We start from the raw sequence: 61,211 nt of genomic DNA, 5'->3' as shown, positions 1-61,211 counted from the left end.
CGGCAGAAGAAAGCTCCTCAGTCGTCTTTCTCACAGATGCACTGTCTGTCATGGAAGCTCTGATCAACAATAAAGCTCCGCAGCTAGCCAGGAGAATGCAGAGCCTGAGTATAACCTGCAAAGTAGCACTTCAGTGGATTCCATCCCATTGTGGACTTGCAGGCAATGAAGAGGCAGACAAACTGGCTAAGCTAGGAGCTCAGTCAGAACAACCAACAGAACCTGTGAGTTACAAGGAGAAAGTCACCATCATCAAGGCACTAACGAGACCAAGGATGGAGGAAGATGCTTTTCATCTCCTTGATCGGTCTGAACAAGTGATGATGGTCAGGCTCCGCTCAGGGCACAACAAGCTCAGTGCTCACATGTACAAGAAATACAGACTGACATCATCGCCAACTTGTCCATGTGGTGAAGAAGATCAGACTGCGGAGCATATACTTTAGAGATGTAAAAGGCATGACCAGGAGCGAGCTGCGACTTGGCCGATAGATACCTCAATCCACCAGAAATTGTATGGAGGCATTGAGGATCTGCGGTACACCATAAGTTTCATCGAGGCTACTGGTCTGACAGTGTAGTCGCGAACGATAAGAAGAAGAAGAATAGGATGATTGGTCATGCAGAGTAGATGACCCCTATTGATTTTGGGGTCACTCTGTTGAAGGTTAAGGTCACAGGGGCCTGAACATGGAAAACCGTTTCCGATCAAGAACTTGAGAACCTCTTGACCCAGAATGTTAAAACTTCATAGGATAATTGTACATGCAGAGTATATGACCCCAATTAATTTTGGGGTCACTATTAAAGGTCAAGGTCACAGGGGCCTAAACATGGAAAACCATCTCCGGTCAGTAACTTGAGAACCACTCGACCCAGAATGTTGAAACTTCGTTTGATGATTGGTCATGCAGAGTAAATGACCCCAATTGTTTTTGGGGTCACTCCATTAAAGGTCAAGGTCACAGGGGCCTGAACATTGATAACCATTTCCGATCAATAATTTGAGAACCTCTTGATCCAGAATGTTGAAACTTCATAGGATGATTGAACATGAAGATTAGATGACCCCTTTCGATTTTGGGGTCACCCTGTTAAAGGTCAAGGTCACAGGAGCCTGAACATGGAAAACAATTTCCAATCAATAACTTGAGAACCACTTGACCCAGAATGTTGAAACTTCATAGGGTGATTGAACATGCAGAGTAGATGACCCCTATCGATTTTGGGGTCACTCCGTCGAAGGTCAAGGTCACAGGGGCCTGGTCATGTAAAATCATTTCCGGAAAATAACTTGAGAACCACTTGACCTAGAATGTTGAAACTTAATAGGATGATTGGACATGCAGAGTAGATGACCCCTATTTATTTTGGGGTCACTTGATCAAAGGTCAAGGTCACAGGAGCCTGAACAGTGATTTGAGAACCACTAGGCCAAGAGTGTTGAAACTTAGCGGGATGACTGGACATGCCAAGTAGATGATCCCTATTGCAGCCAACCATCAGTGTCTCTTTGACTTTCGCTCCTGAGCCCTATTGACTTCTTGCCTACGACTTTGCATTGGGGGAGACATGAACTTTTTTACAAAAGCATCTTCTAGTTCATTTTAGTTACACTTCAAGCTCACATTTCAAATAACTCCCATTTACTTCTAAAAGCTTAGCTTATTACAGTAAACATATCCCATTCAAAATAATTTCATTACTCAGGATCAACATAACATACATTTATTATTAAAAAGGGAATTAGTTCATTATTATTATTGTTATTATTATACCTAACTTATATAGCACTCTTTTCATACAAAATATGTACGTTCAAAAGTGCTTTACAAAAACATAAAGAACACATACATACACATACATACATGAAAATATATTGGTAAAATAATAAAATGAATAGTAATTAAAACAAGATCATCCATAAATTATGTTCAACGTTAAATTATATTACACCAATCCCTTTCTAAACACGAAACAAACCTTTCATGGCTTTTAGTTTAACGCCATTTTCAACAGTATTTCAGATTTTGTTATTTATTTATAACATATGTGAAAGAGATGCATTTTCAAAGATCTTTAAATGCGGACAGTGAGCTTGAATCTATGATGCTTGCTGGAAGGGCATTCCAAAGCTTTGGAGCTGCATGCTTGAAACTTCTGTCACCATACTTTACTGTTCGACTCCTCGATACAACCAAAGACACCAGGCCATATCGACAGTGTACTTAGGAGATTCATTGTGCATGGCTTTGTATGTGAGTGTCAAGATTTTGAACACAATGCAGGGCGGAACCAGAATCCAATGCAACTCCTTCAAGACCGGCGTGATATGTTCGTATCTTGGAGTCCTGGTTATGATGCGGGCCACTGTGTTTTATACACATTGAAGTTTTTGCAGTGAGTCTTTGGAAAATCCATACGGCAGCGAGTTAAAATAGTCTGCTTTCGATGTAACCAGAGACTTCACAAGAGACTTGGTAGCATCAACTTTGATGAACAGCCTGATGTGGCCAATTTGCTGAAATTGTGCGTAACTAGCTCTACACAGAGTGTTAACATGCTGTGTCATGACCGTGTTTGAATCCATTCTAGCACGAGATTCTTCACACAAATTGATGGTTTAATCTGAGAGGGTCCTACTTTCACGTAGATATCTTCGGGTATTTTGTGTGATTTGTGTGAAACAAAATGACCTCAGTTTTGTCAGTATTGAGCTTCAGCATGTTCTGATGCATCCAAGAGACAATGTCGTTGAGACAGATTTCAATCCGAGATAGGGATTCATGTTGGTGGGAAAATATTTTTTGGCTTAAACGATAAGTATCGTTGTAAGTTATTGGCATAAAAGTGATGATTCAGTCCATGGCTTCTGCAGATTGAACCAATGACGTAGTTTCTCGGTCCTAGGACAGGTCCTTGTGGTACACTGTATTTCATATGAACTGGAGTTCATCTTTCTGCACAGCGGACACTATCTATGGAAAATTGAAGTGAAGTAAACATTTCTTGAAACATGTGACAGACAATCTTAAAGATGAGGAATCTTGAATAAAATAACATTTTTAATACGTTTTATCAGTAATCTAATGTTGATACTGGTTTATGTTGTATTGACATGTATCATGCCTGACATGTATCTTGCCATTTTTGTGGCTGTATTTTGACAGCGCATTTATGCACAGAGACAGTGTTGTTCATTTGTAAGACAATTGACTTTGTATTGATAAGACAATATCTCCTTTCAGATTATTTAGTATTCAATTATAGAAAGAATTAAGAATTTTTAAAACTTTTTTTAAACTTCTAGCAGATATACATGTAATCAATTTGGTCAGGTTCACGCCATTTTTCGTCCGAACAGGTGTTGTATTCAAGCGGTCTTAACATAAAATTTAGCTAGGTGACCCATACATTTTTAGCCATTTTTATGTTCAAAATACCCTTTTTATAAACAAGAAAAAACAGAAAAAAAATCTATGAAACATTTTTTCAGAATTAAAAAAAATATTCTTCACTATGGGTATTTTTCATTGAAGGAAGTTCACAAAAGTGAATATGAAACAAGATTTTTTTTTTCATTTGTACCCATTATTGTAAGGATATAGTATTACAAATATGACTATGATATCAAATAAGTATATTATAAAATCTGTAAAAAGAATAAACCTTATTGTGCTGTCTTGATGCATATTTTGGTTGGTATTTTTAAAAAAGCAGAAAATTATGAAAATGTTGAAAAGTCTCTGGCAGTTTCAGCAACAGTGGGTGTGTTCAAAACAATTTTTCACAAAAACAATCCTGGTGACCCATTGTTTTTATACGCCCGAAGGGACGTATTATGTTATGACGCTGGTGTCCGTCTGTCCGTCCGTCTGTCCGTTAGCAATTTCGTGTCCGCTCTGTAACTCTTGACCCCTTGAAGGATTTCAAGGAAACTTTACATAAATGTTCACCACACCGAGACGATGTGCAGAGCGCATGTTTTGGATGTCTCGCTTCAAGGTCAAGGTCACACTTAGGAGTCAAAGGTCATATCAGTTTGTTTCGTGTCCGCTCTGTAACTCTTGAACCCCTTGAAGGATTTCAAAGAAACTTTTCACAAATGTTCACCACACCAAGACGACGTGCAGAGAGCATGTTCCGAATGACTTGCTTCAAGGTCAAGGTCACACTTAGGGGTCAAAAGTCATATCAGTTTGTTTCGTGTCCGCTCTGTAACTCTTGAACTGCTGGAAGGATTTCAAAGAAACTTGGCAGAAATGTTCACCACATTGTAACGATGTGCAGAGCGCATGTTCCGGATGACTCGCTTCAAGTTCAAGGTCACACTTAAGGGTCAAAGGTCATATATGACTTTCCTTTGTGTGTATTGCTCTGCATTGCAGTGCTCTTGTTTTTATTTGGCAGATCTCTTTTTTTTGTACATGTACTTACAATAAATTTTTTTGGAATTACTTCCCTTTTATGTTACTATAAATAGCTTATTTTGAAACTTTTTTATTATTGGCCGTAGGGAAAAACCGAGACCACTTTTCTGTGGTACAACATGGATGTTACCTCCAATTTTAAGGTGTATTTTTACATACCTGTTATTGATAAGGATTTTTTTGTAGACTTTGAATATTTTTTTTTGTGGACTTAGATTTGTTTTTTGAAGTTTTCCTTTTGTTGTTCTAGTCCTTTGGGGCTACAACAGTCAAGTTCTTAAAATTTTGCTCCCATCCTATGATGTAAGCCTTCGGTCGTATATTGCCCCGCTTGGCGGCGCTCTTGTTGTTGTTTTCTGCACAAATTTTCCTATCATATTATGTGAATTTGAAAAAAATCTATGAAAGAAAAACAACTATAGGAATTCTCTTTAAAACATTCATTTTCTGTTAAACTGATTTTGACTTATGAAATTATTTGCTTCTTAGTAACATCCTTAACTTTTTGCCGGATATATTTTTTTGCCATTCCTCACCACAAACCCTTTCGGCAGGGGATAACGATTCATCGAATTTGCTTGTTTTATAAGATACAGCCTTGAAATTTGGATGACATGCACAGTTTAGCACACCGATCTTAAAACTGACTTTCAGTGACCATGAATGTGACCTACAGACCTACCTTCTTGTGTCTCAGATACAGCCTTGAAGTTTTTGACCTGGATGTGCAGACTGATCTTGGTCTGCACTGGTCGCGAAGACAGAATTACTTGCCACCAGCAGGTCAATGGTTAAATCTGCTTGGTATTCGCCGTGTTCGATTAGGTTGTTCCCTTCTTTGCAGTTTATCTATTTGATGTGTATGTCCAGTTTGTGTAATTATGTCTCCCACCACACAGTGGTGTGGGAGACATATTGATTTACTCCAGTCTGTGTGTGTGTGTGTGTGTGTGTGTCACAAAGCTTGTCCCTAAGTCAAACATTACTCACCCAATCTTCACCAAACTTGTGATTGACCATAACACCTTGGCCAAGTTCGATAACTAGCCAAATCTGCCTAGGCATTTTTGAATTATGATCCTTGAATTACTGATTGGATCCACTCTTCAAGGCCATCCAGACAAACAAGGCAGTTGTGGGAGACATGCGTTTTTCTGAGTAGCATCTCTAGTTTGTGGTTGATTTTCGTTTTCATCTTGGTTCACTTCCACTTCTATTTGGTTTTCATAATTCTGTTCCTGTTGTTCTCTGTGTACTCTCTCCTCTGTTCTGTTTGAAGCTGTCTGTTGATTCTGGTAGGTTGAGTGTAATAGCCTTTTTCTCCAATTTTCACCCCTGGATTTAAGTAACTGTTTAAATTTTGATGCATCTCTATAAATAGTATGTTCATCTGATTTCTATCTGGCGCTAGTAGAGGCCAGGTTTGAAACTTAATTCTCTAAATAAGATCACAAGGTCAAATCATGGGAAGTTTTGTTGACAGGTTCTACCTTATGTACAATAATCATAGTCACAATGTTTCTTTTCTATGTCATATTAAATGATAGGTTTTCTAGGGCAAGAACTAGTTCAGGGGAGTGATGCAGGACCTTCATGACTCTCTTGTTCTTTCCTTGTCTTTAATTTTTGCTTACATGGATGGATATTCAATTAGATTGGCACAAACATTTACCATTATTGAATATGCTCAGATGTCATACTTGGAAGTTACATATTTCATGTTATTTTTCTTGTGCAGTTTTTAGCTCACCTGTGCTTGGGTCGAGTTCTTATGATCAATCACCATCCATCCCTCTTTTGTCCTTCAGTCTTATAATCTACTTTTTACCTCACCCGAGTCAAAGGCTCAGAGTGAGCTATTGTGACCTATCACCGTCCTGTGTCCGTCCGTACTTTCCTTTAAACAACATCTCCTCCTAAACCACCAAGCCAATTTTGATGAAACTTTGCATGGATGATCCTTGGGTGGTCTTCTTTAAAAATTGATAAAAGAATTAAATTCCGTACAGAACTCTGGTTGCCATGGCAACCGAAAGGAAAAACCTTAAAAATCTTCTTGTCCAAAACCACAAGGCCTAGGGCTTTAATATTTGGTATGTAGCATCATCTAGTGGGCCTCTACCAAGATTGTTCAAATTATCCCCCTAGGGTCAACTATGGCCCCGCCCCGGGGGTCAAATGGTTTAAATAGATTTGTATAGGGAAAATTCTTTAAAAATCTTCTTGTCCAAAACCATAAGGCCTAGGGCTTTGATATCAAGTATGTCGCATCATCTAGTGGGCCTATGCTTTTGATATTTTGTATTTATCATTGCCTAGTTGATCTCTTACAAGATTGTTTGAATTATGCCCCTGTTGTGAAAAGAGGCCCCACCCCAGGGCTCACTTGGTATATGAGTTATAACAAACTCCAACGCAGTGATTTCCCTTACCGCTTCGCTCATTGATCACTGCCACCACAACATTCACGTGACCATGGTTCATCACGTGATGATCGGTTTAAAAATTAACTAACTTATTAGTATGATATACTAAACTTTTGACAATAACATTTCTTGGCCAGCAGGAAAATATTCAAAAGCCTCCATCTGTTTCGGCTTGGGCCAAATGGCAGCATTATAATAGTGGACGGCGTCAAAGATTAACGTCGACATACTTGTTTGTTTACTTTCAGTTTCGTTTCAGGATACTTAGCTATCATGTAAATAATTACCTATTTTCATTCAGAATCATTATTTTTTTCATTATTGGACATTCGCCTGTGCTAAAAGAAGTGTAAACTTCGAAAACATTGGGGAAAAATAACAAAATAATTATATAACTAAAAGAAGTCCACATAGCTGAATTTTAGATAAAAACATTGTGTTGGCAGTGATCAATGAGCAAAGCGGCAAGGGAGGTCACTGCGTTGGAGTTTGGAGTTATAAAGGAAAAAATACTTACAAAATTATCAGATCATATTTCCTAGACTGTTTAATTATATTTACCTGATGATCCCAAGTGATAAGGGTCACCCGACTGTGACATTGACCTACTGACCTACTTTCTTGTTATCCCCCGACGAAAGTCGGAGGGATATAGTTTTGGCGTTGTCCGTCCGTCCGTCCTTCCGTCCGTCTTTCCGTCCGTCCGTCCGTCCGGAGCCATATCTAGGAAATGGTTGGGAATATTTATTTAAAACTTCATATACATGTTCACCACAATAAGTTCTTGCGGCCCGTCAAGTTTCAGTCAGATTGCCCAAGTAACACTAGAGTTATGGCCCTTAGAAGTTTCTAGTGTTAACTATATAGGGTACCGTATTTACCCTAAGTCTTGGGACAGCATAAAATAATTATTTTTTTCACTGTCCCAAGACTTATTTATTTTGAAAAGTGTCCCAAAAATATGGACACAATTCTCGGTCATCGGGTAACATCCCCCACCCACCCGTGTTGAAAGCGAAAAAATAAACGTTTAACGATTATCGGTAATTATTCTGTTGATAAACAAAGTAATTGGCCTTGTTTTCATCATCAATTAACACCCCTCAAAGAGCTAAAAGTGTGTCGGTATCATGACATTAGAAGTGGAGATCAAAGCGGTATAGTTTCCCCGAGATTTTCATGGCATTACGTCATGTTTTCGCGCCAAGTTGTACATCACTGTTTGATCGTACCGCCTCATTTCTTTAAAGAGCTGAGAAGTAGATCTAGTGTTGTGAAAATCAATGAAAAAAACTTCTTTTTAATTTGTTAAAGCGAATGTGCAATATCCCGTATAAACTGACAGGTAAACGTGTCAAACTATAATAGCGGATATCTTACCTCTGTGACCTATTTGCCCTCAAGGAAATTTCAAAACGGTTTGAGAAGAATATCTTATTATAAAGTGTTGTGTCAAAAAATACATGTACATGCACAAAGATGCATTCAAAACTTATTTAAAAAACGCAACAACATCATTGTTTTTGTTTCTTTAAACCGCGTCCCGATTTTCTATGTCACGTAACAGAAATCTGTTTGCCAAAAATCGTTTTACTTCATATTTTTAAATTGCTGCCGCTTTTTCATTATTTAAGATTTTTCTATTCTGTTTTTTGCACTTTGTGGTCAAAAGTCTGATTTTTATGCCTATAGTTTACATCATTTGTTTACTTTTAGAAAGAAATAAGTATTTAGGATCGCGCTCTTTGAAATTTTGCATGTAATTTTATGAAAATTCGACCGTTTTTATAGAATTTTGCCTACATTTCTGTCGATACCTTTTTAAAATCGTTATAGAATTCAAATTATATTACTTCTCAATATACGTTGAAAATCTGAAGCGATAAAATCAAAAAATGAATGTGTGACGCGTGTTTTTTGTATACGTGTCAATAAACAAAAGTAACGGCGTTGTAAGTTAGACATTAGGATAGGTCGCACGTGCTCGTGGAATGGAAAATTACCGGCATGGCGTTTTGATAGCTGTACGATTCGCGGGTAAATTCCAGTCAGTGGTAAATAAAAATAACTAACTAACGGAAAACGGACTTCCTGGCTGCAGTAAAAAAAAATATACAACACTTAACTGGTATGGTAAAAAAACACTTTACTGTCAAAAGAATATCCAGTAAAAACACGACATGAAAATGTTAAAAAAATAATCTTTGGTTCTTATAATTATTTGACATTTTGATCGATACAAAAACCATACAATGTATAATAACGGTATTTGACTTACATCATGAATCAGTAACAACCATAGTCCCAACACTTAGGGACAAAAAATATGCTGAGAAAATACATGTCCGAAAAATTAGGGACAAGAAAAATAATTATTTTTCCAGATTTTAAGGGTGTCCCAAGATTTAGGGTGTCCCAAGACTTAGGGTAAATACGGTACTATAAATACGGCAATTTCTGCATCATAACTTTTGATATATTTGACCTAGAACTATGAAACTTAAACAGAATTTAGATCACCATAATGTGGTTGTGTACACACAATTTCATTTGGATTTATTTGTAAATTAAGAGTTATTGCCCTTTAATTGTATAAAAATCCACATATTTGTACATAACAAACTTACCATTTTGTAGAATTTCATTAAATTTCTTTCATTCTTTTCCATGAACATTTATTGTAAACATGTGAAGTTGTGTACCCACACCTGGTCGCCCCCTTACCTTGATCACACACCTCCCCCCCTACCCCCCGCCACCCCCCCCCCCCCCCCCCCCCAAAAAAAAAAAAAAAATTCATTCCTTATTTTAGATTTTTGTCAAACAAACTTCATATACATGTTCACCACTATGAGGTTATGGGGCCCATCAAGTTTCAGACAGATTGCCCAAGTAACACCAGGGTTATGGCCCTTAGAAGTTTCTAGTGTTAACTATATAGGGTACTATAGATCTATAGATATGCCAATTTCTGCATCATAACTTTTGATATATTTGACCTAGAACTATGAAACTTTAACAGAATTTAGAGCACTATAATGTGGTTGTGCACAGACAATTTTGTACGGATTTCTTTTTGTAACTTCAGAGTTATTGCCCTTTAATTGTCTAAAAATCCACATATTTGTACATAACAAACTTACCATTTGGTAGAATTTCATTAAATTTCTTTCATTCTTTTCTGTGAACATTTATTATAAACATGTGAAGTTGCGCACCCACACCTGGTCACCCACTTGCCTTGGTCACACCCCCTCCCCCTCCCAACCCCACTCCCCCCCTCTCCCAAATTTTTTTTTTTCATTTATTTTAGATTTTTTTCAAACCTTCCAAGTTGTACTATTCCCCCACCTCACTTCTCCACCCAGTCATGCCCACCACTGATCATGCATCCTCTGCCCCCCCCCCCCCCTCCAACTTCACCCTTTTACCTTTTTTTTTTTTCATTTTTAATTTTCAATCAATATTTATAATCAGCATGTGAAATTTTGTTTCCTCTCCCGTTCCCCTGCACCCCCACCCCCTAGAAAAATAAATATATACATATATCTATATATAGATATATATATTTCCATCCTTTTTTTTTTTTAAATGTTCAAACCTTCAACATGTTAAGTTGTGACTGCACAAACCTTGCCCTCAGCCATGTTCAAGATATCTTATCTGTGTTCTCTTAAGGACATCTGATCTTTTAAGTAAATGTACATGTAAAACAGCAACACCTGGTGCCAAACCACTCAAAGACAATATTTCATTCCAGTTAAACTTCAAGCTCACATTTCAATTAACTGCATTTAATTTTAAAAGCTAAGCTTATTACAGTAAGCATATCCCATTCAAAATAAATTCTTTACTCGGATCAAAGTATCATACATTTTCTTTAATTAAACATTTGTTTTCTGTTAAATTGATTTTGACTAATGAAATTATTTGCTTCTTATTAACATCCTTAACTTTTTGCCGGATATATCTTTTTGCCATTCCTCACCACAAACCCTTTCGGCGGGGGATACCAATTCATCGAATTTGCTTGTTCTTTAAGATACAGCCTTGAAATTTGGACGACATGTACAGTTTTGCACACCGATCTTAAAACTGACTTTTATTGACCATGAATGTGACTTACTGGCCTACTTTCTTGTTTTTAGCTCAAAGTTGAGCTTTTGTGATTGCCCGGTATCCGTCGTCCGTTGTCGTCCGTCCGACAGTCGTCCGTCGTCAGTCCGTCCGTCGTCAACAATTTGACTGTTAACACTCTAGAGATCACAATTTTGGCCCAATCTTGATGAAACTTGGTCAGAATGTTACCCTCAATAAAATCTTGGACGAGTTCGATATTGGGTCATCTGGGGTTAAAAACTAGGTCACCAGGCCAAATCAAAGGAAAAGCTTGTTAACACTCTAGAGGTCACAATTTTGGTCCAATCTTAATGAAACTTTGTCAGAATGTTACTCTCAATAAAATCTTGCACAAGTTCGATATTGGGTCATCTGGGGTCAAAAACTAGGTCACAAGGTCAAATCATAGGAAAATCTTGTTAACTCTCTAGAGGTCACAATTTTGGCCCAATCTTAATGAAGCTTGGTCATAATATTACTCTCAATAAAATCTTGGACGAGTTTATATTGGATCTTCTGGGGTCAAAAACTAGGTCACCAAGTCAGATCAAAGGAAAAGCTTGTTAACAATCTAGAGGTCACAATTTTGGCCCAATCTTAATGAATATTACTCTCAATAAAATCTTGGACAGGTTCGATATGGTGTCATCTGGGGTCAAAAACTAGGTCACCAGGTCAAACAAAGGAAAATCTTGTTAACACTCTAGATGTCACAATTTTGGCCCAATCTCAATGAAACTTGGTCAGAATGTTACTCTCAATAAAATCTTGGACGATTTTGATGTAGGGTCAACTGGGGTCAAAAACTAGGTCACCTGGTCAAATCAAAGGAAATCTGAAAGTGTGGTGGAAAGTGATAATACTTGGCCTGGATGTTCCTTGAGTGGAAACTGCAGACCCAGTTTTAAAATAATTTCATTCATATGTTCTTATGGTGACCCAGCATGGAGATTTGTTCAGATGATTCTGATTCTTAAAAAACATGACTGCCAAGGGGTTGTAGACACTTTTCACAGTATTTACATGGAGGAACTTTAAAAATTCTCATTGTTAACAACTGCTGGACTGATTTTTAAAGTAAGTTTATGCAGGTGTTTCTTGGGTGACCATCCATGAAGACTATAAAGAAATATTTTTTTTCCAAAAACATTGCCACATTGTCTTGCGGGTGGGGTCACTTATCCTGTATATATGTAATGGAAACTTACATTATAACCTATTTTAGCTCACCTGTCACAAAGTGACAAGGTGAGCTATTGTGACCGCTTGATGTCCACCGTCCGTCAACAATTTCTAAAAAAATCTTCTTCTTGAAAACCACTAGGCAGAATTACACCAAACTTCACAGGAATGATCCTTGGGTGGCCCCCTTTCAAAATTGTTCAAAGAATTGAATTCCTTGCAGAACTCTGGTTGCCATGAAAGGAAAAACTTTAAAACCACAGGGCCTAGGGCTTTCATATCTGGTGTGTAGCATCATCTAGTGGTCCTCTACCAAAAATTGTTCAAATTATCCCCCTAGGGACAAATATGGCCCTGCCCCGGGGGTCAGATGGTTTATACAGACTTATATATATAGAGAAAACTTTGAAAATCTTCTTGTACAAAACCACACGGCCTAGGGCTGTGGTATTTGGTATGTAGCATTATTCCCCTAGGGTCAAATATGGCCCCGCCCGGGGGGTCCAAAGTTTTACATAGACTTAAAAGGAAATAAGTTTAAAAATCTTCTTGTCTGAAACCACAACACTTAGACCTTTGATATTTGGTTTGTAGCATTGTCTTATGGTTTTCAACCAAAGTTGTTCAAATTGTACCCCTGGGGTGAAAAGAGGCCCTGCCCTGGGAGTCTCAAGTTTTACATAGACTTGTATAGGAAAAAACTTTAAAAATCTTCTTGTCTGAAACCATACGACCTAGGCTTTTGATATTTGGTACGATACATTGTTTAGTAGTCCTCTACCAGAATTATTCAAATTATGCCCCTGGGGTTAAAAGAGGCCCCACCCTGGGGTCACTTACTTATTATGTGAGTTATATAGGAAAATACTTAAAAAATCATTTTATCCTATTTCCAAGACTGTTTGATTATAATTACCTGATGACCCCAAGTAATATGATGTCACTTGACTGTGACCTTGACCTGCTGATCTACTGTCTTGCTTTTTAAGATACAGCCTCAAAATTTTGATGACATACACACCAATCGTAAAACTGAATTTCATTGACCATGAATGTGACCTACTAACTTTCTTAATATTTTATCATCAGTTTGACATTTGAAACATGTAGCTCATATTACTCAGGTGAGCGATCCAGGGTCATCATGACCCTCTTGTTCTTGTTTCATTTTCATCTTCATATTTAAATCTTTCAGATTGATAATGAAGACACAGGAAGAACTGGAGGTCAAGAATATAAAGATAACAGAATTTGAGAGAAGGTTGGCTTGATTTGTAATATTGCATTTCTTTTGTTGTTATCGTCTTTAAAATAAGACAGCTGGGAGTGCCTCTTTGGGTGGTCAACTATGACAGCTTAATAAATGTTTGATTGAGCAGAAGAATATAAATCAAGTGATTGAAAGTTCTATCCCTAGGTGCAGCATATATGACAGATTGATAACTAAAACTTTGTAAATCAACTGTGGATTCATGAAAAGTCTGCAGTAACTACGATAGAATGACATCAGAAAAACAGTGTACAGTAAAATCCACTCAATCATTAGTGACTCAACACCCACGCTAACTTGAACAATTCATATGGTCCCTGTATTTTAAGCTCACCTGAGCTGAAATAATGCAGAGGGGCACCTAGATTTTTCCTCCATCATCAAAGCTGGAAAGTCGCCATATGACCTATAATTGTGTCTATGAGATGTTAAACCCAACTTTACAAACTTTGTCTGTAGCATCTTAGTAATGTCCTCTCTCAACATTTTAGTTCACCTGAGCATGAAGTGCTCAGGTGAGCTTTTGTGATTGCCCTGTGTCTGTCATCCATCGTCGTCCGTCTTAAACAATTTGACTGTTAACACACTAGAGGTCAAAATTTTAGCTCAATCATATTGAATTGAGTTTGATATTGGGTCATCTGGGGTCAAAACTATGTCACCAGGTCAAATCAAAGGACACGCTAGTTAACCCTCTAATGACCATATTTTAATGAAACTTAGTCAGAATGTTAATCTTGATGGACTTTAGGTCAGGTTAAAAACTTGGTCACCAGGTTAAATCAAAGGAAAAGCTCTAGAGGCTACATTTATGACAAAATCTCTATGAAACTTGGTCAAAATGTTTTTTTAGGTCAAGTTCCAATGTAAAAAACTTAAGGGGAGCGTTGGTCTAGTGGATAAGGTGTCGGCCGCTCAATCCCGGGGTCGTGGGTTTGAGCCCCACTGGGGTCACGACCATGACTTCTCATATGACCCCAGTACTGGTTTTCCAGGAAGCGGACTCGAGAGTGGTTCCAATAAGCTTGAAGCTTTCATCACAATCGAGCTAAAACAAATTAGTATAAACTAAACTAATGTAAAAAAACTAAGTCAGAAGGTCAGAGCGAATGTAAAGCTTGTTTACACTCTGGAGGCCGCATTTATGACCATATCTTTATGAAACTTGGTCAGAATGTTATTCTTAATGATCTGTCGGTCAAGTTTGAATCTGGGTCATGTGGGGTTAAAAATTAGGTCTCCAGGTCAAATCAAAGGAAAACCTTGTTAACTGTCTAGAGTGCACATTTATGAGGATGTCTTCTTAAAACTTGGTCAGGATTTTTGTCTTGATGATCTTTAGGGTAAATTTGAATTTAAGTTTTGTGGTGTCAAAAACTAGATCTTATGCTGAAATCACAGGATAAGGTTGTTAACAGTCTATAGGCCACATTTATGATCCTATTTTCATGAAACTTGGTCAGAATGTTAATCTTGATTATCTCTGCGCTATGTTTTAATCTTGGTCATATGTGGTCAAAACTAGATCACCCGGCTTGAAATTTGGATGACGTGTTCAGTTTTGCACACCAATCTAATAACTGACTTTGTGATCGCCCTGTTTCCGTCATCTGTCGTCTGTCCATTGTTGTCAATAATTTGATTTTTAACACTCGAGAGGTCACAATTTTGGCCTAATCTTAATGAGACTTGGCCAGAATGTTACCCTCAGTAAAATCTTGGACAAGTTAGATATTGGGTCATCAGGGGTCAAAAACTAGGTCACCTTCGCATCTAAACTCCAAACAATGATTTTATTTAACAACAAGTCACTGTTTGCTAAATTTTATTTCTTGAATATTCTTAGAGATCCTAGTTTTGAATTCCATTTGATGCCTCTGTGGCATCAGGGGTCAAAGTAGTCAAAATCAAATATGGCAATGGTAGAGTGTGAGTGCGTATTAATCATGGTATCAGATGTAATAAAATTAATGAATAAAAAACAAAGTAAATTTCTTAAAAAGGATCAAATGTATCTGCTGCAAGTGATTGAAATACTTGAACTTTTTCACTTCAAAACTACCCTTACATTTGTAAACCACCTGGGGAGTGATCAGTGCCAAGCCTCATTGTGCATATTGGCGGCATGTTCTTGTTCAACAGCATGTTTTGGTTCAGTGATTTTAAGTAGAGTTATGGCCCTTGATTTGTCAGATTTTACATTGTTCACACTTCTGCTGTATACAGTTAGGCTGAATTTCACCAGACCTCACAAGGGATTAATGTGAAGTAAGTTATGCATATTGCTGTCATGTATTGAATAAATTATTTTCACATGAGTCATAATCCTTGATTTGTAAAATCCTTTGATCTGTGCTACTTCTCTGATTCCACTGGTTGGAATTCCACAAAACTTATAAGGAGTTACCACTTCCAAGCCTATTTGTTCTGTTTGCTTCAAACTGTGGGTGTAGGGACACTTTTTATTTCCATGAGGGTAGCCTCCAGGGCCAGAAATGTGGAGGAGGTTGTGGAAAGCCCCTTCATTAATTAGTCAAAAATATACTTTGTGTTGAATATATCTCAAATATTTGACACAGGGTCATGAAATAATAGGATATTATTCAGCATGTGAGTTGTGCACCTGGGATTTTGTTCCAGATTGCTGTCAATAAGATTGTCAAAAATATGCATGAAGGACATACAGGTTGGTGTTACATGTATTTCAAAAAGTGTTTGACTTAAGAGTCATAAAACATTAATTCGGGGATTGTTATATAGCATGTGAAGATTTCACTCAACAAGACCGGAGTTGCGGACCTTGACCTTGCGAAAAATTACACCTAAAGCTTAAATGTTAGTGTTGCATATATCTTAAAAATATTTCACCTAGAGCCATGAAACCAAGCGGGAATATCATCCAGCATTTGAATTAGTACACCTGAGTTTTTCGCTCACCTGAGCCAAAGGATCAGGGTGAGCTATTGTGATCGCTCACCGTCCGGCCACATTTTCCTTTCAACAACATCTCCTCCTAATCCACCAAGCCAATTTTGATGAAACTTCATAGGGATGATACTTAGATGGTCTTCTTTAAAAATTCTTTAAGAATTGAATTCCATGGCAACCGAAAGGAAAAACTTCAAAAACCTTCCTCCAAAACCACAAGGCCTAGGGTTTTGATATTTGGTATGTAGCATCATCTAGTGGGCCTCTACCAAGATTGTTCAAATTATCCCCCAGGGTCAAATATGGCCCCACCACAGGGGTCACATGGTTTATATAGACTTATATAGGGAAAAACTTGGAAAATCTTCTTGTCCAAAACCATAAGGCCTAGGGCTTTGATATTAAGTATGTCGCATCATCTAGTGGGCCTCTACCAAAATTGTTCAAATAATCCCCCTAGGATATAATGTGGGGCCTCAGTGGCTGAGTGGTTAAGGTCGCTGACTTCAAATCACTTGCCCCTTATCGATGTGGATTCGAGCCTCACTCAGGGCATTGAATTCTTCATGTGAGGAAGCGATCCAGCTGGCTTACGGAAGGTCGTGGTTCTACCCAGGTGCCCGCTCGTGATGAAATAATGCACGGAGGGGCACCTGGGGTCTTCCTCCACCATTAAAAGCTGGAAAGTCGCCATATGACCTATCATGTGTCGGTGCGACGTTAAATCCAAAAAAAAAGGATATAATGTGGCCCTGCCCTGGGGGTCACATTGTTTCTATAGACTTACATAGGGAAAAACTTTGAAAATCTTCTTATCAAAAACAAAAGGGCCTACGGCATTGATATTTGGTATGTAGAATCATATAGTGGGCCTCTATTAAGATTGTTCAAATGATCCCCCAGGGTGAAATATGGCCCCGCCCAAGGGGTGTGTGTGTGTGTGGGGGGGGGGGGGGGGGGGGCGAGGGGTTTTCTCATTTTTTATATAGACTTGTATGGGAAAAAACTTTAAAAATCTTCTTGTCTGAAACCAGAAGACATAGTCTTTTAATATTTTAATATTTGGTATGTAGCATTGCCTTGTAGTCATCTACCAAGGGTGTTCAAATAATTACCCTGGGGTGAAAAGAGGCCCTGCCAAGGGTGTTATTCAAATTATGCCCCTGAGTTGAAAGGAGGCCCCACCCAGGGGGTTCCAAGTTTCACATAGACTAACATACTAGGAAAATTTTTAAAAATCTTCTTGCCTGAAACTGCAAGGCCTATGCTTTTGATATTTAGTATGTAGCATTGCCTAGTGTCTACTACCAAAATTGTTCAAATTATGCCCCTCTGGTGCAAGAGGCCTTGCCCTGGAGGTCCCAAGTTTTCCTTGGTGTATATAGGAAAAACTTTAAAAATCTTCTTGTCTGAAAGTTCAAGGCCTATGCCTTTGATATTTTGTATGTATCATTGCCTAGTTGGTCTCTAACAAGATTGTTCGAATTATGCCCCTGGGGTGAAAAAGAGGGGGCCCAAGTGGTCACTTGATATATGAGTTATATAGGAAAAATACTTAAAAAATTATCAGATCATATTTCCTAGACTGTTTAATGATATTTACCGGATGACCCCAAGTGATAAGGGGTCACCTTACATTTGCCTTGACCTACTGACCTACTTTCTTGTTTTTTAGCTCGCCTGAGCCAAAGGCTCATGGTGAGCTTTTGTGACCGCTCAATGTCAGTCGTCCGTCGTGTGGCGTGTGTCCGTCAACATTTTCTAAAAAAATATTCTTCTTGAAAACCATTTGACAGAATTACACCAAACTTCACAGAAATGATCCTTGGGTGGCCCCCTTTCAAAATTGTTAAAAGAATTGAATTCCATGCAGAACTCTTGTTGCCATGTCAACCGAAAAGGAAAAACTTTAAAAATCTTCTTGTCCAAAACCACAGGGTCTAGGGCTTTCATATCTGGTGTGTAGCATCATCTAGTGGTCCTCTACCAAAATTGTTCAAATTATCCCACTAGGGTCAAATATGGCCCCGCCCCGGGGGTCACATAGTTTATATAGACTTATATAGGGAAAACTTTGCAAATCTTCTTGTACAAAACAACAGGGCCTAGGGCTTTGATATTTGGTATGTAGCATCATCTAGTCGTCCTCTACCAAGATTATTCAAATTATCCCCTAGGGTCAAATATGGCCCCGTCCGGGAGGTCCCAAGTTTTACATAGAGTTATATAGGAAAAAAAGTTTAAAAATCTTCTTGTCTGAAACCACAACACTTAGACCTTTGATATTTGGTTTGTAGCATTGTCTTATGGTCCTCAATTAAAATTGTTCAAATTGTACCCCTGGGGTGAAAAGAGGCCCTGCCCCTGTGGTCCCAAGTTTTATATAGACTTATATAGGAAAAAACTTTAAAAATCTTGTCTGAAACTGTACGACCTAGGCTTTTGATATTTGGTATGATGCATTGTCTAGTAGTCCTCTACCAAAATTGTTCAAATTATATCTCTGGGGTTAACAGAGGCCCCGCCCTGGGGTCACTTAGTTATTATTTGAGTAATATAAGAAAAAATACTTAAAAAATCACTTGATCCTATTTCCAAGACTGTTTAATTATAATTACCTGATGACCCAAAGTAATATGATGTCACTTGACTGTGATCTTGACCTACTGACCTACTTTCTTGTTTTTAAAGATACATCCTTGAAATTTTGATGATATACACAGTTTTGCACACCAATCGTAAAACTGAATTTCATTGACAATGACTATGACCTACTGACTTTCTTAATATTTTATCATCAGTTTGACATTTGAAACATGTAGCTCATATTACTCAGGTGAGCGATCCAGGGTCATCATGACCCTCTTGTTTAAGATACAGCCTTGAAATTTGGATGACATGTACAGTGTTGCTCACCAATCTTAAAACTGACTTTCAGTGACCAAAGATATGACTTACTGACCTACTTTCTTGTTTTTAGCTCACTTGAGCCATAGGCTCAATGACCGCTCAATGTCCGTCGTGCGGCGTGTGTCCGTCAACATTTTCTAAAAAAATCTTCTTCGTGAAAACCGCTGGGCAGAATTACACCAAACATCACAGAAATGATCCTTGGGTGGCCCCCTTTCAAAATTGTTAAAAGAATTGAATTCCATGCAGAACTCTGGTTGCCATGGCAACCGAAAGGAAAAACTTTAAGAATCTTCTTGTCCAAAACCACAGGGCCTAGGTCTTTGATATCTGGTGTGTAGCATCATCTAGTGGTCCTCTACCAAAGATTGTTAAAATTATCCCCCTAGGGTCAAATATGGCCCTGCCCCGGGGGTCACATGGTTTATATAGGCTTCTATAGGGAAAACTTTGAAAATCTTCTTGTACAAAACCACATGGCCTAGGGCTTTGATATTTGGTATGTAGCATCATCTAGTGGTCCTCTACCAAAATTGTTCAAATTAGTCCCTTAGGGTCAAATATGGCCCTGCCCAGGGTGTCACATGGTTTATATAGACTTATATAGGAAAAACTTTGAAAATCTTCTTGTACAAAACCACATGGCCTAGGGCTTTGATATTTGGTATGTAGCATTATCTAGTGGGTAATATTAAGATTATTCAAATTATCCACCTACGGTCAAATATGGCCCCGCCCCGGGGGTCCGAAGTTTTACATAGACTTATATATGAAAAAAAGTTTTAAAATCTTCTTTTCTGAAACCACAATACTTAGACCTTTGCTACTTGGTTTGTTGCATTGTCTTATGGTTCTCAACCAAAATTGTTCAAATTGTACCCCTGGGGTGAAAAGAGGCCCTGCCCTGGGGGTCTCAAGTTTTATATAGACTTGTAAAGGAATAAACTTTAAAAATCTTCTTGTCTGAAACAATACGACCTAGGATTTTGATATTTAATATGATGCGTTGTCTTGTAGTCCTCTACCAAAATTGTTCAAATTATGCCCCTGGGGTTAATAGAGGCCCCACCCTGGGGTCACTTAGTTATTATGTGAGTTATATAGGAAAATATAATTAACAAGAGGGCCATGATGGCCCTATATCGCTCACCTGAGTTAAGTTGCTCACTTGAACAAATTTCTTTGCGAAAGCTTCAAAAACAAGAAAGTAGGTAAGTAGGTCATATTCATGGTCACTGAAAGTCAGTTCTAAGATAAGTGTATAAAACTGTACATATCATCCAAATTTCAAGGCTGTATCTTAAAAAACAAGAAAGTAGGTCAGTAGGTCAAGGTCATAGTCAGGTGACCCTTATCATTTGGCGTCATCGGGTAATTATAATTAAACAGTCCAGGAAACATGATCTGATAATTTTTGAAGTATTTTTTCCTATATAACTCATATATCAAGTGACCCCTGGGGCGGGGCCTCTTTTCACCCCAGGGGCATAATTCAAACAAGAGGGAAGTCAGTGGGTCACATTCATGGTCAATGAAATTCAGTTTTAAGATTTGTGTGCAAAACTGTGTAAGTCATCAATATTTCAAGGCTGTATCTTAAAAAACAAGAAAGTAGGTCAGTAGGTCAAGGTCACAATCAAGTGACACCAAATTACTTGGGGTCATCAGGTAATTATAATCAAATAGTCTTGGAAACAGGATCAGATGATTTTTTAAGTATTTTTCCTATATAACTCACATAATAACTAAGTGACCCCAGGGCGGGGCCTCTTTTAACCCCAGGGGCATAATTTGAACAATTTTGATAGAGGACTACTAGACAATGCATCATACCAAATATCAAAAGCCTAGGCTATATGGTTTCTGACAAGAAGATTTTTAAAGCTTTTTCCTATATAAGTCTATACGAAACTTGGGACCCCCAAGGCAGGGCCTCTTTTCACCCCAGCGGTACAATTTGAACAATTTTGGTTGGGGACCGTAAGACAATGCTACAAACCAAATATCAAAGGTCTAAGAGTTGTGGTTTCAGACAAGAAGATTTTTAAACTTTTTTTCCTATATAAGTCTATGTCAAACTTGGGACCCCCGGGGCGGGGCCATATTTGACCCTAGGGGGATAATTTGAACAATCTTGGTAGAGGACCACTAGATGATGTTACATACCAAATATCAAAGCCCTAGGCCATGTGGTTTTGTACAAGAAGATTTTCAAAGTTTTCCCTATATAACTCTATATAAACCATGTGACCCCCGGGCGGGGCCATATTTGACCCTAGGGGGATAATTTGAACAATCTTGGTAGAGGACCATTAGATGATGCTACATACCAAATATCAAAGCCCTAGGCCATGTGGTTTTGTACAAGAAGATTTTCAAAGTTTTCCCTATATAAGTCTATATAAACCATGTGACCCCTGGGGCGGGGCTATATTTGACCCTAGGGGGATAATTTGAACAATTTTGATAGAGGACCACTAGATGATGCTACATACCAGATATCAAAGCCCTAGGCCCTGTGGTTTTGAACAAGAAGATTTTTAAAGTTTTTCCTTTCGGTTGCCATGGCAACCAGAGTTCTGCATGGAATTCAATTCTTTGAACAATTTGAAAGGGGGCCACCCAAGGATCATTCCTGTGAAGTTTGGTGTAATTCTGCCCAGTGGTTTTCAAGAAGAAGATTTTTTTAGGAAATGTTGACGGGCGGACGACGCACGACGGACGCCGGACATTGAGCGGTCACAATAGCTCACCATGAGCCTTTGGCTCAGGTGAGCTAAAAAGTCATTTTATCCTATTTCCAAGACTGTTTAATTATAATTACCTGATGACCCCTAGTAATATGATGTCACTTGACTGTGACCTTGACCTACTGATCTACTTTCTTGTTGTTTTTTTTAGCTCACCTGAGCACGAAGTGCTCAAAGGTGAGCTTTAGTGATCACCCTGTGTCCGGCGTCCGTCGTCGTCCGTCGTCCGTCCGTCCGTCCGTCCGTCCGTCGTCAACAATTTGACTGTTAACACTCTAGAGGTCACATTTTTGACCCAATCTTAATGAAACTTGGTCAGAATGTTACCCTCAATAAAATCTTGGACGAGTTCGATATTGGGTCATCTGGGATCAAAAACTAGGTCATCAGGTCAAATCAAAGGAAAAGCTTGTTAACACTCTAGAGGTCACATTTTTGGCCCAATCTTAATGAAACTTGGTCAGAATGTTACCCTCAATAAAATCTTGGACGAGTTCGATATTGGGTCATCTGGGGTCAAAAACTAGGTCATCAGGTCAAATCAAAGGAAAAGCTTGTTAACACTCTAGAGGTTACAATTTTGGCCCAATCTTAATGAAACTTGGTCAGAATGTTACCCTCAATAAAATCTTGGACGAGTTCGATATTGGGTCATCTGGGGTCAAAAACTAGGTCACCAGGTCAAATCAAAGAAAAAGCTTGTTAACACTCTAGAGGTCACATTTTTGGCCCAATCTTAATGAAACTTGGTCAGAATGTTACCCTCAATAAAATCTTGGACGAGTTCGATATTTGGTTATCTGGTTCATAAACTAGGTCACCAGGTCAAATCAAAGGAAAAGCTTGTTAACACTGTAGAAGCCGCATTTATGACTGTAACTTCATGAAACTTGGTCAGATTGTTAATATTGATGATCTTAAGGTCCAGTTTGAATCTGGGTCATGTAGGATAAAAAACTAGGTCACCAAGCCAAATCAAATGAAAAGCTAGTTTACACTAGAGGCCACATTTATGACCATACCTTAATGAAACTTGGTCAAATCTTGATGATCTATAGCTCAAGTTCAAATCTGGGTTAGGTGGGGTCAAAAACTAGGTCACTAGGTCATATCAAAGAAAAGCTTGTTAACACTCTAGAGGCCACATTTATGACTATATCTTCATGAAACTTAGTCAAATGTTAACTTGATGATCTTTAGGGCAATTTTGAATCTGGGTCATGTCGGGTCCAAAAACTAGGTCACCGGGTCAAATCAAAGGAAAAGCTAATTAACACTGTAGAGGCCACGTTTATGACCATATCTTCATGAAACTTAGTCAGAATGTTAATCTTGATGATCTTTAGGTCAAGTTTAAATCTGGTCAGATGGAGTCAAAAACTAGGTCACTAGGTCATATCAAAGAAAAAGCTTGTTAACACTCTAGAGGCCACATTTATGACTATATCTTCATGAAACTTAGTCAGAATGTTAAACTTGATGGTCTTTAGGTCAAGTTCGAATCTGGGTCATGTCGGTCAAAAACTAGGTCACGGGGGTCAAATAAAAGGAATAGTTAGTTAACACTTAGAGGCCACATTTATGACCATATCTTAATGAAACTTGGTCAGAATGTTAATCTTGATGATCTATAGGTCAAGTTTAAATCTGGGTCAGGTGTTTAAAAAAACTAGGTCACTAGGTCAAATCAAAGGAAAAGCTTGTTAAGACTCTAGAGGCCAGATTTATGACTGTATCTTCATGAAACTTAATCAGAATGTTAATCTTGATGATCTTTAAGTCAAGTTCGAATCTGGGTCATGTGGGGGCAAAAACTAGGTCACCGGGTCAAATCAAAGGAAAAGCTAGTTAACACTTTAGAGGCTACATTTATGATCATATCTTAATGAAACTTGGTCAGAATGTTGATCTTGATGATCTTTAGGTCAATAGGTCAGGTGAGCGATACAGGGCCTTCATGGCCCTCTTGTTTAAGATAAAGCCTTGAAATTTTGGAGACATACACAGTTTTGCACACAAATCCTAAAACTGAATTTCATTGACCATGCATGTGACCTACTGACTTTCTTAATATTTTATCTTCAGTTTGACATTTGAAACATGTAGCTCATATTACTCAGGTGAGCAATCCAGGGTCATCATGACCCTCTTGTTGAAAATATTTGTATGAACCTTAGTCAGAATGTATACCTTAATGATCTTTAGGTCAGGTTAAAATTTGGGTCAAGTGGAGTCAAAACCTAGGTCACCAGGTCAAATCAAAGGAAAAGCTTGTTAACACTCTAGAGGCCACATTTATGACTATATCTTAATGAAGTGACAGTGTGAGCTATTGTGACCACTTGATGTCCGTCGTCAGTCGTCCGTAGTGCGTCGTGCGTCGTGCGTTGTCCGTCGTCCGTCAACAGTTTCTAAAAAAATCTTCTTCTTGAAAAACACTGGGCAGAATTACACCAAACTTTGCAGGAATGATCCTTGGGTGGCCCCCTTTCAAAATTATTCAAAGAATTGAATTCCATGCAGAACTCTGGTTGCTATGGCAACCGAAAGGAAAAACTTTAAAGATCTTCTTCTCATAAACCAGAAGCCCTAGAGCTTAGATATTTGGTGTGAAGCATTGCCTAGTGGACCTCTACCAAATTTATTCAAATCATGACCCCGGGGTCAAATTTGACCCCGCCCGAGGGGTCATATGATTTTACATAGGAAAATCTTTAAAAAATCTTCTTCTCAAAAACCAGGAGCCCTAGCGCTTAGATATTTGACATGTAGCATTGCCTATTGGACCTCTACTAAAGTTGTTCAAATCATGACCCGGGGATCAAAATTAACCCCACCCCAGGGGTCACTTGATTTTACATAGATTTCTATAGGAAAATCTTAAAAATGTTTTAAAAAAATAAACCAGAAGGCCTAGAGCTTAGATATTTGACATGTAGCATTGCCTAGTGGACCTCTACAAAATTTGTTCAAATCATGACACCCGAGGTCAAAATTGACCCCACCCCAGGGGTCACTTGATTTAACATAGGAAAATCTTCAAAAAATTTCTAAAAATTAACCAGAAGGCCTAGAGCTTAGATATTTAACTTATAGCATTGCCTAGTGGACCTCTACAAAATTTGTTCAAATCATGACCCCCGGGGTCAAAATTGACCCCACCCCAGGGGTCACTGGATTTTACATATGAAAATCTTCAGACATTTTCTAAAAATAAACCGGAAGGCCTAGATCTTAGATATTTGATATATTGCATTGCCTAGTAGACTTCTTCAAAATTTGTTCAAATCATGACCCCCAGGGTCAAATTGACCCCGCCCCATTGGGTTACTTGATTGTACATAGAAAAATTTTATAGCATTGCCTAATAGACTTCTTCAAAAAAATTTTCAAATCATGACCCCGCCCCATGGGGTTACTTGATTGTACATAGAAAAATCTTCAAAATTTTCTAAAAATAAATCAGAAGGCCTAGAGCTTAGATATTTGACATGTAGCATTGCCTAGTGGACCTCTTCAAAATTTGTTCAAATCTTGACCCACCAGGGTCAAATTGACCCAGCCCCAGGGGTTACTTGATTGCTAAAAATAAACCAGAAGGCCTAGATCATAGATATTTGATATGTAACATTGCCTAATAGACTTCTACAAACTTTGTTCAAATCATGACCCTGGGGTAAAATTGGCCCTGCCCCAGGGGTTACTTGATTGTACATTGGAAAATCTTCTAAAAAAGTTCTAAAAATCATCAGTTTGACATTTGAAACATATAGCTCATATTACTTAGGTGAGCGATCCAGGGTCATCATGACCCTCTTGTTAGCTCACCTGAGCATTGCTCAGGTTGAGCTATTGTGATCACGCTGTGTCCATGGTCCCTCCGTGCGTCCGTCCGTCCGTTGTCAACAATTGTGTTGAAAAGACATCTCCTCTATAACCACTGAATGGATTTTGATGAAACTTGGCATGGATGTTCCTTGGATGGTCCTCTACCAAAGTTGTTCAAACAGTTCTGCTTGGTTGCACATAGGGGCTGCAAGAGCTAAAAACAGAAAAATCTTCAAACGACATCTCCTCCTAAACCGATGGTCCAACTTTGAAATAATTTCACACAAATGGTCCTTATGTCACCCTCTATCAAGATTGTTCAAATTATATTGATTCGTCAAAAACATGGCTGCCAGAGGGCTTGGCTACTTTTCCCTATATGTATATAGTGGAAACTTTAAAAATTTACTTGTGTGAAACTGCTGGCCTGATTTCAAAATAATTTTACACCATTTTTAATGGTCCTTGTGTGACCCTCTACAAAGATGGTTCAAATTATTTTGATTCATCATAAAAAAAAATGGCAGCCAGAGGGCGTGGTCTCTTTTCCCTATATGTATATAGTGAAAACTTTAAAAGCCTTTTTATGTGAAACTGCTGGCCCGATTCAAAAATAATTTTACACAAATGGTTCTTGTGTGACCCTCTTCCAAAAAATTGTTCATATTATTCCATTTTGTCAAAAAACATGGCTGCTAGGGGGTGTGGTCACTTTTCTCTTTATGTATACCATACTTGTTTAAATCATTGCCCTAAGGTAAATAATTGGCTTACATAGAAGAAACCTAACTCTGTACTTATACAAACACACTTGAAACCTAGTTCACAGGTGAGCGCTTTAGGGTCAATGACCCTCTTGTTAGGTCAATAGGTCAGGTGAGCGATACAGGGCATTTAGCGCCCTCTTGTTTAAGATACAGCCTTGAAATTGGGATGACTTACAGTTTTGCACACTGATCTTAAAACGGACTTCCAGTGACAGTCAATGTGACCTACTGGCCTACTTTGTTTTTTAAGAGACAGCCTTGAAATTTGGATGGCTTGTACAGTTTTGCAGACTGATCTTAAAACTGACTTTCAGTGACCATAAATGTGACCTACTGACCTATTTCTTGTTTTTTTTGGAAGTATAGCCTTCCCAAAGTCGCCAAACTATGTATACCGACATTAGTGAAATTGTAGTTACAAATGCCATTACTACCTTTCTCCATACATATGCTGAAATGTAGTTTAATACTTCTATGAAATTCAAGGGTTTGGGAATAAACAGATCGTTACCATTTATTCGGCATATGCAATAAATGTGAACACTTATGACTTGTAAATGAAAAATATGGCAAGGATTATAAAGTCTTGTAAAGAACTTTGTCTAAGAGTTGTACTACTCTACCACTTAAATATTTATCACGTGACCGAGACCAAGAACACATGGATCTGGTTCAGCACTACCTTTCTCCATACATGCGCCATGGAAGTAGTTCAATACTTACATGGGATTAAAAGATATGAGGGTAAACAGATCCATACAATTTATTTTAGATATGCAATAAAATTTAATGTGAACACTAATTATTTTTAGCTTACCTGAGTTTTTGTGATCGCTCGATGTCCGGCGTCTGACGTCTGTCTGTCAACATTTAGCTTGTGTATGCAATAGAGGTGGTATTTTTCAACTGACCTTCATGAAATTTTGTCAGAATAATAACCTTGATAAAATCTAGGCCAAGTTCGAAAATGGGTCATTTAGGGTCAAAAACTAGGTCACTAGATCAAATCAAAGAAAAACCTTTTGTATGCGATAGAGGCTGTATATTTCAATTGATCTTCATGAATTTTGGTCAGAATGATAGCCTTGATGAAATCAAGGCTAGGTTCGAAAATGGGTCATCTAGGGTCAAAAACTAGGTCTCTAGGTCTAATCAAAGAAAAACCTTGTGTATGCGATAAAGGCTGTATTTTTCAACTGATCTTCATTAAATTTTGTCAGAATGATTTCCTTAATGAAATCTATGTCAGGTTTGAATATGGGTCATCTGGGATCAAAAACTAGGTCACTAGGTCATATCTAAGAAAATACTTGTTTAAACTCAAGAGATCACATTTTTGGTCCAATCTTAATGAAAATTGGCCAGAATATTTGTTTCTATGAAATCACTAGGTCAAACATGTTTACACTGTTATGGTTTGTTTCTCAGGTGAGCAATCTAGGGCCATCTTAGCGCTCTTGTTTTAATAAAAAATGTGGTTTTGATCGGATACACTTTATAAATTTATTGATTTTTATGTTGAAATCGTGAAGCGGTTGAAACCTATTATAACCATATTCTGGATAGTCTGGGGTCATCTGGGGTCAAAAACTAGGTCACTATGTCAAATGAAAAAAAATCTTGTGTATGCAATAGAAACTGTAAACTAATGATCTTGATGAATTTTGGTCAGAATGATCGCCTTGATAAAATCTAGGCTCAGTTTAGAATATGGGTCATCTGTGGTCAAAAACTAGGTCATTAGGTCAAATCAAAGAAAAACCTTTTGTAGATAGAGACTGTATTTTTCAATTGATTTTCATGAAATTTTGTCAGAAAGGTAGCCTTGATGAAATTAAGGTCAGGTTCGAATATTGGTCATCTGGGGTCAAAAACCAGGTTGCTAGGACAAATCAAAGAAACATATTTTGTATGTGATAGAGGCTGCATTTTTCAATTGAGGTTCATGAAATTTGGTCAGAATGATTGCATTGATCAAATCTAGGTTAAGTTGGAATATAGGTCATCTTGGCTCAAAAACTAGGTCACTAGGTCAAATGGAAGAAAATACTTAGTTACACTTAAGAGACCACATTTTTGGTCCAATCTTAATGAAAATTGGTCAGAATATTTGTTTCTGTGAAATCACTAAATCAAACATGTTTACATTGTTATGGTATGTTTCTCAGGTGAGCGACCTAGGGCCATCTTGGCCCTCTTGTTTAAGATACAGCCCTGAAATTTATATGTCATGTACAGTTAAGCACACTGATCTTAAAACTGACTTTCGGTGACTATGAATGGGACATACTGACATACTTTTTTGCTTTTTAAGATACAGACTTGAAATTTGGATGACATGTACTGGCCTACTTTGTTTTTTAAGAGACAGCCTTGAAATTTGGATGGCTTGTACAGTTTTGCAGACTGATCTTAAATCTGACTTTCAGTGACCATAAATTTGAACTACTGGTCTACTTTCTTAATATTTTAGCATCAGTTTGACATTTTAAAAAAACATGTAGTTCATATTACTCAGGTGAGCAATCCAGGGAAATCATGACCCTCTTGTTACCTTTTTAGCTCACCAGAGCACAAAGTGCTCAAGGTGAACTATTGTGACCGGTCATTGTCTGGCTTCCGTCAGCATCTGTTGTCCGTCATCCGTCGTCCATTAACATTTGCCTTGTGAACACTAGAGGCCACATTTGTGACCCAATCTTTGTGATCGGTCATTGTCCGGCGTACGTCGGCGTCCGTTGTCTGTCGTCTGTTGTCCATCAATAATTGTCTTGTGAACACTGTATAGAGGCCACATTTGTGATCCAATCTTTATGAAACTTGGTCAGAATGGTAGTCTTGATGATCTCTAGGTCAAATTCGAAATTGGGTCATGTGGGGTCAAAAACTAGATCAGTAGGCTAGATCAAAGGAAAAGCTTGTGAACACTCTAGAGGCCACATTTATGACCCAATCTTTATGAATCTTGGTCAGAATGTTAGTCTTAATGATCTTTAGGGCAGGTTTGAAACTGGGTCATGTTGGGTCAAAAACTAGGTCAGTAGGCCAGATCAAAGGAAAAGCTTGTGAACACCTATAGGCCTCAGTTGTAGCCCAATATCTATGAAACTTGGTCAGAATGTTTGTCTTGATGATTTCTTTGTCAAGTTCGAATCTGGGTCATGTGGGGTCAAAAACTAGGTCACCTGGTCAAGTCAAATGAAAAGCTTGTGAACACATTAGAGGCCACAGTTGTGACTCAATCTTTATGAAACTGGGTCAGAATGTTTGTCTTAATGATTTCTAAGTCAGTTTTGAAACTGGGTCATGTGTGGTCAAATACACGGTCATTAGGCCAGATCAAATGATTAGCTTGTGAACACTCTATAGGCCACAGTTGTGATTTAATCTTTATGAAATTTGATCAGAATGTTTGTCTTGATGATCTCTAGGTCAAGTTCGAATCTGGGTCATGTGGGGTCAAAGCTAGGTCACCCGGTCAAATCAAAGGAAAAGCTTTTGAACACTCTAGAGGCCACAGTTATGGTCCAATCTTTATGAAATTTGGTCAGAAAGTTTGTCTTGATAATTTCTAGGTTAAGGTTGAATTTGGGTCATGTGGGGTCAAAAACTAGGTCAGTAGGCCATATCAAGGGAAAAGCTTGTGAACACTCTAGTTGTGACCCAGTGTTTATGAAACTTTGTTGGAATGTTTTACTTGATGATCTCTAGGACACTTTCGAAACTGGGTCATGTGGGGTCAAAAACTAGGTCAGAATGCAAGATCAAAGGAAAAGCTTGTGAACACTCTAGAGACCACAGTTGTGACTCAATCTTTATGGAACTTGGTCAGAATGTTTTTATTAATGATCTCTAGGTCAAGTTTTAATCTGGGTCATTTGGGATCAAAAACTAGGTCAAATGAAAGGAAAAACTTGTGAACACTTTGGAGGCCACAGTTGTGACTCAATCTTTATGAAACTGGGTCAGAATGTTCGTCTTAATGAATTCTAGGTCAGCTTTGAAACTGGGTCATGTGAGGTCAAAAACTAGGTCACAGGCCAGATTAAAGAATTAGCTTGTGAACAATCTAGAGGCCACAGTTGTGATTCAATCTTTATGAAATTTGATCAGAATGTTCGTATTGATGATCTCTAGGACAAGGTTGAATCTGGGTCATGTGGGTTAAAAAACTAGGTCACCCGGTCAAATCAAAGGAAAAGCTTGTGAACACACTAAGAGGCCACAGTTGTGAACCAATCTTATGTAATTTGGTCAGAATGTTTGTCTTGATGATTTCTAGGTCAAGTTCAGATTTGGGTCACGTAGGGTCAAAAACTAGGTCAGTAGGCCAGATCAAAGGAAAAGCTTGTGAATACTCTAGAGGCCACAATTGTTACTCAATCTTTATGAAATTTGGTCAGAGTGTTTGTCTTGATGATCTCTAGGTTAAGTTCAATCTGGTCATGTGGGATCAAATCTAGGTCAGTAGGCCGGATGGAGGGAAAAGCTTGTGAACACTCTAGAGGTCACAGTTGTGACCCAATGTTTATGAAACTTTGTCAGAATGTTTGCCTTGATGATTTCTAGGTCACTTTTGAAACTGGGTCATGTGGGGTTAAAAACTAGGTCAGAACGCCAGATCAAAGGAAAATCTTGTGAACACTTTAGAGACCACAGTTGAGACGCAATCTTTATGGAACTTGGTCACTGTTTGTCTTGATGATCTCTAGGTCAAGTGTTAATCTGGGTCATGGTGGGTCAAAAACTAGGTCACATGGTCAAATCAAAGGAAAAGTGTGTGAATACCCTAAAGGCAACAGTTTGGACTCAATCTTTATGAAACTTGGTCAGAATGTTTGTCTTGATGATCTCTAGGTCATATGGGGTGAAAAACTAGGTCAGTAGGCCATATCAATTCTGGTGAGCGATATAGGGCCATCATGGCCCTCTTGTTTTTTTTTCTGACCAAATCAGATTCGTAAATATTGGCCTCGTATAAAATTGCCGCGTAAAGTCAGGTAAACCGGTAGACCTGGTGATTTTGTAAATTTTAAAACCGTCTATAATAAAATCATGTGTTTTTACCCCAAGTCTGTAAAGTTTTACAGCAGTAAAAATAATCTGTTATACAGTACTTACATCAATTCTTCCATAGTTGAGCGCACTGTCAACAGACAGCTCTTGTTTATTTTGCTTTGCAAGACCAGAGTTATGGCCCTTGACTTAGAAAAAAATACAAGTTTGTGTCTGATGTATCTCAAAATGTACTTGATCTAGAGTCATAAAACAATAAAGTATCTTTACATAGCATGTAAAGTTGTGCACTGGGTGTACTCTTGGGATTTCACTCAGCTGGACCAGAGTTCACTTAGTAAAAAGATACACATAAAGTGCTTAAAAGATTTTGTTGCATATATTTTGAAAAATGTTTCACAAAGAATAATGAAATCATGATCAGTGACAGGGGGTGGGGCACCTATGTCATATGGACACACATCTAGTTTTTCCTGTCCGGCCTATAACTCTGTCATCCATCAAGGGATTTTGATATTATGACACACATTTTTGTCTAAATAATTAGATAATGTTTTATGTGCAACACCCAGAGCCTTAATTGAAAGGTCAAGGTCACACTTGGAAGTCAGAGTTCAATAGGTTTTTTTAGCTCACCAGAGCACAAAGTGCTCAAGATGAGCTATTGTGACAGGTCATTGTCCAGCGTCCGTCGTCAGTTGTGCAGCATCCGTCAACATTTGCCTTGTGGACACTCTAGAGGCCACAGTTATGACCCAATCTTTATGAAACTTAGTCAGAATGTTAGTCTTGATGATCTCAAGGTCAGGTTTGAAACTGGGTCATGTGGGTTCAAAAACTAGATCAGTAGGCCAGATCAAAGGAAAAGCGTGTGAACACTTTAGAGGCCACAGTTATAATCCAATCTTTATGAAACCTGGTCAGAATGTTTGTCTTGATGATCTCTAGGTCAAGTTCCAAACTGGGCCATGTGGGGTCAAAAACTAGGTCACTAGGCCAGATCACAGGAAAAGCTAGTGAACAGTCTAGAGGCCACAGTTGTTGCTCAATCTTTATGAAACTTAATCAGAATGTTTGTCTTGGTGATTTCTAGGTCAAGTTCGAAACTGGGTCATGTGGGGTGAAAAACTAGGTCACTAGGCCAGATCATAGGAAAAGCTTGTGAACACTCTAAAGGCCACATTTATGACCAAATATTTATGAAACTTGGTCAGAATGTTTGTCTTGATGATATCTAAGCCAAGATTGAAACTGGGTCATGTTGGGTCAAAAAATAAGGCCCCCTGGTCAGATCAAAGGAAAAGCTTGTAAACACTCTAGAGGCCACAGTTATGACTCAGTCTTTATGAAACTTGTTCAGAATTTTGTCTTGATGATCTCTAGGTCAAATTCGAAACTGGGTCATATGGGGTCAAAAACTAGGTCTCTAGGCCAGATCATAGGAAAAGCCTGTAAACACTCTAGAGGCCATAGTTTTGATCCAAGCTTTATGAAACTTTGTCAGAATGTTTGTTTTTATGATGTCCAGGCCATGTTGGAAACTGTGTCATGTGGGGTCAAAAACAAGGTCCATAGGCAAGATCAAAGGAAAAGCTTGTGAACACTTTAGAGGCCACAGTTGTGACTTTATGAAACTTAGTCAGAATGTTTGCTTTTATGATCTTCTATGTCAGATTTGAATCTGGGTCATATGGGGTCAAAAACTAGATCACATGATCAGATCAAAGGAAAAGTTTGTGAACATTCAAGAGGCATAAGTTGTGACTCAGTCTTTATGAAAGTGAATCAGAATGTTTGTCTTGATGATTTCTAGGTCAAATTTGAAACTGGGTCATGTAAGGGCAAAAACTAGGTCAGTAGGCCAGATCAAAGGAAAACTTTGTTTACACTCTAGAGACCACAATTTAAGTTTGAAACTCAAGCAAATTTGTCAGAATGTTTGTCTTGATTTGAATCTGTGTCATGTGGGATTAAAAAACTAGGTCACCTTGTCAAATCAAAGGAAAAGCTTGTTAACACTCTAGAGGCTACAGTTGTGACCCAATCTTTATGAAACTTGGTCAGAATGTTTGCCTTGATGATCTCCAAGTCAAATTTGAAACTGGGTCATGGTGGGTCAAAAACTAGGTCAGTAGGCCAGATCAACTCTGGGACAAAGATTTCGTAAAAAGAGACAACTTGTCACACACAACACCCTGACCCCTAGCTCAAACTTCAAAGCCACACTCAGAGGTCGAAGTATTTCATTGGTTTTCTTTTCCTGTTTGGTCTGTAACATACAGGTTATAAAATGTATGCCAAACATTAGCCCAGTTGATACATACCAGTTACCACTTTAACTCAAATGAAGCATTATGCGAGGCATGCACTTTTTTCAAAAGCAGTTTCTTGTCAGTGGATCCCCAGAAGCTAATATTTTGACAATATTTGGTCTATATTTTATGTATCATGAGCTATACATACTCTAACACCATCCTCACAGTGTGGTTATTAACACGGATAAAGTAGTGTGCCTGTAATGAAGTACATCCCCTTCCATATTAGTTTGTGCACTTTAATGAATCTAAAGATAGTTCAGATTTGCTAAAACTACTATCAGTTCATATATGTCTATATTCCTAAACTTACCTTCATTCCTAAAAAAAATAACTAAGAGAAAAAATATTTAAAATATGCACATCTTATACATGAGGCTATTTTGTAGTTAATTCCACAGATTAAGCATATTTCTGCAAACTCTTTATTAGGTACTGAGTATTGATAAGATAATACAGGCAAACCTAAATATATTATGAATCACTATTTCAATTTGCCATTCAGACAACCCACAACATTTACAAATCCAATATACATTTTAGATTTAATATGGCTTCAGCAGGCCTTTTGATGGCCAACTTGATTTTGAGGTCTGGTAACTCATTATCACCTAATTCGGAAAACACGGCTAAAACGCCATCAGGCGTTAGCTGCTTGTTTCTCTTATATGGCAGTGATGGAACAGTATTCCTTCTTGTATCATTACCTGATCTTGATAGATCCAAGTAGGCCCTGCATTCCTACAACAAATCTTTGATAGCTGAAGCAGTTGTTATGCCCCCGAAGGGAGGCATATAGTTTTTGAACCGTCTGTCAGTCTGTCAGTCTGTCGGTCTGTCCGCAATTTTCGTGTCCGGTCCATTTCTTTGTCATCCATGGGTGGATTTTCAAATAACTTGGCATGAATGTGTACCACAGTAAGACGACGTGTCGCGCGCAAGACCCAGGTCCGTAGCTCAAAGGTCAAGGTCACACTTAGACGTTAAAGGTCATTTTTCATGATAGTGCATTCGTGTCCGGTCCATATCTTTGTCATCCATGGATGGATTTTCAAATAACTTGGCATGAATGTGTACCTCAGTAAGACGACGTGTCGCGCGCAAGACCCAGGTCTGTAGCTCAAAGGTCAAGGTCACACTTAGACGTTAAAGGTCATTTTTCATGATAGTGCATTCGTGTCCGGTCCATATCTTTGTCATCCATGGATGGATTTTCAAATAACTTGGCATGAATGTGTACCCAGTAAGACGACGTGTCGCGCGCAAGACCCAGGTCTGTAGCTCAAAGGTCAAGGTCACACTTAGACGTTAAAGGTCATATTTCATGATAGTGCATTGATGGGCGTGTCCGGTCCATATCTTTGTCATTCATGCATGGATTTTAAAATTATTGGGCATGAATGTGTACCACAGTAAGACGACGTGTCGCGCGCAAGACCCAGGTCCGTAGGTCAAAGGTCCTAAACTCTAACATCGGCCACAACTATTCATTCAAAGTGCCATCGGGGGCATGTGTCATCCTATGGAGACAGCTCTTGTTTAAACCTTTTAACTCACGTGATAACATGCTGTCAACTTTTAGCTTATATCACTTTTGACTGCTCTTGTCAATATCATTTTACTTTTTCTCACACTGATGCTCATCTTCAAGTGGTAGACAGACAGACAGACACAGATTATTTGTTAGTGGACAGTTAGGATGCCATTTATTGTTAACTTGAAATAGTTATTTTCTGTCAGTGCTTAAATGTGGTATAACAATGTGTGGTTTTAGCTCACATGAGCAGAAGTTGCTCAAAGGTGAGCTATTTTCCAGCGTCTTTCATCTGTTATCAACATTTTATCTTGTGAACACTTTAGAAACCACATTATCTATTATATCTTCATGAAACTTGGCCAGAATATTTGTCTTGGTAATCTCTAGGCCAAGTATGAATCTGGGTCATCAGGGTTCAAAAACAAAGTCACCTGGTTAAATCAAAAGAAAACATTGAGAATACGCCAGAAGCCACATTTTCAGTCAAACTGTCATGGGAACTTGCTTGTAAGAATGTTTGATTTGATGGTAATTTGGTCGAGTTGGAAGCTGTGTCATCTGGGTCAAAAACTAGGTCACCAGGTTAAATCAAGGAAAAACCTTGTGAATATGCTAGAGGTCACATGTTAAGTCCAGTTGTCATGAAACTTGGTGATAAGTTTTGCCGTGATGATTCCTTGCCTGAGTTTGAAACTAGGTCATCAGGGGTCAGAAATTAGGTCACACGGTCAAGTCAAAGGGAAACATTGTGAACAGACTTAAAGCCACATATTAAGCCCAATTGTCATTGAAACTTGAGAATGTTTGTCTTGATGATATCTCAGTCGGTTTCGACACCGATTTTCGAAACCGAAGGGAGGCATATAGTTTTTGAACCGTCTGTCAGTCTGTCGGTCTGTCCGCAATTTTCGTGTCCGGTCCATTTCTTTGTCATCCATGGGTGGATTTTCAAATAACTTGGCATGAATGTGTACCACAGTAAGACGACGTGTCGCGCGCAAGACCCAGGTCCGTAGCTCAAAGGTCAAGGTCACACTTAGACGTTAAAGGTCATTTTTCATGATAGTGCATTCGTGTCCGGTCCATATCTTTGTCATCCATGGATGGATTTTCAAATAACTTGGCATGAATGTGTACCTCAGTAAGACGACGTGTCGCGCGCAAGACCCAGGTCTGTAGCTCAAAGGTCAAGGTCACACTTAGACGTTAAAGGTCATTTTTCATGATAGTGCATTCGTGTCCGGTCCATATCTTTGTCATCCATGGATGGATTTTCAAATAACTTGGCATGAATGTGTACCCCAGTAAGACGACGTGTCGCGCGCAAGACCCAGGTCCGTAGCTCAAAGGTCAAGGTCACACTTAGACGTTAAAGGTCATATTTCATGATAGTGCATTGATGGGCGTGTCCGGTCCATATCTTTGTCATTCATGCATGGATTTTAAAATTATTGGGCATGAATGTGTACCACAGTAAGACGACGTGTCGCGCGCAAGACCCAGGTCCGTAGGTCAAAGGTCCTAAACTCTAACATCGGCCACAACTATTCATTCAAAGTGCCATCGGGGGCATGTGTCATCCTATGGAGACAGCTCTTGTTTAAACCTTTTAACTCACGTGATAACATGCTGTCAACTTTTAGCTTATATCACTTTTGACTGCTCTTGTCAATATCATTTTACTTTTTCTCACACTGATGCTCATCTTCAAGTGGTAGACAGACAGACAGACACAGATTATTTGTTAGTGGACAGTTAGGATGCCATTTATTGTTAACTTGAAATAGTTATTTTCTGTCAGTGCTTAAATGTGGTATAACAATGTGTGGTTTTAGCTCACATGAGCAGAAGTTGCTCAAAGGTGAGCTATTTTCCAGCGTCTTTCATCTGTTATCAACATTTTATCTTGTGAACACTTTAGAAACCACATTATCTATTATATCTTCATGAAACTTGGCCAGAATATTTGTCTTGGTAATCTCTAGGCCAAGTATGAATCTGGGTCATCAGGGTTCAAAAACAAGTCACCTGGTTAAATCAAAAGAAAACATTGAGAATACGCCAGAAGCCACATTTTCAGTCAAACTGTCATGGGAACTTGCTTGTAAGAATGTTTGATTTGATGGTAATTTGGTCGAGTTGGAAGCTGTGTCATCTGGGTCAAAAACTAGGTCACCAGGTTAAATCAAGGAAAAACCTTGTGAATATGCTAGAGGTCACATGTTAAGTCCAGTTGTCATGAAACTTGGTGATAAGTTTTGCCGTGATGATTCCTTGCCTGAGTTTGAAACTAGGTCATCAGGGGTCAGAAATTAGGTCACACGGTCAAGTCAAAGGGAAACATTGTGAACAGACTTAAAGCCACATATTAAGCCCAATTGTCATTGAAACTTGAGAATGTTTGTCTTGATGATATCTCAGTCGGTTTCGACACCGATTTTCGAAACCCAAAGTTCACCTGGGGTCAATAACTAAGTCTTCCTCTCAAATCAAAGAAAAAAAACCTTGTGAACATGCATGATGTAATATTTCCATTGATAAGTCCTCGGTAATATTTCCATTAAAAATTCCTCGGTTAAGTTCAAAACTTGGTCATCTAGGATAAAAAAAATAGGTCACCCGGTCAAATAATAGAAAAATCTTTTGAAAACTCCAAAGGCAACATTTTAAGTTTAGTGATCATGAAACTTGGTCATAATGTTTGCCTTGATGATTTCTTGGTGGAGTTTGAGACCAGGTTGTTACTCTCCATTATACCAGGAAGCAGTTATTAACATTTTTATGCACAGTTATCTTTGTTGACCATGGTTCTCAGCTGAGCGATGTAGGGCCACATTTTGAAGTATTATACTAGTATAAACTTTTTATTTGCAGAGAAAAGGAAAGAGCTGATGAAATTACTAAGATTAAAGAAGCACATTCAAATGAGAAAGCAAAATTGAATGGCGAAATAAAGAGCAGACAAGACATTGTAACTCGCTTGGAAAAAAATTTGGAAAACCTAAACTGGGAAAATACGACACTTCAGGCAAAAACTGCAGAGGCTGAAAAGAAAATTAAAGAAAATGAAAGACAGTACAATAAAGCAATTGAAAAACTGTATAAAGAAAATAAGGCAAAAATTGATGCTTTACTAGAGCATCATGCACAGGAAATAGCTGGCAAAAACAGACAACTTAATGAGCTTGCATTGGAAAGAGATGATATGAGAAATAGGTTAGTAATTTGTAGCATTAACTTTACAAGATCATTTAAATCTCCATTTGTAATAAAGGATCTCATGTTCTGTTTGCTAGATTTGATAAGAAAGGATACTCATCTTTCTTGAAATAAAAATCTTAGCACAAAGTGCACTAGATTGGCTATTGACATCACTTATTTTTATGTACCCAAAGGGGAATCATATAGTCGCTGCTTTGTCTGTCTGTCCGTCTGAGTATTTTGCAGCAACTGCTGGTTGGAATTTAGCGAAACTTCGTAGGAAGCTTCACTATCAAGAGGAGATGCGCATTATAAACAGGTTAGAATTTAGTTAAACTTAATAGGAAGCTTCACTTAGGATAGACGCACATTTTCTTCATGTTCCCTTCAGATGATTTTAGCTCGACTATATGAAGTATAGGGAGAGCTATCCTACTCACCCTGGCGTCGGTGTCTCAACGTCCCAACCTTGGTCATAGTTTTTATGCACTTTCTCTTTTCTCCTTATTTCCGTAATTACTTGATGGATTTACTTTAAACTTGAAATAGTTGTTCCGCATCATCACCCACATCATCTGGCATTACTCACACCAATATTTCATGAATTATCCCCGTTTTACTTAGTATTTCAGGTTAAAGTTTTGATGCACCTACACTCTTTATCTGTTATTACCAAATGGATTTGATTCAGACTTAAAGTATTTGTAGCACATCATATGACACAGGAGCCATAAATCTGGCACCAGTATTTCATGAATTATGCCCCCTTTTTACTTAGAATTTCAGGTTAATGTTGGTACTCCTTCACTTTATCTGCGTTATTACTTAATGAATTTGATTTAAACTTAAAATTGTTCTTCCACATTGTCGTCCTCATCATATGACACAAGGTCCATGATTCTGGCACAAATAGTTAGTGACTTATCCCAGCAGGCAGGCCTACATGGTGCCCATATGGGCTATATCTGCATGGGCAAATGTACCATACAGGTCCCATATGGGACCCATATTGTAAGTATTTGCCCACATGAGACATATATATTGGACACATATAAAATGTCTCATCGATATGATCCACCAATGCAGTGATTTTTTAGCTCACCTGTCACAAAGTGACAAGGTGAGCTTTTGTGATCGTGCAGCGTCCGTCTGTCTGTAAACTTTTGCTTGTGACCACTCTAGAGGTCACATTTTTCATGGGATCTTTATGAAAATTGGTCAGAATGTTCACCTTGATGATATCTAGGTCAAGTTTGAAACTGGGTCAGGTGCGGTCAAAAACTAGGTCAGTAGGTCTAAAAATAGAAAAACCTTGTGACCTCTCTAGAGGCCATACTTTTCATTGGATCTTCATGAGAGTTAGTGAGAATGTTCACCTTGATGATGTCTAGGTCAAGTTCGAAACTGGGTCACGTGCCTTCAAAAACTAGGTCAGTAGATCAAATAATAAAAAAAACCTTGTGACCTCTCTAGAGGCCTTATTTTTCATGGGATCTGTATGAAAGTTGGTCTGAATGTTCACCTTGATGATATCTAGGTCAAGTTTGAAACTGGGTCACATGCGTTCCAAAACTAGGTCAGTAGGTCTAAAAATAGAAAAACCTTATGACCTCTCTAGAGGCCATACTTTCGAATGGATCTTCATGAAAATCATTCAGAATGTTCAACTTGATGATATCTAGGTCAAGTTTGAAACTGGGTCACATGTGGTCAAAAACTAGGTCAGTAGGTCAAATAATAGAAAAACGTTGTGACCTCTATAGAGGCCATATTTTTCATGGGATCTGTATCAAAGTTGGTCTGAATGTCCATCTTGATGATATCTAAATCAAGTTCGAAACTGGGTCAACTGTGATGAAAAACTAGGTCAGTAGTTCTAAAAATAGAAAAACCTTATGACCTCTCTAGAGGCCATACTTTCGAATGGATCTTCATGAAAATTATTCAGAATGTTCAACATGATGATATCTAGGTCAAGTTTGAAACTGGGTCACATGTGGTCAAAAACTAGGTCAGTAGGTCAAATAATAAAAAAACCTTGTGACCTCTCTAGAGGCCATATTTTTCATGGGATCTGTATGAAAGTTAGTCTGAATGTTCATCTTGATGATATCTAGGTCAAGTTCGAAACTGGGTCAACTGTGGTCAAAAACTAGGTCAGTAGATATAAAAATAGAAAAACCTTTTGACCTCTCTAGAGGCCATATTTTTCAATGGATCTTCATGAAAATTGGTCTGAATGTTCACCTTGATGATATCTAGGTAAAGTTTGAAACCGGGTCACATGCAGTCAAAAACTAGGTCATTAGGTCAAATAATAGAAAAACCTTGTGACCTGTCTAGAAGCCATATTTTTCATGAGATCTTCATGAAAATTTGTGAGAATGTTCACCTTGATGATATCTAGGTCAAGTTCAAAACTTGGTCATGTGCTTTCAAAAATTAGGTCATTGGGAAAAACAGAAATATGTTTAATTTCCATATACTGAGTGATATAAATCTCTCGTTATCGCATCTCCTCAGAAACTGCTGGGCAGATTTTGACCAAATTTTGTCAGAATGATGTATTGGTACCCTAGTTATGTCCCCCTGAAAATCAGACTTGTTCAACATTTTTTGAATGAGTTATGGCCCTTTGTTTATTTTGATTTCTAATATAATTTTATATCCAGTGGCCCTCCAAGTAAATTGGTTTTTTATGGCTTTACCTGTAGAAGGGTCATAAAGTCTGCAGACACTAATGAGATAATGATTCAAGTTGTCCATTATTTTCCTTTTACAACTCAGAAGTGAATGGACTACCCTAGTAGATTGATGATTAATTTGTTTAGTACTGAGATTTCTGGGTTTAATCATTAGTTATGATATAAGTAATTATATGTGCATTCTTTGTTTCCATAATAAGAAAAACAATGCATATAACTCATTAATGGTGTCATCTCTCTTGTTAACTTTTGTACTGAGTTACATCCCCATAAATTCCAAGAATAAGTCTATTTTTAGAAATTCTATTTTTAGATTTTCAATATTTTAGGTATTTTTCTAACTTTTTTATGCCCCCCTTCGAAGAAGGAGGGGTATTTTTTTAGCTCACCTGTCACATAGTGACAAGGTGAGCTTTTGTGATCACCCTTCGTCCGTCCTCCGTCGTCAGTCCATCCTTCCGTGTGTGCGTGCGTCAACAATTTCGTGTCTGCACGATAGTGGTTTCATTTATGATTTTATTTTAACCAAACTTGCACACAACTTGTATCACCATAAGATCTCGGTTCCTTTCTTGAACTGGCCAGATCCCATTATGGGTTCCAGAGTTATGGCCCCTGAAAGGGCCAAAATCAGCTATTTTGAGCTTGTCTGCACAATAGCAGCTTTATTAGTCCCCTACTGGTTGAAAACCAGTTTCGGGGACTATAGGAATGCACTTTTCCGTCATTCCGTCCGTCCGTCCGTCCGTCCGTCCGCAATTTCGTGTCCGGTCCATAACTCTGCCATCCATGAAGGGATTTTAATATTACTTTGCACAAAACTTGTATCACCATGATGAGACGACGTGTCATGCGCAAAACCCGGACCTCTAGCTCAAAGGTCAAGGTCACAATTGGAGGTCAAAGGTCAACAGGGCTTTTTTCCTGTCCGGTCCACAACTCTCCCATCCTTGAAGGGATTTTAGTATTACTTGGCACAAATGTTCCCCATGATGAGATGATGTGTCATGTGCAAATCCCGGACCCCTAGCTCAAAGGTCAAGGTCACAATTGGAGGTCAAAGGTCAACAGGGCTTTTTTCCTGTCCGGTCCATAACTCTCCCATCCATGAAGAGATTTTAATATTACTTGGCACAAATGTTCCCCATGAGGAGACGACGTGTCATGCGCAAAACCTGGACCCCTAGCTTAAAGGTCAAGGTCACAATTGGAGGTCAAAGGTCAACAAGGCTTTTTTCTTGTCCGGTCCATAACTTTCCCATCTATGAAGGGATTTTAATATTACTTGGCACAAATGTACCTCATAATAAGACGATGTGTCATGCACAACTTTCAGACCCCTAGCTCAAAGGTCAAGGTCACACTTAGCAGTCAAATGTTAACATAGCATAAACAGGGTCTGTTTCGTGTCCAGTCCATAACTCTGACATTCATTAAGGAATTTTAATATCACTTAGCACAAGTGTTCCCCATGATGAGACGACGTGTCGTGCGCAAATCCCAGACCCCTAGCTCAAAGGTCAAGGTCACAATTGGGGGTCAAAGGTCAACAGAGTGTTTTTCCTGTCCCGTCCATAACTCTGCCATCCATGAAGGGATTTTAATATTACTTGGCACAAATGTTCCCCATGATGAGACAACATGTCATGCGCAAAGCCCAGACCCTTAGCTCAAAGGTCAAGGTCACAATTGGAGGTCAAAGATCAATAAGGTTTTTGCCCTGTCCGAAACAGAACTCTGTCATCCATCAAGGGATTACAATATTACTTGGCATAAATGTTTCCCATGATGAGACGACGTGTCGTGCGCAACACCCAATACCCTAGCTTAAATGTCAAGGTCACACTTTGAGATCAAAGGTCAAGAGGATTTTTTTCCTGTCCGGTCTATAACTTTGTCATGCAAAGCAGGATTTAGATATCAGTTGGCACAAATATTCCCCCTGGATGAGACAACATGTCATGCGTAAGAACCAGGTCCCTAGGTCTAAGGTCAAGGTCATATTTAGAGGTCAAAGGTCAAATTCAAGAATGACTTTGTACGGGACATTTCTTCTTCATGCATGGAGGGATTTTGATGTAACTTGGACCAAATGTTCACCACAATGAGGCACCCTTGTTTTTAGAATTACGTCCCTTTGTTTTACTATAAATAGATTTTATTGTAACTTTTTTATTACTGGGGGTAGAGAAAAATCGAGACCACTTTTCTGCGGTACAGCATGCATGTTACATCCAATTTTTAGGTGTATTTTGACCTATCTCTACCTGGTAAAGAGTTTCTTGTGGACTTGTATTATATAGATTTTTTTTTTTTTTTTTTTTTAAAGATTAATTTCCCTTTGTTGTTACTATAAATAACTTACATGATAACATTTTTATAATCAGCCAAAAAAATTCAATATGAAAACAACTGTAGGTTTTTGTATATATAAATTTTAATCCAAGTGTTTTTTTATAACATATTGTATATATAGTACAATATTGTTTATACATCATTGACAGATATCAGTTCATTATGTTATACTGCAGTAGAGAAAATTAGGTGCCTTCCAGTAGGGGACTTTGTATTGCATGGCAATACTTCATTCACTTGTTTATGATTTGATTTTTACCAAACTGGCACACAACTTGTATCACCATAAGATCTTGGTTCCTTTCTTGAACTGGCCAGATCCCATTATGGGTTCCAGAGTTATAGCCCCTGAAAGGGCCAGAATTAGCTATTTTGACCTTGTCTGCACAATAGCAGCTTCATTTATGATTTGATTTTAACCAAACTTGCACACAACTTGTATCACCATAAGATCTTGGTTCCTTTTTTGAACTGGCAAGATTCCATTATGGGTTCCAGAGTTATGGCCCCTGAAAGGGCCAGAATTAGCTATTTTGACCTTGTCTGCACAATAGCAGCTTCATTTATGATTTGAATTTAATCAAACTTGCACAAAACTTGTATTGCCATAAGATCTGAATTCCTTTATTGAACCGGCCAGATCCCATAATGGGTTCCAGAGTTATGGCCCCTGAAAGGGCCAAAATTAGCTATTTTGACCTTGTCTGCACAATAGCAGCTTTATTTATGACTTGATTTTTACCAAACTGGCACACAACTTGTATCACCATAAGATCTTGGTTCCTTTCTTGAACTGGCCAGATCCCATTATGGGTTCCAGGGTTATGGCCCCTGAAAGGGCCAGAATTAGCTATTTTGACCTTGTCTGCACAATAGCAGCTTCATTTATGATTTGATTTTAACAAAACTTGCACACAACTTGTATCACCATAAGATCTTGGTTCCTTTCTTGAACTGGCTAGATTCCGTTATGGGTTCCAGAGTTATGGCCCCTGAAAGGGTCACAATTAGCTATTTTGACCTTGTCTGCACAATAGCAGCTTCATTTATGATTTGAATTTAATCAAACTTGCACAAAACTTGTATTGCCATAAGATCTCAGTTTCTTTGTTGAACCGGCCAGATCCCGTAATGGGTTCCAGAGTTATGGCCCCTGAAAGGGCCAATATTAGCTATTTTGACCTTGTCTGCACAATAGCAACTTCATTTATGATTTGATTTTAACCAAACTTGAACACAACTTGTATCACCACAAGATCTTGGTTCCTTTCTTGAACTGGCCAGATTCCATCATGGGTTCCAGAGTTATGGCCCCTTAAAGGTCCAAAATTGGCTATTTCGGCTTTTGCAGCCATATAGAGACTTCATTTATGGTTTTATTTGATTCAAACTTCCAAAATATCTTCAACAACAATAAATCTTGGATTCCATGACAAATCAGATCCAATCGTAGATTCCAGAGTTATTTTATATCTGATTACCTCCCCTGATTGTAGTCAAAATGGATTTATATCAGTAAGTACTTATAGGACTTATTTGAAATTTCATTATTGTCATTAGTTGGACTGAGACAATCAGGGTAGATAACTATGGACTGGTTTTATGTCAAATTACCTCCTTTTATTTCAAATTAAAATGGGTATATCTCCGTAACTAATGAAGATACTGATCTGAAATTTCATTTATGTCAACAGATTTATTTGGCAGATCCTTCTTTTGTTCACTTACAATAATTTTCTTTTTAATTACTTCCCTTTTACGTTAATATAAATAGCTTATTTTTAGTAACTTTTTTATTATTGGCCGTAGGGAAAAACGGAGACCACTTTTCTGTGGTACAACATGGATGGTACCTCCAATTTTTAGGTGTATTTTGACATATCTGTATCTTGTAAGAATTTTTTTTTTTTTTGTTAAATGACTTTCCTTTGTTGTTCCTGTCCTTTGGACTTAGATATTTTTTCTGAGGGCCTTCTTGTCCTCAAGTGCAATGATAACAGGTGAGCGATATAGGGCCATCATGGCCGTCTTGTTTTGCAGATGTCTGTGGGTTGGTCGGTCGGTCGGAATGTAGACCAATCTGTTTCCAGATGATAACTCAAGAATGCATGGGCTTAGGATCATGAAAGTTGATAGGGAGGTTGGTCATCACCAGCAGATGACCCCTATTAATTTTGAGGTCTATATGTCAAAGGTCAAGGTCACAGAGACCCTGAATAGTTAAACGGTTTCCGGATGATAACTCAATAACACTTGGGCTTAGGATCATGAAAGTTTATAGGGAGGTTGGTCATGGCAAGCAGATGACCCCTATTGATTTTGAGGTCAGTATGTTAAAGGTCAAGGTCACAGTGACCCTGAACAGTAAAACGGTTTCCGGATGATAACTCAAGAACGCTTAGGCCTAGCATCATGAAAATTTATAGGGAAGTTGGACATGACCAGCAGATGACCCCTATTGATTTTGAGGTCAATATGTCAAAGGTCAAGGACACAGTGACCAGGAACAGGAAAATGGTTTCCGGGCTATAACTCAAGAACGCTTGAGCCTAGTGTCAGGAAAATTGATAGTGAGGTTCGTCATGACCAGCAGATGACCACTAAATATTTTGAGGTCATTAGGTCAAAGGTCAAGGTCACATTGGCTAGGAACAGTTAAACGGTTCCTGATCTTTTTGTCCAAAACCACAGGGCCTAGGGCTTTGATATTTGGTATCTAGCAAAATCTAGTGGTCCTCTACCAAGATTGTTCAGATTATTTCCCTGGGCTCAAATATGGCCCCACCCTGGGGGTCATATCGTTTATATAGAATTATATAGGAAAAAACTTTGAAAAACCTCCTGTCCAAAACCACAGGGCCTAGGGCTTTGATATTTTATATATGACATCATCTTGTGGTCCTCTACTAAGATTGTTCAGATTCTTCCCCTAGGGACAAATATGGCACCGCCCTGGGGGTCACATGGTTTATATAGACTTATATAGGGAAAAACTTAGAATCTTTATGTCCATAACCTACATCATTCAAATTTGGACCACATGTATAGTTTTGAGTGGCAAGATAAAGCTTGATATGAGTTGACCTTGATATTGACCTAGTGACCTACTTTCACATTTCTGTAGCTACAGCCTTCAAATTTGGACCACATGCATAGGTTTGTGTACTGAAACAAACTTTGACCTTGTTATTGACCTAGTGACCTACTTTCACATTTTTGAAGCTACAGACTTCAAATGTGGACCACATGCTAAGTTTTTTGTTCCGAAATAAAATATGACCTTGATTTTGACCCAGTGACCTTTTTTCACATTTCTCAAGCTACAGGCTTCAAATTTGAACCACAAGCATAGTTTTGTGTACCGAAATGAAATTTGATCTTGAAATTGATCTAGTTACCTACTTTCACATTTATGAAGGTACAGGCTTCAAATTTAGACCACGCGCACAGTTTTTTTTTTTCGAAATAAGATTTGACCTTGATTTTGACCTAGTGACCTACTTTCACATATCTCAAGCTACAGCCTTCAAATTTGAACCGCATGCATATTTTTGTGTTCTGAATTGAAATTTGACATTGAATTTTACCTATTGCCTACTTTCACATTTCTCAAGCTACAGCCTCCAAATTTGAAGCACATGCATAGTTCTGTCTACCGAAATGAACTTTGACCTTGAAATTGATCTAATGACCTACTTTCACATTTCTCAAGCCACAGCTTTCAAATTTGGACCACATGCACAGTGTTTTGTACCGATATGAAATTTGACCTTGATTTTGACCTTTAGCTAGTCTTGAAATTTGGAACATTCAAAAATGGCTCAGTGGTGGGTGCCAAGATCACTCTGTGATCTCTTGTTCGGTTAATAGGTTAAAGGTCAAGGCCAGATTGACCCAGAATGGTAGAACTTTTGTTTACAGTGAGCATATAATAAAAAAATTTCTGTTCCTTGTGCAATATAATTTCTGTTCCTTGTGCAATTACTGAATGCATCAAGGGGGCATTTCATGTTCGACGAGCTCTTGTTATTATTAGTCCTACGTAAAAAGTAAATACATTTTTCTGTGGTAACATGTGTAGCAATTATTTAACAATATATAACATGCTACATTTTGATGGACAGAGTGTGATTACAATGCCGATAATTATTAGTTGAATTACTTCTGTATATGAAGAGTTAGAAACACAAAGTTAAGTTATAGTAATTAAGTTATTAAGGTATGTAGTATAAGCTTTCTGTACATTGTTAAATTTTATTAGTTGAAAACCAGTTTTGGGGACTATTGGAATGTGCTTTTCCATCCGTCATTACGTTCGTCTGTCCACAATTTCGTGTCAAGTCCATAAATTTGTCATCCATGAAGGGATTTTAATATTACTTGGCACAAATGTTCCCCATAATGAGTCAACGTGTCATGAGTAAAACCCAGACCCCTAGCTTAAAAGTCAAGGTCACAAATTGGAGGTCAAAGGTCAACAGGGCTTTTTTCCTGTCCGGTCCATAACTATGCCAACCATGATTGAAGGGATTTTAATATTACTTGGCACAAAATTTAATATGTACCACATAAGACGATGTGTAATGTACAACTTTCAGACCCCTAACTCAAAGATCAAGGTCACACTTGTCAATCAAATGTTTACATAGCATGAACAGGGTCTGTTTCGTGTCCGGTCCATAACTCTCATTCATTAAGGGATTTTAATATTACTTGGCATAAATGTTCCACATGATGAGACGACGTGTCATGCGCAAAATCCAGAACCCTAGCTTAAAGGTCAAGGTCACACTTTGTGATCAAAGGTCAGTGGGACTTTTTCCTGTCCAGTCTAGAACTTTGTCATGCAAAACTGGATTTAATATCAGTTTGCACAAGTATTTCCCTGGATAAGACAATGTGTTGTTCCCAACACCCGAGCCCTTAGCTGCAAGGTCAAGTCACAAGGGATTTTAATATTACTTGGCACAAATATTCACCACCATGAGACAGAGTGTCATGCACAAGAACCTGGTCCCTAGGTCTAAGGTCAAAGTCACACATAGAGGCCAAAGGTTAGGTACAAGAAAGACTATGTTTGGAGCATTTCTTCTTCATGCTTGGAGGGATTTTGATGTAACTTGGCACAAATGTTCACCTTCATGAGGCACCCTTGTTTTTAGAATTACGTCCCTTTGTTTTACTATAAATAGATTATATTGTAACTTATTTATTACTGGCCATAGGGAAAAATCGAGACTAGTTTTCTGTGGTACAACATGCATGTTACATCCAATTTTTAGGAGCATTTTGACCTATCTCTACCTGGTAAAGAGTTCTTGTGGACTTATATTATATAGATTTTTTTAAGGATTAATTTCCCTTCGTTGTTACTATAAATAACTTATGACACCTTTTTTGATAATCGGCCAAAAAACTGCCTTATGAAAACAACTGTAGGTTTTTAGCTCGACTATTCTAAGAATAGGGGAGCTATCCTACTCGCCCCGGCGTCGGCGTGAGCATCACACAAATGTTAAAGTACCACCCCAAATATTTTCAAAGTCCATTGAGATATTGCTTTCATATTTGCATACATACCATCATGACCCCAGTCTGTAAAAAGGAGGAGGCAACTCTATCAAGCATTTCGACTGAATTATGGCCCCTTTTCAACTTAGAATATGCTTTTATTGTAATGTTAAAGTTTGCGTACCACCCCAAATATTTTCAAAGTCTATTGAGATATTGCTTTGATATTTTGCATACTTGTTTACCATCATGACCCCAGTCTGTAAAAAGGAGGAGGCAACTCTATCAAGCATTTCAACTGAATTATGGCCCCTTTGTGACTTAGAATATGCTTATTGTAATGTTAAAATTTTACTCATAGCTTATATTATACTATCAAACACTGAGAATAGTCCAGCGCGCTGTCAAATGACAGCTCTTGTTATATATATAAATTTTAATCCAAGTGTTTTGTTATAACATATTGTATATATATATATATAGTACAATATTGTTTATACATCATTGACAGATATCAGTTCATTATGTTATACTGCAGTAGAGAAAATTAGGTGCCTTCCAGTACGGACTTTGTATTGCATGGCAATACTTCATTCACTTGTTTCTTCTGCAATTAATTTATATATTACTTATTAATAACTACAAAAATTGGTATGAGTCTGTGTAAATTAGTGAAATTAGACTTATGATGAAATTCTCTGGATACACTTTGCAGTGAACAATTACCAACATGCCAAACTGTGGTCATATTTGTGTAGTAAATCTGTGTATAATTTCTTCTAATGTTTCTTAAGTGAACACCTACTTAGGATGGTCTTGTCCTGCTGAACTTATATATATATATATATATATATATATAGTAGAGAGAATTTATACGAACTAAATCACCACAACAGTATACCAGACCAATTACGGCATAGCGCCTAGCAGTACAAACGAACACGCACATGCCACAGCAAGTCCACTAACCCAATAAGATTAGTTTCGATGCTGCTTTATATACGAGCCCGAATTGTACTACACATTCGTACTGGTTCAGCATTTGCATATATATACTCAGATCTCTGTTTTCATGTCTCACAAATCAGCAGTGACATTTTAGTCTTTTTAACTGATTGGGACCAGAGAAGCTATATTTTCTCTCTCTGAAAGTTAACTGGATCTCGAGGATACATTGAATATATATATAGATAATTTGCATTAAGGGATATAATTATATTCCGAACAGTTGATTTTCCCATACGTGAGATCCGCTAGGATACAAGTTCGCATTATAAATTATTATATAGTAGAGAGAATTTATACGAACTAAATCACCACCACAGTATACCAGACCAATTACGGCATAGCGCGTAGCAGTACAAACGAACACGCACATGCCACAGCAAGTCCACTAACCCAATAAGATTAGTTTCGATGCTGCTTTATATACGAGCCCGAATTGTGTATATATATATATATATATATATATATATATAGAGGACACTTTAAAAATTATTAGTCCCCTACTGGTTGAAAACCAGTTTCGGGGACTATAGGAATGCACTTTTCCGTCATTCCGTCCGTCCGCAATTTCGTGTCCGGTCCATAACTCTGTCATCCATGAAGGGATTTTAATATTACTTGGCACAAATGTTCCCCATGATGAGACGACTTGTCATGCGCAAAACCCGGACCCCTAGCTCAAAGGTCAAGGTCACAATTGGAGGTCAAAGGTCAACAGGGCTTTTTTCCTGTCCGGTCCATAACTCTCCCATCCATGAAGAGATTTTAATATTACTTGGCACAAATGTTCCCCATGAGGAGACGACGTGTCATGCGCAAAACCTGGACCCCTAGCTTAAAGATGAAGGTCACAATTGGAGGTCAAAGGTCAACAAGGCTTTTTTCCTGTCCGGTCCATAACTCTCCCATCTACGAAGGAATTTTTATATTACTTGGCACAAATATACCTCATAATAAGAGGATGTGTCAGTCACAACTTTCAGACCCCTAACTCAAAGGTCAAGGTCACACTTAGCAGTCAAATGTTAACATAGCATGAACAGGGTCTGTTTCGTGTCCGGTCCATAACTCTGACATTCATTAAGGGATTTTAATATCACTTAGCACAAGCGTTCCCCATGATGAGATGACGTGTCATGCGCAAATCCCGGACCCCTAGCTCAAAGGTCAAGGTCACAATTGGGGGTCAAAGGTCAACAGAGTTTTTTTCCTGTCCCGTCCATAACTCTGCCATCCATGAAGGGATTTTAATATTACTTGGCACAAATGTTCCCCATGATGAGACAACATGTCATGCGCAAAGCCCAGACCCTTAGCTCAAAGGTCAATGTCACAATTGGAGGTCAAAGGTCAATAAGGTTTTTGCCCTGTCCGATCCAGAACTCTGTCATCCATCAAGGGATTACAATATTACTTGGCATAAATGTTTCCCATGATGAGACGACTTGTCATGCGCAACACCCAGTACCCTAGCTTAAAGGTCAAGGTCACACTTTGAGATCAAAGGTCAAGAGGATTTTTTTTCCTGTCCGGTCTATAACTTTGTCATGCAAAGCAGGATTTAGATATCAGTTGGCAGAAATATTCCCCTGGATGAGACAACATGTCATGCGCAAGAACCAGGTCCCTAGGTCTAAGGTCAAGGTCATATTTAGAGGTCAAAGGTCAAATTCAAGAATGACTTTGTAAGGAACATTTCTTCTTCATGCATGGAGGGATTTTGATGTAACTTGGACCAAATGTTCACCACCATGAGGCACCCTTGTTTTTAGAATTACGTCCCTTTGTTTTACTATAAATATATTTTAGTGTAACTTTTTTATTACTGGCGGTGGAGAAAAATCGAGACCACTTTTCTGTGGTACAGCATGCATGTTACATCCAATTTTTAGGTGTATTTTGACCTATCTCTACCTGGTAAAGAGTTTCTTGTGGACTTATATAGATTTTTTTTTTTTTTTTTTTTTAAAGATTAATTTCCCTTTGTTGTTACTATAAATAACTTACATGATAACATTTTTATAATCAGCCAAAAAAATTCAATATGAAAACAACTGTGGGTTTTTATATATGCACATTTTAATCCAAGTGTGTTGTTATAACATATTGTATATGTAGAGATGGTACCTAAAAAAAATCAAATTCATCTTTACAGATTTTTTTCAGAGTGAAATGATAGCTAAGTGCACCAATTTTCTAAATATATTTATGGTTTTCCTCTTCTCCATGTAAAAATAGAATTATTTGATATTCAAAAAAATGTCTTTCTCAAAATATCTGAAGCAAAATGGACAACTCTGGTATTGAACGTTTTTCAATGATTTTAGGATTTCCCCAATTATAGTCTTTATCAAAAGTTTCCACAGCTAAATAAATTCAATAGAGTATAGTGTAAGTTTAGTCAACTTTCAACACTTTGAAAAAGCCCATACTGACCTTCCTTTTGTCTTTTAATAAAGTCAAATTACAAGACTAGCCAAGAGTCTAAAACGCCTGAAAAATATCTGAGTGGAAGAAAATACCATGCTCTTTATTATAAGCTTACCAAAACCATACCAAAAATTTACTTGAAAGAAGTTATTAAAGATTTTATAATGTAAACAAACCCCTACACCATTTTACCATCAATATTTCCACTCATGAATGCACTCAGTTCAGGTGATAATTGCTGAAATTATTGTAAATGAGAGGCCCCAACAAAAACCTTTTTTTTTTCAAATTGTGTAAACAGTTTAAATTGTAAATTACTGTTGATATCTGAAGTTACCCACTTACTTTGTTTACAACAATATAAAAAAATCACCTAGCTTATAATTTGTTTAAGGTAGTTGACTTGTATCGAAAATCATCAAATAAAGTAATCTACATATGCTTTTTAAACATTTATTCGTTTTTCAAGGAAAACAATGATCATGATAGTTCCATCCAGAGAATGTTGAATTGCTTAAAATACATTGCAGAGTTATAACCGTCAGCTACCTTCAAATGTTATAATTACAACCACTGCCTTAAAACATTGTGATTTTATTTGATGACAATGAATTTTTGTGTTACATTATTTGAAGCAAAGTACCCCCGACCAGTAAGAGAAACTCTTCAAAATGACTAAAGCATAAGAAACACTTTCAAAATGATTCACTGAAGTGATAAATATACGCAATCTAGCTACTAGCACAAAAGCGATATCAATTTAACTTTTTTTTGTTAAATTTCTCATTGTTGGATATATAAATTTTACATTTTAATATATAAATTTTGTGTAAATCAATGCATCACCATTGAGAACAATAAATAACTTTGACTAAAAGATCAGAACATTAATAATGTTTCTTAATTTCGTAAATTTTCTTTAAAGGAATTTATGCATTATTTTACATTATTTTCATGCACTACTAAACTTTCTATCAGGGCCTCACTACAACTTATAAAATAACTGTCAGTGTAAGCCATGAGAAAAGTGTGCATGTTGTATATTGAATACAATGAGACTCAAACAAATGTAGGTCATATTTTGTCTGCCTGATCAGTTGTTGGAAAAAGGACCTAATACTTAGTATCTGATTTTTCTTTCACTTTTGACCAATGTTTTATGTTGGCTTCAGTTTATTGGTCTATTCAGAGTTGTTCCCCTTAGATTTTCTTGGGTAGGTACCACCTCTAGTATATGTAGTACAATATTGTTTATACATCATTGACAGATATCAGTTTATTATGTTATACTGCAGTAGAGAAAATTAGGTGCCTTCCAGTAGGGGACTTTGTATTGCATGGCAATACTTCATTCACTTGTTCTGTTTAAACTGTTAGATTTTAGAATTATTTCACATAATCTTCCATTGACTGACCCTCTACCAAAATAGTTAAATCATAATCATAGCTGCAGAAAAATTTGAGTTGAGCTGTGAAACTCAGGTGGGCAGTCTAGGACCACCGTGGCCCTTTTGTTTAAAATGTAGTTCAGACTTCTTCTATACTATTGGTGGAAATTGAAGAAAACCTCATTGGAATGATCGGTTCCATAAAAAATCCCTGCCTGAGTAAGGGAGATTATGTTCTATCTAGTTTCATCATAACTTAGATATCACCATTGATAAATGAAGTGGCTGAGTATTCCCATTCTATCCTGAAATATTGATCACTACTGGGTTGAGAGTACTAAATGATTTTTGATTTGATATCTGGTGATACAGTTGCTACATCATGCATTGTGCATTGGATCCAAGAGCTTCCTTCTCGCAACTCAGTAGTGATCAATATTTCCAGATAGAATGGGAATACTCAGCCACTTCATTTATCTTACATGTCTTTATTTCATTCCCATGCTACCTGTAAATATGCAAGTACAAAGAAAGCATTGGTAACGAACCACTTACCTTCCAGGTGCAAAAACACGCGCTTTCTAGCTTAATTAGTTATACAGAGATATAAATAACCACAAAAAAGCACATTAATAATGCCATAAAAGCGTCTAGAAAACGTCAAGACTATACAAATGATTGAATGACGTCAAGAACGCAACTCCATTCAACGTCAATGTCATAACAACTCCTACAACAGAGGTGCGATGCACTACTTCAGAAATTTGTGGCAAATCATACAAACACTTTGAATCTTTCAACAGGCACAAGATAACAGTACACTTGATACAAATGTCAAAAATGCATTCAGCATACTGTCAGGAAAGAGGATCTGGACAAACGTGCACAAAGCTGCTATTCTGGCAATGTATCTACTATCAGAAAGGACGCCCTTGGTACATACAACCAATCACTGGAAATGATACCAGGGGACGCGTTCGAACTACTAGACCAACTCCTCATTGAAATCAGGGGGAACACATTAAAAACTAGACTATAGACGTAGAAGACGGACTGAACAGTCACAAAATATAACTGATTTACATACAAGTCCCCACGCCAGAGAGAGATGTGAAGAAGCTGTACATCAGCCTTGCAGTACTGAACTATGCATTCATCTTGCTCTGTTAAAAGCTGCAATATAAGAATTAAGCTAATCCAAGATAATTAAGTGTTCTGTTTGCATAAAATACTTTACGTTTTCCCCATAAATAATAAATAAATGATAAAATTTGGCCACGATCTAATATAATCTGCACCATGCCTGCTCCACCAATAATAGATCATCACTGGCACCACCGGCACCTATCTAAAAATATATCAATACCGGCACCATAGCATCGCTAAAAATAGAAACCGGCACCAGGAGTATTCCATAAAGCCATGTAAAAGCCAAACCGGCCTCATACCGGCTCCGGCACCAGCACCAGAGAGTATATAAGCAGAATGCAGCATCACACAGCACATAATGCAAACCAAACTTGCCTAAGTCATTATGGTCAAGTCCTCTGAAGAAGTTCACAACTGCTGAATGAAACCGGTCAGGGAAAATGTCTAACCAACAAGAGAGCATGTCCTCCATGGCTCACATCCAGCCAAATCATATTAGATATCATCATTGTTATAAATTATAAAATTTTGCTGTTTTAGCTGATATATAATCAAGACATGTTAAAAATAATTTGAAGCATAATTACACAACACATGTATTTTCTGTTTTTCAGTTGAGACAATCCAATTAATAATTTGTTAGCATAATAATATAGAATTTCTGAAGCAATATCAACCTTTCAATCACATAACCAACTCATGTTTTATATACCGCCTAATTTAGATTTAGCAAACTAGCTGGTGATAAGCTAACAAACCAAAATGCAGACATAGCAGACCTTAGCGATCCAAACAGAGCTATGAAGCTGTCAGAGAAGTTTGGCCAACTATATGATGACGAGTGGACAGATGCATTCGAAGTATTGAAGGGAAAGAAAATGTTAGTTAAAGATGCCATTCAGTTCCTTCTTGATATTCTGCAGGTATTTGTTTATCAAATTATAAATATTGTAGTTAATTGTTCTTATATTAATAGCAGAGCAACAGATAAACTGCGTACTTGCATAAATACCCAGTTAAATTTGCAAAATACGCTATAGAATTTTCCTTTAATATGTATCATTACTCATATGTAGATTCAAAATACTCAAGTCTCATTCTAATGTATGTGTATCGTCGCATATGTCCCGCAGACTAAGCAATCGCTCATAGTCTCTGACACTCACTAACCGCAATTCAGTCTGAAAATATCAAAACTGATTGATCTGTATCAATAATGTGCTTAAAGTGTCTCTATGCACTATGGTTTCGATATGAGGAGGAAAGAAGGCAAATTCATCAATACCTAAAAGCAAAAAGAAGAAATGTCATTACTAACTACTTCTTTCATACTAGTAGCTTCGGTTGAGTAACGGGATGTGACTCCTATTTTGAATGACATTATTTAGGGTTGTTAGATGTATTATTTGCAATAAATAAGAATGTTGACAAGAAATTTCTTCATTCCGGCGATGCTGTCAATAAAACACTTTTACATGAATGGACTAGTATGTGTTCGTGACTGATCAAGAACTGTGCACATGACATGTGAATATTTCAACTGAATACACATACGGTAGTGATCAAGTAAACTTTACTTTGTATATTTGCTTGTGCTTTAGTTTCATCTGTGTTGAACGCATAAAAATAGAATTAACTCCCACTGAAATGCATAGATACCCAATTAAAAAATCATGGGGTTACATGTTTTAGAATACCCAGTTCAGTTTAGCCAATACCCAATTCAAACCAAAATGATTGGATAATACCCAATTCATTCTGAAAGCTTATCTGTTGTTATGAATGGAGAAGTTTGGTAACTGAAAAATTCATGTAAAATTACTGAAATTGAGAGTAAGAATGAACATTTGCACTCTTTTCAGAGATGTGTAGCGTTCTGTGCGAAGCTGAGAGATACACAGATGGATAGCTTAAAGAATGTTCTGTTACATCCGTCGCAAGATGTCTCCATGTTCCTGTCAGAACCTAGAAAACATGTATGTGTATGCATTGTTTGCTGTTAAAAAATTAATGCACAATGCTTCTGCAGTCACAATGATAAATTTGTATGACCCCAATGTTGATATTACTAAATGAAATGATTTATATAATCATGCTTTTATGTCATGTAAAATAGGAGCATTCATGCTGGATTGGCTATAATGATAATCATCATACAAGATACATGTATTTTATTGGACATTATCTAAGGAAAGTGTGCATTGTGACATAACATTTGAACCTTTGTTATTCCAACAGCCATCATTATTAAAATATTTGATGGTTTTAAACAAATCTTTAAGGCCTAATCAAAAATTGTTTGTTTTCGGTATCCCAACCTACCCTATATTTTTGGCCCGACCCTAAATGTTTTTATGGCCTTAAATAATATAATTTGAAAGACCTCCATGTATACTGGAAACAAAACCATGTATTTCATACCCCAGTGGTTATCACTAGTCTGTGTTTACTTGGTCTGTTTTAAATAAATTGATTTGTTTGAAATTAGGCCTAACAAAAAATGTTTGTTTATGGAACACATGCAAAAAGAATTAGGGTAGGCAGGTTTAAATGGGAATTGAAAATAGTGGCCTTTATTCAGATGTGGTCTACTCTATCCCTTTTTCTTTCAAATTAAACTTGCGAATTATCTCTTCCAGATATTATTTAGCATAAGGGCACGCATGTTACTCATACATATTATAGTTAATATGCTTTTTTCTAAAATGATTTTTATAAAAATAATTTTTAACTATACAAATGTACAATATCATGTTAAATGTAACCACTATGTTACTACCCTTACATCCTCCTCGAAAATGTACTCTACCCTGCATTGCCAATTGTCTTGAATAATTCAATAAAATAAAACAATTGGACAATTGGACAATAAAACAAATGCAAGCTACCATCCACGCCCTCTAGCCACAAGTTAAGCATAATTCAACATTTACACATGTATATTTTATTATTATAAGTACCAGAATATAATTTATAGACATCCGCAGATGTATTCATACGACGGTGCACATGGAACCTTCAGTGATGCACAGAGTGCAATTCCATGAAAAGCGGCATATGGTCCCAAGCTAAAATAGTGGCTTTGCCCTAAACAAGAAAACAATGGGCAGAACTAAACAAACTGGAATTTAGAGAGGGGATCTGCTGTTATGGAGCCTGCATATAGCAGAAACTGCCAAAAGACAAAATTAGAAAGCAGGCACTTTATCCAAGGGGTGATTAAACAATACTCAAAGCTTTTAAAACAGGAGTATCGGAAGCACCCAAGCCGAAATGTTCAAGCTGAAAAATTAATCAGTACACTAACACAACATAAATGCCCTGCTAGAGATCGAAATATAACAGCTCTGACTGAAGGTATGTGGATACTTTATACAGCCGCCACATGGCACAAACAATGGCTGTGATAATGAAATAAAAGAGTGGAAAACCACAAGTGACCTCTCAGACGAAATCCCTGCATCCTATATGTTGCACAGTATCTCCACACTTGCATCACTAATTCATTAGTCATAAAGGGGAGGTGGGGTTTGAAACTGCCTCATTAGCCTAATGGAAGAGCTCCTGCCTCAAGTGCTGGTCTCATAGTTCCGCCGCGGTATACCAAAGACATGAAAAATTGTACCAGTAGTTTTCTTGCTTGGCTCTCAGCATAAAGAGGATAGTTCTAGAACTTGTCAGTATAATATGACTCAGTTGGGGGTATCATGTCAAAATCCAAGGCATAATCCAGCACTATAAATTTGAGCATTATGCTCATTGCTATAATTAGACACCAATTTTTTTAGCTCACCTGTCACATAGTGACAAGGTGAGCTTTTGTGATCACCCTTCATCCGTCGTCAGTCCGTCCGTCCGTCCGTCCGTGCGTCAACAATTTCTTGTCTGCACGATAGTGGTTTAATTTATGATTTTATTATAACCAAACTTGAACACAACTTATATCACCATAAGATCTCTGTTCCTTTCTTGAACTGGCCAGATCCCATTATGGGTTCCAGAGTTATAACCCCAGAAAGGGCCAAAATTAGCTATTTTGACCTTGTCTGCACAATAGCAGCTTTATTTATGATTTTATTTTTACCAATCTGGCACACAACTTGTATCACCATAAAATCTTGGTTCCTTTCTTGAACTGGCCAGATTCCATTATTGGTTCCAGAGTTATTGCCCCTGAAAGGGCCAGAATTAGCTATTTTGACCTTGTCTGCACAATAGCATCTTCATTGACTTGAATTTAACCAAACTTGCACACAACTTGTATCACCAGAAGATCTTGGTTCCTTTCTTGAACTGGCGAGATTCCGTTATGGGTTCCAGAGTGATGGCCCCTGAAAGGGCCAGAATTAGCTATTTCGACCTTGTCTGCACAATAGCAGCTTCATTTATGATTTGAATTTAATCAAACTTGCACAAAATTTGTGTCACCATAAGATCTCAGTTCCTTTCTTGAACCGGCCAGATCCCTTAATGGATTCCAGAGGTATGGCCCCTGAAAGGGCCAAAATTAGCTATTTTGACCTTGTCTGCACAATAGCAGCTTCATTTATGATTTGATTTTAACCAAACTTGCACACAACTTGTATCACCACAAGATCTTGGTTTCTTTTTTGAACTGGCCAGATTCCTTTAGGGGTTCCAGAGTTATGGTCCCTTAAAGGTCCAAAATTGGCTATTTTGGCTTTTGCAGCCATATAGAGACTTCATTTATGGTTTTATGTGATACAAACTTCCAAAATATCTTCAACAGCAATAAATCTTGGATTCCATGACAAATCAGATCCAATCGTAGGTTCCAGAGTTATTTTATATCAGATTACCTCCCCTGATTGTAATCAAAATGGATTTATATCAGTAAGTACTTATAGGACTTATTTGAAATTTCTTTATTTTTTTGTCATTAGTTGGACTGAGCCAATCAGGGTAGATAACTATGGACTGATTTTATGTCAAATTACCTCCCTTTATTTCAAATTAAAATGGGTATACATGTATCTCCGTAACTAATGAAGATACTGATCTGAAGTTTCATTTATGTCAACAGATTTATTTGGCAGATCCTTATTTTGTTCACTTACAATAATTATGTCTCCCCCAGGAGACATATTGTTTTTGCCCTGTCCGTCCGTCCGTCTGTCCGTCCGTCCGTCCGTACGTCACACTTCATTTCCGAGCAATAACTGGAGAACCATTTGACCTAGAACCTTCAAACTTCATAGGGTTGTAGGGCTGCTGGAGTAGACGACCCCTATTGTTTTTGGGGTCACTCCATCAAAGGTCAAGGTCACAGGGGCCTGAACATTGAAAACCATTTCCGATCAATAACTAGAGAACCACTTGACCCAGAATGTTGAAACTTCATAGGATGATTGGTCATGAAGAGTAGATGACCCCTATTGATTTTGGGGTCACTCCGTCAAAGGTAAAGGTCACAGGGGCCTGAACATTGAAAACCATTTCCGATCAATAACTAGAGAACCACTTGACCCAGAATGTTGAAACTTCATAGGATGATTGGTCATGAAGAGTAGATGACACCTATTGATTTTGGGGTCACTCCGTCAAAGGTCAAGGTCACAGGGGCCTGAACATTGAAAACCATTTCTGGTCAGTAACTTGAGAACCACTTGACCCAGAATGTTGAAACTTAATAGGATGATTGATCATAAAGAGAAGATGACCCCTAATGATTTTGGGGTCACTCTGTGAAAGGTCAAGGTCACAGGGGCCCGAACATTGAAAACCATTTCCGGTCAGTAACTTGAGAACCACTTGACCCAGAATGATGAAACTTCATAGGATTATTGGTCATGCAGAGTAGATGAACCCTAACGATTTTAGGGTCACTCTGTTAAGGGTCAAGGCCACAGGGGCCTGAACATGGAAAACCATTTCCAATCAATAACTTGAGAACCACTTGACCCAGAATGTTGAAACTTCATAGGATGATTGAACATGCAGAGTAGATGACCCTTATTGATTTTGGAGT

General features: G+C 37.8%; 1 protein-coding gene across 1 annotated transcript; it reads left to right on the top strand.

Moving 5' to 3' along the window:
• The first annotated feature begins 13,356 nt into the window (after positions 1–13,356).
• LOC128552262 (myosin heavy chain, clone 203-like) lies at positions 13,357–57,560 on the top strand. The gene is made up of 4 exons (XM_053533291.1): positions 13,357–13,418; positions 38,353–38,694; positions 55,947–56,145; positions 57,085–57,560. The coding sequence occupies exons 1-4, from the start codon at positions 13,360–13,362 to the stop codon at positions 57,223–57,225; spliced, it is 741 nt and encodes a 246-aa protein (XP_053389266.1). The 5' UTR covers positions 13,357–13,359; the 3' UTR covers positions 57,226–57,560.
• Positions 57,561–61,211: the final 3,651 nt, after the last annotated feature.

The sequence above is a fragment of the Mercenaria mercenaria genome, unplaced genomic scaffold (assembly GCF_021730395.1).
Source record: "Mercenaria mercenaria strain notata unplaced genomic scaffold, MADL_Memer_1 contig_2216, whole genome shotgun sequence".
In the NCBI taxonomy this organism is placed as follows: domain Eukaryota; kingdom Metazoa; phylum Mollusca; class Bivalvia; order Venerida; family Veneridae; genus Mercenaria; species Mercenaria mercenaria.
Note: the sequence above shows the minus strand (reverse complement) of the source record. Positions and strands in the feature narration are given on the sequence as shown.

Coding starts and splice junctions, on each gene's coding strand:
- LOC128552262 (XM_053533291.1), top strand. CDS start 13,360: ATGAAGACACAGGAAGAACTGGAGGTCAAGAATATAAAGATAACAGAA. Junction 13,419..38,352: donor ATAACAGAATTTGAGAGAAG/GTTGGCTTGATT, acceptor TTTTATTTGCAG/AGAAAAGGAAAGAGCTGATG. Junction 56,146..57,084: donor TCCTTCTTGATATTCTGCAG/GTATTTGTTTAT, acceptor CACTCTTTTCAG/AGATGTGTAGCGTTCTGTGC.